General features: G+C 36.8%; 3 protein-coding genes across 4 annotated transcripts in view; 2 read left to right on the forward strand and 1 right to left on the reverse strand.

Annotated features, from left to right (window-relative positions):
- Positions 1 to 3,945: 3,945 nt before the first annotated feature.
- Positions 3,946 to 12,990, reverse strand: NUDCD2 (NudC domain containing 2). Its single transcript, XM_004468554.4, has 4 exons — positions 12,467 to 12,990; positions 10,241 to 10,289; positions 9,728 to 9,879; positions 3,946 to 4,447 (listed from the first exon to the last, which is right to left on the reverse strand). The coding sequence occupies exons 1-4, from the start codon at positions 12,653 to 12,655 to the stop codon at positions 4,364 to 4,366; spliced, it is 474 nt and encodes a 157-aa protein (XP_004468611.1). The 5' UTR covers positions 12,656 to 12,990; the 3' UTR covers positions 3,946 to 4,363.
- Positions 12,991 to 13,167: 177 nt separating this feature from the next.
- HMMR (hyaluronan mediated motility receptor) lies at positions 13,168 to 45,227 on the forward strand. The gene is made up of 19 exons (XM_004468555.4): positions 13,168 to 13,338; positions 16,948 to 17,046; positions 17,519 to 17,607; positions 20,812 to 20,859; positions 24,416 to 24,604; positions 25,729 to 25,815; positions 25,906 to 26,006; positions 28,391 to 28,462; positions 28,597 to 28,772; positions 29,634 to 29,782; positions 30,942 to 31,156; positions 32,354 to 32,470; positions 36,505 to 36,651; positions 36,902 to 37,054; positions 37,147 to 37,246; positions 38,118 to 38,294; positions 38,875 to 39,037; positions 39,644 to 39,688; positions 44,499 to 45,227. The coding sequence occupies exons 1-18, from the start codon at positions 13,293 to 13,295 to the stop codon at positions 39,661 to 39,663; spliced, it is 2,148 nt and encodes a 715-aa protein (XP_004468612.1). The 5' UTR covers positions 13,168 to 13,292; the 3' UTR covers positions 39,664 to 39,688; positions 44,499 to 45,227.
- Positions 45,228 to 68,193: 22,966 nt separating this feature from the next.
- The window catches only part of MAT2B (methionine adenosyltransferase 2 non-catalytic beta subunit), a 16,680-nt gene continuing 12,784 nt past the window's right edge, over positions 68,194 to 72,089 (forward strand). Inside the window, exon 1 of one of the 2 annotated variants that reach the window (XM_058281897.2) lies at positions 68,194 to 68,381. In XM_058281897.2, coding sequence (XP_058137880.1) covers positions 68,352 to 68,381 — 30 coding nt within the window. In that variant the 5' untranslated portion in view covers positions 68,194 to 68,351. Of the gene's footprint in view, positions 68,382 to 70,301; positions 70,526 to 72,089 lie in introns of those variants that run through there. The other variant, XM_058281892.2, reaches the window with a different exon arrangement.

Genomic DNA, 72,089 nt, shown 5'->3' on the forward strand with positions numbered 1-72,089 from the left:
CGGAATACACAATGAACAAGTTTAGAGGTGGGGGGGTGGTATCCAAGCTGGTTCAGCATCCTAATCAATGCAATCTACTATATTAACAGTCTAAAGAGAAAAAAAAAAAGCACATGATCAAATTAGTTGATAGAGAAAAATCTTTTGAGAACATACAACACTCATAATAAAAACGCAGCAAACTAGGATTAGAGGGCAACTTTCTCAACCTACAAAAGAGCATTTCTGAAAAACCTACAGCTAGCCTAATACTTAATAGTGAAAGATTGAATGCTTTCACCCCAAGATCCAAAACAGGATAGGGATGGCTGTTTTTACCACTTCTTTCACCACTTGATCTAGGCAGTACAGTAAGGTAAGAAAAAGACATATATACCAGAAAGAACAAAATAAAACTATTTGTGGCTTATATAGAAAATCTCAAGAATTCAACAAGAACAATAAAAGCTTCTAGAACTAATAAGTGAGTTTAGCAAGTCACAGGATACAAGGTTAACAAACAAAATCAAACATCTAGACAACAGTAGCATCCAATTGTAAAGTTAAATTTAAATAACAAAATTGAACACTGAGGAATAGTCTAACCAAAGTTGTACAGGGTCCTAAAAAATGGTGGAAAATGAAATCAAATAAGTCCTAAATGGAGAGATGCCCATGTTCAAGGATTGGAAGAGACATGCAATTCCAATCAAAATACCAGCAGAATTTTCTGTGTATGTAGATTAGCTGATTATAAACTTTTTATGAAAAGGCAAGTAAACTAAAAATAGCCAAAACAATTTTGAAAAGAATGAAGTTGGAGAAATCATACTACCCAATATTAAGACTCAATAGAAAGCCACAATAATCAAGACCGTGTTACTGGCGAAGGGATAGAAATATATGACAGTCTAAAAATATACCTAAATAAACAGCAACTGATTTTTGACAAAGATACAAAAACAATTCAGTGGAAAAAGGACAGTCTTCTCAACAAATTATATTGAAACAATTGGACATCTAAATGCAAAAAAATGAAACTCCACCTAAACCTCACATCTTACACAAAAATAACTTAAAATGGATCAGAGAGATAAATGTACAACGGAAACATATAAAACTTTTAGAAAAAAAAAATTGGGGAAAATCTCATGTCCTGGGATTAGGCAGAGTTCTTGGACAAGACAACAAAAGCATGGTCCACTAAAAACATGATAAGTCAGACTTCATCAAAATTTAAAACCTTTGCTTTGCAGGCTTTGGAATGGAAAAAAATATTTGTAAATCACATACCAACAAAGGGCGTGCATCTAAGAATATCTAAAGAACTCACAATTTAAGAAAAAGAAAACAAGTTACCTGATTTTAAAAATGGGCAAAAAACTTTTAACACATACTTCACCAAGGAAGACATATAGGTGGAAATAAGCACATGAAGTTGTTTAACATCATTAGCCATTAGGGAAAAACAAAGACATAATGAAATACCCTCCACACATTATTATTAGAATACCTAAAAGTTTAAAATTCTGATAATACCAAGTACTGACAAGGATGGGGAATAATTAGAACTCATACATTGCTGGTAGAAATACAAATTTTACGTATAGTCACTCTGGAAACGTTTGGCAGCTTCTTATCAGGTTAAACATATACTTACCATATGACCCAACAGTTCCCATGTACATTATTTACCCTAGAGAAATGAAAATCTTTTTGTTTGCACAAAAACCTCTACGCAAGTGTCTATAACAGTTCTACTAAGAATTGTGAAAATTACAAACACCCAAATGTTCTTCAACAGATAATTGGATGGAAAAACAAACTGGAACATCCATACAATGGAATACTACTCAAATAAAAATAAACGCACAAATGAATCATGCAACAAGTTGAATGAATCTCAAAGGCATTAGCCTAAAGGAAGCATGTCATAAAAGATTCATGAGATTCCATTAATACGACATTCCTGAAGAGACAAAACTAAATAGACAAAGAATAGATCAGCAGTTTTCAGCAGTAGAGGAGAGAGGTGAGAGCAGAGAGAGGAGAGATACAGCATGAGAAAGTTTTTATGGTGATAGAACTGTTCAATATCCTGATTTGGTGATGGTTACAGAAATATATACAAGTGTTAAAATTCATAAAACTATACAACAAAAAGTTTATTTTATTCTGCTTATTTTTTTTTTTTTGGTAATTGAAAATGTCAAAAAGAGGAACCAATTAACAAAAAAAAAAGGAAAAGCCTCTTCCCCAACAATTCAATCCTAAAACTATGGGGTAAAGCTGAGCAAGACAGGCACCTTGCCAAAGAGTGTACATGTGGCCCAGAGTGGGGTATCAAGGTCCAGTTAAGAGAGCCTCCCTGCTCGCCAGGGTTTTGGAGCTTGAGTAGAGTGAGAAAGGTATTCACATAGGGAGATGGCTTAGGTTAGGGAATCAAATATATTAATAATAATAGGAACCTGGTTTGTCAGTTTTTGAGGGGAGTTATAAATAGGGAAAAGAAGAAAGCTAAATGAATCCCATGAGATTAAAATTTAAAATACCAGTGGAAATGCATGGTTTTCAATATACATACAGAAATATGCATGCAAATATACACATTATATACACACATCTATAGCAAGAAGCACATCTGGCATAAAGATCTTGGCTTCTAGCCCACAAAAGAGAACAAGAGTTCCTTGGGGAAAAAAATGCTGGTTCTTGGGCTGAGGCAGGGAAAGCCAAATATGTCTTGTACCATAAAGTTAAGAAATTGCTTGTAGAATTATGGAGACATGTTGAAAGGGCACAGAAGCCACCCAGAATGGGCTTCCACTGGTCAAATCTGGAACAATTTTGAGATCAAAGTAACAGAGTAAAGATTATTTTAACCCAGTAAGTAGAATAGGAATTTATGAGTTACACAGATATAAATTGAAATTTTGATGAGAAACAAGGTATTATCTTGAAACTACCTTCCCACAAAATGCTAACAGAAAGAGTAATTTGATAGTATAAAAACTTTGCAGACACTACTTAATCAAGTAATCAAGGGCATCAGAAAAGGGACAAATTGAAACTAATCCATAATAGCAAAAAGAACAGAGGGTTAATAAAAGAACATTAATAACATTTTGCTATAGATGCATATTCTGAATTTAAGCATGAATCAACATCAGACAACTCAAAGTAAGCGATGTTCTTCAAAAACAACATACAATCTTCAAAAGTGCCAAGGTGAAAGTCAGAGGGGAAATTAAGTAAGATTTAAGGTAGACTAAAGATACCTGACATCTAAAGGCAAAGCATGATTCTAACTTGGTTAGAGTTCTTGAGGCTTAGATAGTAATGTGTCAATACTGATTTCCTGATTTTAATAGCTGCACTATACTTATGTAAGAGAATGTCCTCCTTTACAGGAAATATACACCAAAGTATTTGGAAGTGATGAGGCATCATGTTGTCAACTTAATCACAAATGGTTCAGGAAGAAAAAACGTCTGTGTACTTGGTAATTTTCTATAAATTTGAAAGTTTAAATTAAAAAAAAAGTAAAAAGACAAAAAAAAAAGAAATTAAATCTCAACAGACATTTTCTATCTATCTAGTTTCTATTCTTCTTATTGAATTCTTACATCTTTCTGGATCATTGAGGATCAAAATGACGTAACTGACTTACAGAGACCATAATTTGGTTCCTGCCACTAATAAAGAGTTCGCCCAATAACGAGTCACTTAGCTGCTTCTCTTTTGTATTAATATACTTCAATTACTTAGTTTTTAACTATTTTTCAATTTCCTGATATAAAGTAATCTCTCAAAGAATAACATACCAATTAAGAAATTTTGTTTACCTTTTAAAATTAACTTACTTAAAATACATTTGTGGATTATTTCTTTCCTTTCATGTCATTTTTTTTAGTAAAATAATTCCCTTGTGTGAACTGGTATACTTAATCAAAGGGATGCACAATACCTATTTAGAAAAGTTTATTTAACATTATTCCTGCATCACACTACGGAAAGAAAAAATTTAATTTTCCCTGAAGGCGCACTAGCATCTCACATGATCTATACTGTTTATTGCGTTAAAATACAGATTAAATATGAAATTAGTAAAATGTGACATATAAAACTTCATGCTGAGCAAAAATAAGTCCACAATCGGTTACCATATATCCACAGAATAGTTCCCACAGTATTTAAGATGTTTTCTATGTAAATCATATTTGAATGCAATTTTTAGAACCATGTTTAACTATATTTTGCAATTCATTAACTGCAGGCATCCACATTTTTCTTCCATCACATAATCTGTTCCTTTGATTTGGGATGGCAATATCTTCTAGGATCCATGGTAAATAGGAAAAAGAAAGAAAAAAACTCCAAACAGTTATTTCTCAAGATTTGAGAAATCTGGTCCACCTTTAGTGTAGTTTCCTGAGATTTCTGCTCCACTGAAGTCAAAACCAGGATTCTAAAAGATATGAAAAAAAATTACAAAAAAATACGGAAAAATACAAATAGTCTAAAAGAAAAATGGAGAAATGATATGAACTGGAAACTAAAAAAAACAGAAACCTAAATGGCTAATGAAACTTGTGAAAAGATACTAAACGTCACTGTAATCACTAAAATAGAATTTAGTATAATAAGATACATTTCAAGTTTAAAACTTACAAATATTTAAAAGACTGATACGTGTACTACAATGCTGGCAAAGGTGTTGGGAAACACATATCAGTGTACAAACAGATTTTTTGAGAGCTTACCTGCCAGGCATGTTCTAAGACCTATGTAAGTAATAATGTATCTAATTCTCACAATAATCCTATGAAGAAAGTACTATCATTACAGATGAAATTAAGGAATTTGCCTAGAGTCACAAATACACTGAGTTGGAATTCATGCAACATGGCTCCAGCCTCTGAGATCTTGACCACTTTAACTTTTAAGGCAATTTCACTTTTTCTTTTTTTGAGGTAATAAATTCAGTGAATATGTATTGAGCTCCTACTATTTGCCAGACACCATTAGAATTGAAAAGTAAACTAAAAAAGATCTCTGCTCTGGCAAAGCTTACATTCTAGCAGATAAATAATAAAACCATAAATTACCAATGCAGTAGTCAGCAAATTTTCCTGCAGACTCATGTAGCAAATATTTTAGACTTTGTGGACCATACAGTCTCTGTCTAAACTACTAAACTTTGCCATTGAGAGAAAGCAGCCATAAACAATACACAAACATAAAAGTTTTATTTATAAAACAGGTGGTGGGAAGCGGATTTGGCTCAACGCATAGAGCTTCCGCCTACCATATGGGAGGTCCAGGGTTCAAACCCAGGGCCTCGTGACCCATGTGGTGAGCTGGCCCATGTGCAGAGCTGATGCGCTCAAGGAGTGCTGTGCCATGCACGGGTGTCCCCTGTGTAGGGGAGCCCCAGACACAAGGAGTGCACCCTGCAAGGAGAGCCGCCCTGCGTGAAAAAAGCACAGCCTGCCCAGGAGTGGCACCACACATACAGAGAGCTGACGCAGCAAGATGACGCAACAAAAAAACACACAGATATCTGGTCCTGCTGCAAGAATACAAGTGGACACAGAAGAATACACAGCAAATGGACACAAAGAAGGGGAGAGAAAAAAATAAAAAATACAACTTTAAAAAATAAATAAAAAACAAGTGGTAATGGAGTTAATAATTAGATTATAGGTAACCAGAAAATAGAATGAGGGTAAAGAATGAAAAGCTGAGGGTTAATCTGTGCAGAACAGGTTAAAAGGTTGTTTGTAAATCTTTGGAAATGAAGAGAAATGATGAAAGCACATCATTTTGTTTGTAAATAGCTGTGCTATTATATGGATATGACAGTGGTTGAAAGGGAAAGTCTAAGGACATGTATAATACTAGAAGGAAAGCTAAAAACTGTACCACAGGACTATATAACATAGTGAAACTTCATGTGAACTATGAATATGGGTAATGCTGCATATATTAGACTTTTTATTAAATATAAATACAAATAAATAGAGAGATGAAATAATTGCTATGTATGTCAGGGGAAGCATGGAGAGATTGAGAGGTGATGAGTTTTTTGTGTTTTTTGTGTATCATCAGTATTATTGGAATAAAGAAAATGTTCTAATGAAGATTGAAGTGATGAATGCACAACTATGTGATTATACCAAATACCACTGATTTTGAATGGATTTATGCTTTATTAATATGTATCAATAAAATTGTTAAAAAAAAAAAAAAAAAACAAGTGGAGAGCCAGATTTGGCCCATGAGCCAAAGTTTGCCAACCCCTGATCTAATGTTTTACAAGCTGGTAAGTGCAATGGAAAGTGGGAGGGAGCATGCAGGGACGGGGCACAGAGTAGAGGAAGTAGGGCTATGTAAGGGAACTGGGAAAAGTATTGTATTAAATAGGAAAATTAAGGCATGCTTCAAGTTAGCCAAGCAACTCTTTAGAGGAAGAGCATTCCAATCAGGAGAGCAAAGCAAAGGCTAAGGAACAGCAAACAAGGACGTATGGCTTAAGTAGAATCATTAATGGGTGAAACAGTAGGAGAGGGGGTCAGGGAGTTAATGGAGAGCCACATCACACAGGGGCTTGTAAAAGATTCTGTCTTATAATAAAATGAAACGGGGGTGATTAGCAGAGTTCAGAAAAGAGAAATGACATGATACAGCTTACATTTTAAAAGAATTTCTCTAGCTGCTATGTTCAGATGGACTGTAAGTGAGCAAACATAAGAGTGTGGAAGGCTGATACAAGGTTACTGCTCTAATCCAGAATAGAGATTAGAAGTGATATGGATCAGAACAGTAGCAGTGTTTGTGATGAGAAGTGGTCAAATTCTGAATATATTTGGAAGACACTACCAGAAAGATTTCCTAACAAACTCGATAGGGTGTATGTTAAAGAGAGAAAAGAATCAAGGATGATTTATAAGTTCTCTCTTTGGCTTGGGCAACTGGAGTTTCCATAAAATGACATGGGGAAGGCTAGAAGTAGAAGAAATTTGGGAGGGAAGGTAAGGAGTTCATTTGGGACATGATGAGTTTGAGGCATCTTAGAAAGCCAAGTGGAGATAATGAAGAGGCTTTTTAGATATGAACTCCAACATTCAGAAGAAAAGTCTGGGTTAGGGATATAGATTTGGAAATCACCAGTATATAAATAGAAATTATCCATCAAAACTTTGAAAATACTTTGATCCAGTAATTCTTCTTGGATATTTATCTTAAAAGAATATCTGAGAGGAGCAAATGTGGCTCAAGTAGTTAAGCACCTCCTCCCACATGGGAGGTCCAGGGTTCAGTACCCTGTGCCTCCTGAAAAAACAAAAACAAACAACAAGCAAAACAAATGATAAAACCAATTCAGGGAAGCCGATGTGACTCAGTGGTTGAGTGCCAGCTTCCCATACACAAGGTCCTGGGTTCAATCCCTGGCCCCCCAGTACTTTAAATTTAAAAAAAAAAATCTGAATAATTTAAAACAGATGAAAGCACAATCTTTGCTTGAAATAGAAAAAATGGAGACATCTAAATCATGTCAAGAGGGAATAACTAAATAATTATGTTATAGGGAATATTCTCTTAAAGCAATTTAAAAGAATAGTTTTATCTACATGCACTAATATGGAAAAAGACCCAAGATACAGTAGTAAAATAAAAAGTCAAATAAAGAACAATATACACAGTATGATCCCCATTTTATATAAAAAATACAAAAAATATATATATGAGATGCCAATGAGCTAGAAGCATGGAATGGGAGAGGTGGGGAAGGGGACTTTCAATTTTTACACTATCTAAATCTATATTAATTAAAAATTTTTTTAGAAGTCTATTCATGCATTGCTTATGATAACATGGCAGTATGAAAGCAAAATTCCTTTCAAGACAAAAAAACAATTTTATAGTAGTTACAGTTACAAATGTCAACTGAGGGAGTGCTGAGTTCCCACCCAGGGGAGCTCTGTCACACTCCCCTAAGGAACAACAATAATCCCCCAAGTACAATGGCAAAGATCAACAAGGAAGGATGGTCCAATAATGAGCCCTTGATACTGATGACTATGCTTAGGAGCCTGTGTGCCTAAAATATAAAATATGAACTAGGCCTAGAGCTGTAGGGTGCCTAAGAGTTACCTCCTGAGAGCCTCCATGTTGCTCAAATGTGGCCACTCTCTAAGCCAAACCTTCCCCCCAACGTGGGACATGACTCCTGGGGAGAAGCCTCCCTTGCGCCAAGGGATTACTACCAATTACTAACTGGAGAAGCAACTAGAAAGAGATCTCAAATAAAAGGGTCAACTCAGACCAGTAGAATACCTCAGCCTACATGGCAGATCAAGTGTTAAAAACTTTGACCTTGAATAAAAGGGGAAAATGGCAAAGACAAATGAGTTGATATGGCTAAGAGTCTTCCAAAAAGAGTCGGGAGGTCATCAGAGGGGTCACACTTATGCACACCTCAGCAAGACCCCAGAAAAAGCCAAAGGAGATAAAACCCTAGGTACTGGTTCTCCTGAAGGCTTCGGAGATCCACAGGGTATATGGTCATGGCAGATGGATTTGGGGCCCTACATTGGAATTTGTGCTCCTGAGTGTGATGGAGCTGGACTCAGATGTGACTTTTCTACACATGCCTCTTCTGTCACTTTTACTGAACCTGTGGTTGGTGCTAGGGATGGTCCATACTCAGGAGACTTGAATCTCTGGACTGCCCATGTGCCAGCTGGTCCCTGAGCCTCAGCAGAGTGGCGACTCCTACTCTCTGGTTCATTGGTCTTACCCAAGTCAGCTAACAGGGAGGGGAAGATGGTCAACCACCACACCAGGGAATTAAGAGTGCCTACAATTGTAAGCAGAGGAATTGCATCCATCATCCATGTGGAATCTAAGCCCCCTTTTGATCTAGAGATGGAGAGGATATCACCATCCCAGGGTCCACAGAATGGAGGAATAAAATATGGACTAGAGTGGACTTACTGATATTCTACTTTAAAACTATTATGACGAGTAATAGAAGAAATTTTAGCATCGAGGTGGAGAAAGTGGCCACAGTAGTTGCTGAGGGCAGGGAGACAGTAAAAGAGATGTGATATGGTGGCATTTTTGGGATTTTGAGTTGTCCTTACCGATATTGTAGGGTCAGATGCTGGACTTTATATATCCTGCCATAACCCACTGAATGTACTGGGGGAGAGTGTGAACTACAGGGTAAACTATTATCTGTGTAGTGCAGCAGTGCCCCAAAATGTGTTTACCAAGTACGATGAGTGTGCCACAATGATGACAGAGGTTGTTAGTGTGAAAGGAGTGGAGTAGGGGAGTGGGGGTATACAGGAACCTCATATTTTTTAATGTAACATTTTTGTGTGTGATGTATATATCTTCAAAAAAATACAATTTACAAAAATGACGTAGTGGGGTGGGGAGTGGGTTATATGGGAACCTCTTATGTTTTTTGTTTTTTTGTTTTTTAATGTGACATTCCTTGTGATCTATTAACTTTAATTTTTAAAAAAACAAAAAACTCAAAATCATACATAGAAAGGCCATTTTTCTAACCATTAAACACTAAAAATTCCTCTAATGAATTTTTGCAACTTTTCGTAACCATGTTTGATTTTTAATTTCATTTTTTATGAATGATTTTTAAAATCATTTCAAATATAATGATTATTCTATGATTTTTCATATTAACCAAACATATTCGCAGAGCCATCTGACTTACTTCTTTCTGGAATCGCTCCAAAGTAAGTTTTCTTTGCATCTGGTCTTGCACCCAGGGGTCAGCTGCATATTCAGATTCTAGAAGAGAGGTCCAACAGTTCGCTGCATCTCTCTTTGTCTTTATGAGAACAATACGGACCATTTTTCTGTCCTCTAAACAAAACAAAACAAAGTCACAAAAAAACTGGAGTTCATCATTAGATTTTATATTTTTAAAAAACCATTAGGTGTTAAAAATGACAACAACAACAAACCCATTGGATAATTTTTTTAGGAGGTACCAGGGAATGAACCTAGGACCTCATACATGGGAAGCAGGGGCTCAACCACCTGAGCTACACCCACTCCCCAATTAGGTAGTCTTGACATACATTTGTATTCAATACATTTCTATTACTGTATCTTTCAATGCTGCCAAAACAAAAGGACCGAAAACAAAAGAGAGAAAGACACTACGTTCTAAGACAAAATTAACTAAGAAATATAACTCTGAAATGTAATAGATTTTCTTTACCCAAAGTCCAAGTTCCCTCATCAGCTATTGTAGAGTCAAAGAGTTTACCCTGAAAAATAAATTTACAAAGGATTAAAAACAAAGCATTTCATTAATTTTTTTTGCATTAATTAAGCATTAATTAAGTTTTTCATGATCAGGGACTTTTACCTATTCCACATACAATTGTTTCATTTGGTTAGAGTAGGGAGATCAAATTTTAAAGGATTTTATAGGTGTTCCACCCTAAATTTCCTTCTAGCAAGTGAAATGAAGCCTAGTTTACACTGCTTAGAATATTTATTATGCCAAAGAATACCCGAAAAAAAGGAGGGGTTTCCTCTTGAAACTAAAAATAAATGCTGCATTTTAAAAGAAATTTTAAAATAAAAAATTGGTTCAAGGGAAGCAGATGTAGTTCAAACGACTGAGCTCCCATCTACCACACAGGAGCTCCCATCTACCACACAGGAGGTCCCAGGATGCCTCCTAAAGAAGATGAGGAAGACAGTGAACTGATGCAACCAGCAGGTGCAATGAGCTGATGTAATAAGAAACACAAGGAGGAAACCATAATGAGAGACACACAAAACAGGGAGCTGAGCTGGCTCAAGCTATTTGGAGCCTCCCCCCAACATGGGAGGTTCCATGCTGGGTTCTGGGTTCCTGGTGCCTCCTAAAAAAAAAAAGACGACCAGCACATAATAGATGGACATAGCAAATGCAATGCAAAACAACGAGGGATTAGAGAGAAGAAAATGTAATGCAAAACAACGAGGGGGTAGGGAGAATAAATAAAATAAATCTTTAAAAATATATATTGGTTCAATCCCTTTTTGGGAATTTTGGCATTAAAAAAATTTTTTAAAACATTGTAAATCTGTTGTCAGATTAGTTGTGACTGATTTTTCAGAAACTCTTTGTTTTAAAAAATAAGCTACATACATGTTTTTTGTATTTTTCCCCAATGTTATTTTTCATACATGTTTTAAAAAGAGCATGCATACCCTCAAATCTCTTTAATTTTTGCTGCCACTTGTCAAATTTTAGAAAATAAAACTAAAATTTCACTTCTAGACAGAAAACATTTTAATATATATCTATACTAGTGGTGGGGAAATCCTACTGGTCTAAACAGACATTTAAAATTGCAGTTATTGTTATATTCCAAAAGTTACTGGAATTCCTGAATTTGAATTTGTAATCTTAAATCACTGTTCAGAAAAAAATATGAATTGCATAACTATTCAGAAAGTCCATTAAGATCCAAGTTGGCATAAATTAATGTCTTTCACAGGAATCTTTTCTCTGAGGCACTCAAAGCACCTACATATAAAATAGTCAACATGTAGTGTGTGCTTATTACATTCCAGGGACAACCCTAAGCTCTTCACTGGATATCATGCTATGCTCCAAACACTCCTATGAAGAAAGGTACTCTAATTGCCGCAATTTATGAAGAGACAGGCTGAGACACTGAGTTATCTGTTGTCCAAGGTTACAAAACTGAAAAACTTGCAGAGCCTGGTATCATACCAAGCTGTCTCCTTTAACTACTACACTACTGTGCCATTCAGCATCTTGGGCAATTTATCTAACTTCAACTTGCTGACTGGTTTAACAAGGAAAATGGGGTCTTACTTTCAAAGGGCATTGTTGAGAATAAACTGAAAGGGGATTGGCTACATTTTTTCACACATCTTTTGTACTTCTTGACCAGTCACAAGCCCGCAGGATTTATCTAATTTTAGATAAGAAAATGAATCACCTCACGTTATTTCTGAAGTCAAACCTCGATATCTCATAACGTATTTCCTTTGTTGTACTTCCAATACCAGCCTTAACTATTTATCAGTTTAGCTGTTTTATTATGCCTCTCTACAATAACTTCTCTGAGCGCAGAAAGTTTATCTCATATCACCGCTGTACGCCCAGTACCTAAGTCAGTGTATGCGATAAAGTGTATACACCATAAATATTTGTTGATTTAATTACCAAGTTAATCTGCTCACAGCTGACCCTCAACGGACACCAAAGGAAGCAGCCTTTTATAGCTAAGGTAGAAACGTGGACTCTAGGAAGGGGCTCCCTCCAGATCAAAACCACGCCAAATTTATCACTTTCTGCCAGTCAGAGGGGCCGTACAGCCTTCCGATGGTCTTTCCGCGAAAACAGTGAATCTTGGTATTAGGAAATTTTTAAAGGAAGGGATGAAGAAACTGAGCACAAGCCACAACTATGCACTACCTTGAGGATCTCGCGGCCACCCACGGCCAGCGCCACGCGCCGGCTCTGCAGGTCGCACTGGATATCCTGGGCGCGAGTGCCTGGAGGAACGTTAACTTCAATGAACACCTCCTCCAGGGTCTGGTACCACTGGCCCCACGGCGTCTCGCACGGAACCACCCCACTGCGTTCCTCAAAGGGGGCGGACATACTCCACTCGCCTCCGGGCTGCTACCCCACCCAGTGAGCAGCAGGCTCTCTGAATCCACACGCTCAGGCTACGTCCGGGTCTCGCCGCTGGGGTCACTACACATGCGCAGAGACCCATGCTGAGGTCTCGGCTTGAGTTCGGTTTTCCCTTTCAGTTGCCATTTTGGACAGTGGCAGAGCTCAGTTTAAAAAAAAAATTGAAACCCAACAGTTTATATTCAAAGGATGGTGTAGAAGGATTGAAGCCGTGAGTCAGGAATTCACTCTATCGTCATCTGTATGACGACAAAATGCAGACTTGCCAACGCCTTAGATTTGAGGTGCGCTTGCGCAAATGCTTTAGGAGTACAAGACTTAAGCCAGCTCTGAGGGGTGGGCGAGGCGGGAGGACAGTACTAGTCTTCTATTGGCCGATAACCTAAACACTCAAGCCATTTAATTGGACACGGCGAGAGCAGAGTGCGCATGCTCCGATGGCGTTCACGTACGGTATTGGCGTACTCCAGAGTTTTGTTTTTCAATTGGCTGGCGTTGGGAAGGGAGGACAAAGTGAAGTTAAATTTGAATTTGAAGCCAAAAGGCAGGCGGTTTTCCCGAGCATCTCTGTGAGCTTCGGTTTGTGGAGGTGGCTGCCAGCATGTCCTTTCCTAAGGCGCCCCTGAAAAGATTCAATGACCCTTCCGGTGCGTACTGGGGATGGAGCTGGGGGACGGGGAAGCCGCTCGCGTCTCTAGGTTCCCTGCATTGAAGTCAGAAAGGCTATTGTAGGGCTTTAGTGGGCCCACTCAATTGATTCATTTTCTCAAATATATATTAAGCAATTGCTACATGTCAAGCACTGTTCGAGATGTTAAAGATAACGCAGTGAGAGACCATAGTTCTCCATGGAGCTTACATTAAAGTGAGAAATACGGTCAATGAACAATTAGCGCCGTGTAGAAACTAAAGAAAGGTGTAGGGGATGGGGAAAAGGAGGTATTGATTGCTGTTTGACAGTCAAGCCTGGGAAGTCACTGGTAGGACCTTGTGGATTTCTTTTGGATATTCCATTCGGGCAGTTTCTGGGCGTAAAATTACGGCACTAATTGTAATATAACTGAAGTAATGGCAGTTAATATTGACCACTTACCATGTACTCCAGGCACCGTACTAAATCAATGCATCGACCGTTCTTTTTTTAATTTCTAGCTGCACTAAGAGGTAATCCTTTTATTATTTTATGGATAAAAAGACCTGAGACTTTGAGAAGAGATTTTCCCAATACTCCATAGCCAATCCGAGGTGGACCCCAGCCCTCCATGAGTCCATCCTTTGCTTTTAACCATTGTAATGCATAAGCACAATAATTCCGGAAGCCTTGGATGTAGTAGGTAGGCACTCATAATTTAGTGAATGCCATTTACATGCTAAGGGCTTCCTACATGATCTCATGTCTGCCTTGCAACAGCCAGGTAAGGGAGGTCCTGATATCGTCCTCATTTTACAGATGAGAAAAGTGGCAGGGTCTCATAATTGTGTTAAGCAACCAATCAGTGTTAGAGCTGAACATCAAAGCCCATCTAGTTAATGATCACTCCTTAAGACCAAGTGAGCCTAAGTTTACTTTCTTAAGTAGAAGAATCAAGATCCCTATTCTTTCCCAGGAATTCAAATGACCTTCTCTAGTTCTGTCAGCAGTGAGTTTTAAGCAATGACTACCAGTGATGACCTCAGGCCTACAGTTTCAGAAATAAGAGTTGACATTTATTTGACATTTAGTATACATGAGGCACTTTAGTGATAACTCATTTTACTCCAATAATCCTCACCACACTACCAAGAGGTAGGGACTATTTTTTATTCCTGTTTCATGTATGACAAATGTACTAGTTCAGCTTCAAATAGTATAAGTAAATATTGAGGATATATACATTTCCTAACTTGTTTTGTCTAATATAGAAGATTAGTAAATAGGCTATTCCTTTCTATAATAGGAACAATAAGAACAAACTGCTATAAAGAGAGGAATCTAACATGATTTGGGATTCAGAGAAAAAGTACTTACAGGCTGAGATCAGAAGGATAAATAAGAGTTAGCCAGACAAACCGGAAAGGGCACTGTCCATTTTGGGAGTTAAGAAGCAGAAAATACAAAGTCCTGAAAGTCTGAAGCACTTATTTAAAGCAATGCATGAAAATGATTTGTTTGCATCCAATTATTAACTGCTTATATTAGCTTTGGATCATTGTTGACTGAGATATTTTAAACCTTGTTCTACAACACTTGCGATATCCCATTCCTTTTGTCTGATATCCCCTCTCCCCAGATTTATAATAAGTCATATCTAAGTAAATATGTGCATTAATAAGGAAACTACTTAGAGCATGAAAATGGCATTGTGTCACATTGTTTTCAACTTGCATGATGCTACTTAAACACTGTTGCCTGTCCTTTCTAATGCTGCTAGCCATTATCCCTTTTTAAGAGCATGGTCTCAGTGATAGACTAGAATTCAACATCATTTTTTTTATTCTGGCTGCTCTGCCAGAACTAGAGCAGTGCTTCTCACATTTTTCTGCAGAAGCATCACTAAGAGCAGAGAGCAAAGAAGAATAAACATAGGCTCTGTATTCTGCACCTGCCATTCCAATATTGGTGGCAGTTTTCTTTGGAGTCTCCTATTTGCTTTAAAATAATGTACCCCACTTCCTCCCCTTTCCGTACTCTAGGTGAATAAAAGCAGATGGTCTAGGATGATATGCCTTGCTTAGTCTTATTTTCAGAACTTCCGGTCACCCTGTTGCTCACACCAGAGTGTAAGCAGTTTGTGAGGTTTGAGAAATCTGAACTAACCAAAATTACTTTTTGCTAAAACTGCTTTTACCTTAAATACTGCCAGTGAATTCTGTCCTTCATTTTTAGAGTATTTCTCTTGGTTGGAAATCTGCCTCTACCCATGATGGACCAAATTTAGATCTGGTAGCTTTGCATTAGTGCATACGATCATCATTCCAGACCGAGGGATGGAAACGTAATTCTATCCTTTATGTCTTTATAATCTACCTAGAATTGGTGAGAGCAATGATTTTCAAACTTTTTTTATTATATCCCTGGATGAGAAATACATTTTATGTCTTATATCTGAATCCAGAATATATTTTCTGGTTTCTATATATCAATGAAACAAAACTTTCAGATAGCAATGTTTAACCTTGCTACACTTGACCCACTTTCTAATTTGTTTCATCTTTTTAAAATGCTAATTTTAAACAGTCTGCCATCTGAAAAACACTTAAGGTACAATAGTAGTTGTCTTGAGAAAGGTAAGACAACTTGCTGTTCCTATCTATTTGCATGAGATTGTATAATAAGTGTATAGCACTTCAGAGAACAGAATAAACTTATTGCTTCCTAATCAACTAAACCTTTATGCTAAAAATATTATTCTTGTAAGTCCCAAGGGCCTATCTCACCTCCACAAAACATAAGCACTCTGAAATGCCTTCACGTCAGGACTCCAGCTGAGTGAGGTTACACAGTATAAATTTCTGGAACATACAAATATAGCCTCATACAGTTTATATTTTGTATACCGTGGCTTTATAAATTCCCTGAACCTTAACTTCCTTAACTTTAAATTAGAATAGTAATACCTTATCCTATAGGGTTATTGTGAGGATTGAGATGATATCAGTAAAATGCTTAACATAATGCCTAGCATTTAATAAGTGTGCAAAAAATTCTAGTTACTCTTAGTGTAGTTGTTTTCCTTCTGTGTATTAAAATATAGGTGGCATCATCAGTGATTCTGATCTATTGATATTAACCAGAGAAGAATTATCACTATAAATTTTTATTCCAGTCTAAATCTCAAGGGCTAGATATTTTTAATTACTTCATTTCTAAAAAATTTATGGTAGTTACCTCAGTGACTTTCTTTGAGTAGATTTGACACCTAATATTTTGTCATTTTTCATATTCAGTCTTTAATGACAAAAACCATGTTGCTTGTTATTATATGATATTCATCGCAAAACTGCCTTTACTGGTTCACTTTGTCCCGTTGCTGTGTTTTTTCTTTGACCCAATTGAAATAAAGAACATTTGGGAAGATAATGACATTGATCTTCAGAACTTCCTGAATTTTCTACACAAGTAAATGGATGCTATTTTTACAGAAAAAAACAAAAAGTGAATCAGTTCAGTTTATTAATGGCATGTTCACATTTATATTCACTTTATTATGGTGTGTTTTCAACTTATGATCATAAATTATACTAGATAACCCATTAATATTTTATGTTTCCTCTAGGTTGTGCACCATCTCCAGGTGCTTATGATGTTAAAACTTCAGAAGTATTGAAAGGACCTGTATCTTTTCAGAAATCTCAAAGATTTCAAAAACAAAAAGGTAACAGATACCAAAATGAAAAAATGATTATATGATCTTATGAATGTTAAAGTTATGAATAACAGCATTTCAATTTAAAGATGCTACAGTGTTTCTAAAAGTGAAAAGCTAGAAATATATTTAAATAATTTTAAATAATTTGGTGGCTTTATGAAAGAGTTAAGTACAGAATCACACTTTCATTATTACAAGGTTGTAAAACCTGTAAAATTAAGCAAGACACTCACATAGGTATATAGTTTTTCCTTTGGGTACCATGACCCATCCATCAGGGAATATTTGGAAAATCACAAATGTGTTAGATAGATATGTAAAAAATATTGTGCAACTAATTTAGAAAAGCACAATTAAGAAAAGAATACCTTTATGTTGACACACTAATCATTGACATAGATATTTGGAAATTGTGTTTTGCCTGTGTTTAAAAACATGACAGCACCAACCATGATCTCTATACTTTATTTTACTATAGCTTTAATAGAATCTCAACAAAACTTTAGTTTTGACAAAGACACTACCTTGTCTGCTTCAGCAAGAAAAGTTAAGACTTTGGGAATAAAGGTGAGAAACTTTTTTATGTCAGCTATGTTTTCATTGAAAATATTTCTGGGGAAATGGACTTGGCCCAGTGGTTAGGGCATCCGTCTACCACATGGGAGGTCCGCAGTTCAAACCCTGGGCCTCCTTGACCCATGTGGAGCTGGCCCATGCGCAGTGCTGATACACGCAAGGAGTGCCGAGCCATGCAGGGGTGTCCCCCGCATAGGGGAACCCCACGTGCAAGGAGTGCGCCCCGTAAAGAGAGCCGCCCAGCGCAAAAGAAAGTGCAGCCTGCCCAGGAATGGCGCCGCCCACACTTCCCGTGCTGCTGACGGCAACAGAAGCGGACAAAGAAACAAGACGCAGCAAAATAGACACAGAGAACAGACAACCGGGGGAGGGGGGAGGAATTGAAAATAAATAAATAAATCTTAAAAAAAAAAAAAAAGAAAATATTTCTGAAAGAAGTTATGTTTGACTAGTTTGGGGTAATTGTATAAATCAAGGTTATAGGTAAATCAGTAAAGTATTTAAACATTATCATTAGGACTCAAGCAAATTTCACATATCTATCTGGATGATTACTAAATTATGTGTTTAGATGTGTCCTTCATTTCAGAATTAGTAAATGGTCTTCACTTCTCAGACATTTCTATATCTAGATGAATTTCACAATATCTAGTAAGCCTTTAAACATTGATTGATGCTTTGATTTGTTAGTTACTAGCATTGGAGTTGTTTTGGTTTTTTTTATTTGTTTGTTGGGAAGGATAGGTATTGGTGAAGAAAAAGCAGAAATAACCCTATTGCCTAAAACAGATTTGCTGCTTAGAAACTGCCAAAGAACAGTGGGAGATTAAATTCTTAACTGTGGCTTATATAAGAACATACCGTTACAGTTTCCATTATTGCTACTATTATTTCATAATTACTTGATTTGTGCTTTCTTAAGAAATTATACAAATTAACAGATATAATGTGAAAAGGATTTAGAGTTGGGAAACCAAGGCTCTAGGTTAAAATTAGAAGTGTTTACTTGTTTGGCAATTATCTAAATCTGCATTCTATGATAAAAAGCTGCATTATCTGATATAGAAGCCACTAGCCATTTATGGCTATAGAGCATTTAAAATGTGGCTAGTACTACTGAAGAAATAAATTTTTATTTTAATTAATTTTCATCTAAAAACTGACAAATGAATTCACTTATTGAAAAACTCTTAAATGTTTTTGAAACAATTTCAATATATGAATCTATTTCTTTTTTTTTTTAAGATTTATTTATTTCTCTCTCCTTCCTCCCACCCCAGTTATCTGTTCTCTGTGTCTATTTCCTGCATCTTCTTTGTCCGCTTCTGTTGTCATCAGCGGCATGGGAATCTGTGTTTCTTTTTGTTGTATCAGCTCTCCGTGTGGGCGGCGCCATTCCTGGGCAGGCTGCACTTTCTTTCGCACTGGGCGGCTCTCCTTACGGGGCACACTCCTTGCACGTGGGGTTCCTGCACGGGGACACCCCTGCATGGCAGGGCACTCCTTGCGTGCAACAGCACTGCGCACGGGCCAGCTCCACACGGGTCAAGGAGGCCTGGGGTTTGAACCGAGGACCTCCCATGTGGTAGACGAACGCCCTAACCACTGGGCCAAGTCCACCGCCTTGAATCTATTTCTTCATCTATATGTTTTAGGAAATCTAAATATAGATAAATATTTCCAGTGAATATTTAGCATCTTAGTTGAAATACAGTGTAAAATGCACACCAGATTTTGAAGACTTAGTACAAAAAATATAAAATATCTCAATAATTTTTTATATTAATGACATTCCAAAATATTTTTGGTAAATTAGATTAAATAAAATATGTTTTTAAGTTTTTAATTTTTAAATATGGCTTCTAGAAAATTTAAAAATACACGTGCACTTACATTATATTTCTTAAGGACATTGCTGATATAGAGACTCTTAGAAACTGACGTAAATGACTTGTCTCGATTTTTTGAAAAGCAGTTCTCGAACTTTGAGTTAATTATAGAATTTACAACTCCTCTTAGAAAATTAAATTATATACCAGTTCATGTAGAACTCCAAAGTAATAGACCTTCCATGATAGAAAGGGTTATGGATGTAAATTAATAAATATGTGACTGGATGGTACCTCCCCAACTTAAAAACGTAAAATGGCTTTCATTCACGGTATTTATGAATCTTCTTCCATTTTTAGATGGAAAAGATAGATTCTATTTCTGATGATTGTGTAAGAAAAGCTCTTTAGTAAAAAAAGATGTAGTATAAAAATTGTGTCTTATTTAGACTAAACACAATCAATAGGTTTGGATCAACGTTAGTACTATTTCAGTTTTTCTTTGTTTCTTTGCATCCATAATTTTTTTTCTCTTTGGGTTTCAATGTTGAAGTTGATTGCTCTTTGTAAGATTCTTTCTGAAATAGCATAATTAAATATTCAAAAATGTATTGCTTTTTAATGTTGGAAGGGAGGCAGTCTGTATTTATTAAAGCTCCACCTGTTCCTTTCACTGGGATTGTTAGAAAAAGCCTGATCTTTCAGGGCAAAAACTGTTTGTTTTTTAATTATTTTTTATTTATTTATTTCCCCTCCCACCTCCCCTCCCCCTAGTTGTCTGCTCTCTGTGTCTATTCTTTGTGTGTTCTTCTGTGTCCGCTTGCATTCTTGTCAGCAGCACTGGGAATCTGTGTCTCTTTTGTTGCATCATCTTGCTGCATCAGTTCTCTGTGTGTGCAGGGCCACTCCTGGGCAGGCTGCACTTTTTTCATGTGGGGCAGCTCCCCTTGCGGGGCACACTCCTTGCACGCGGGGCTCCCCTGATGTGCGGGGTACAGCCCTGTGTGGTATGGCACTCCTTGCACACATCAGCACTGCACATGGGCCAGCTCACCACATGGGTCAGGAGGCCCTGGGTTTGAACCCTGGACCTCCCATTTGGTAGGCAGACACTCTATTAGTTGAGCAAATCCACTTCCCAGGGCAAAAACTTTTAAGTCTGAAATATTTTGAGATTTTAATAACCCTTTCCTTCATATACTGGATAAGTTCCCAACAGAATGTTTGCTAGACTAAGTGAAATTTTTTAAAATAGAAATTGTTTGGAACCTTTAATATATTATGAAAACTAAAAATCAAATTTGACTCTGATATTTGTGGCACTTAATTTAAATGTATTTATCATTGTTCTTTGATTTTTAAATAGAAGGAAACTCAAAAGAATAATAAAGATTTGAAGATGCTGGAAAAAGAGGTAAGAAGTACTTTTAACTCATTAAAAAATGAATGTGATATATAATAGAAAGAGAATTACATAGAGTTAAGCAACAGGGATCTTGTTGCAGTTGGAGGAGGTGTACAATGTGATAAATATACCACCCTGATTAGTGTCTAAAGGATAACAGTTCCTTGGCATGATTGCCACACTTCAAAACGCTGGTTGGGGGTGTGATATGCTGGCAATCATAGTATGTGTTAGCATACTGAAGAACAGATAGAAGATAACCACTTCATGGGAGTCTTGAGATCAAATCCAAGGTATAAGTTCATTACAATTAGATATGTGGATCAAATATTTATATTCACTCACAGCTCACACTCTTCCTGTAGACTAATCTATACACTAACAGAATGACTACCTAGAGAATCGCTTGGTTAGCATAAAATCCTAGCAAATTCAGTAGATTATGATCAAGTTATGTTAACTGATGGATTCCTCTGCACCCCAGATAATATACCTTCTTCAAGGATGAACTAGCCTACAGCTATGCTGCCTAATATGGTACCCACTAGGCACATGTGGCTAATTAAAAATTAAATACATTAAGAATTCTAGGCAGATGCAGCTCAAGTGGATGAGTGCTTGCTTCCCATATACGAGGTCCCAGATTCAGTCCCCAGTACCTCCAAAAACAAACAAATGAAAAAACCAACTCTCATTGGGAAGCAGATTTAGCTCAGTGGTTGAGCACCTGCTTCCCTCATACAAGGCCCTGGGTTCAATCCCCATTACCTCCTAAAGAAAAAAACAACGCCAGGGCTCAGCTCTAGGGGAATGGGTATAGCTCAGTGGTTGAATGCCTGCTTCCATGTATGAGGTCCTGGGTTCAATCTCCAGTGCTTCCTGAGAAAAAACAAACTATTTCTCTGTTGCGCTAGCCACACATTTCAAGTGTTCAATACCAAGTATGGCAAGTGGCTACCACTACTATGCTGAGTAGTGTACTTCCACAATGCCAGAAAGTTATATTAAATAGTGCTGACCTAGAGTACCCACTTACCTAAGCAACACTAAGCTGCCCACTGCCTGCTTTGCTTCTCTGGCAGTTTTTTTTTTTTCCAGTGTTTCCATTGCTGACCAGCTTTCCTTCAAATGGATGTATTCTTTTGATATATAAAACTTTCAGTTTGAATTTGATTGCAGTCAAATGTTGCCTTAGGACCAAGACTATTTCAAGGTGTCTCTACAGATCTCTGTACCAATTATTCTGATCCTTTTTGCATTAATTCTGATATTGGCTATCATTTTATTGAGGATACATACCTATAATGTAGGCCTTAATATATTAGAGATGTAATAACTGAATCTCAGTTATTCAGTTGGTAAGGGGCAAAGTCAAGTAGAAGTAATAATTTGGAACAGTTAATCTTATAGAGGTTTTTTTTACTACACAGAACTCTATTTTATTTAAGTCCCAGTGTGTTGTTTGTTTAGTTTGAATTAGTTGTCAATATTTAAAATAAAATTTCACACTAAAAAATCTAAATACCCAGCTTCTGTTGCAAAATCAGAAGATCTGACAACACTGCTTCCAGATTCTCCTCCTGGGCAACAATCTGCCAAGACAATGCTGCAATTGCCCTTCAGCCCTCATGTATCTGCTTGACCCTATTTATGTTTTACAAATGCTTTTTTGGACGTGAAGCTTCTTTAACTGCAAAACAGAAAGTGTGATGTACATAATCTCAATGTTCTTCTACTTTTTAATACTGTGCTGTTAGCATTGGTTTATAAACCAATGATTTAAGTGTAGGGAATCTTTTTTTTGGGGCGGGGGGGTTACTTAAACAACAAGAATTTGTTATCTCATGGTTTTGAGGCTAGATATTCAGAATCAAGACATCAACAAGGCCAATCTTCATCCCTGAAGTCTGTAGCAGTCTAGTGCTGACTTGCTACAATCCTCAGGGTTCCTTGGCTTACATCTCTGTCTCAACTTAGGGAATCTTCTTTCTGTTGCTAGCATCTAGTTCACAACTTTATATGTGTATAAGTGGTAGTAGATATATTGTCAAGTAAGCATTATTGGCTTAAAATACTGAGATTGGTATTAATATGTCAAGAGTAGAAAATACTTTTTTATGTACTTAATACAACTGTGCCTTCCTGAGATTTGCCTTATAGCCCAGCAATAGGCAATTTTGGTAAATGTTCTGTGTGTACTTGAAAGGAATGTATTCACTTGTTGGGTATAGTGTTCTATATTTGGTAGTATGTTCAAGATCATTAGTAGTATTGTTCCTTGTCTGTACTGATAATTTTGTTTGCTTATTCTATCAGTTATTGACGGAAGTATATTTAAATTTCCAGCTCTGATTGTAGGTTAGTCTATTTCTCCTTTCAGTTCTCTTAATTTTTGCTTTGTGTATTTTAAAGTTATGACATTAGGTGTGCAATAAATTTAAGATTGCATATTCCTCTTGAATTAATCTTTTCATCATTATAAAATTACCTATTTATCCCAAAGTAATACTTTTTGCCTTAAACATACATTGTACCCATATCAGCTCTTTTCTGGTTAATATTTCTATAGTAAATCTTTTTCAATCCTTTTATTTTCAATCTATCTGAATCTTTATAGTTAAGGTATATTTCTTGTAACCATCTGGGATCATTTTCCTTCAGCCTGAAGAATTCCCTTTAACATTTCTTGTTGTGTCAATTTAATGGTGACAAATTCTCTAAGCTTATTTTCTCTGAAAACATCTCTATTTTGCCTTCATTATGTAAAAGATATTTTCATTGGGTGTAGAATTTTAGGTTGGCCCTCCCACCCTCTCCCCATCCCCTTTATTTTACTGATGTCATTCTGTTGTCTTCTGGCCTCCACATTTTCTGTTGACAAATCAGGCATCTGTCTTAGTGTTGGTCCTTTGAAAATATTGTAGCTCCTTTCTCTGGCTACTTTTATTTTCTTTTATTATTATCCTAAGTATTATGATATACCTAAAAGAAATTTCCTCTGTATTTATGCTTCTTGGAGCTCACTGAACTAGATCTCAGTTCACTTAGGGAAAGGTCTTTTTCTTGCTGTGTTTCAATTCAGAGCCCCTTTTCACAAATATTTGATGCTGTTAAGAAAATTATGGGTAATTTATCCTTTTTTTAGATCAAGTAGTTGCAGTAGACATGACAGCTTATTGATGCCTACTATGTCCTACCCAGAAGCCAAGCTCTGCCATCTTGAAATAAAGATGTTTAATATTCCAAACTGTAAATGAATGTATATAATTAGAACTATAGACAAGAAAACTCTTATAGGTTGAAATACCTTAAAAGTAAATAAACAACGTAGTTGCACCCAGGAGTTTATAGCAATTAAAATTCTTCTGTTCTTAAAATACATGCAGATTTTAATGAGTATCATAAGGTAATTATGATGGTTCAAATAGCTAATAACAGACTATGTAAGAGTGTAATGTCAAAATCAGAGATTGTTTATAAGCTTTAATGTTTCAATTATCAATAGCATGTATTTACATTGTCAGTGCATCAGTGAATCATTATTTTTTACCTTGTTTTTGTCCAGATTCGTGTTCTTGTGCAAGAACGTGGTGCTCAGGACAAGCGGATCCAGTATCTGGAAGCGGAGTTTGAGAAGGTAGAATCTAAGCTAAATGCTGCAGTCAGGGAAAAATCATCTCTCTCTGCAAATAATGCTTCACTGGAAAAACAACTTATTGAATTAACCAGGACTACTGAACTCCTAAAATCTAAGGTATTGAATCTCATGATAACATTTACTACTGAATAAATAATAAATGTGTTTTTTTCTCCTTACAGTTGTTTGGAAACTTTAGGCTCTATTTTAGTCCTTTTCCTTCTCCAGATGTACTGTAAATATTAAAGTGCTTCAAATTGGAGGAATTATTTCATCTTTTTTATTATGGAGTCTGGCATATAAGTGACTTTTTGCTTTAATACCTGACATTTCCTTACCCTTTCTCAAAGTCATCCCTAACAAATATGACCATTAATCAAAATGACAGAGTTTACATCTAGAAGTTACATTATAGATCTTTCCATTAAATAAACAGTAGCATAACAGCAGCCTTCCATCCCAAATCCTTTTGGGAATGAAGTGGATTAATAAATTGATTAACTAAATGTGTTCAGTAGATCAATTGTTTATCAGTATTAGATCTTAGGGGCTTAACATAGTCATCTTGCTTTTTATAAAAGTAGAGCGTATACATCGCTATACAGTTAAATCAGTTATTTTTCAGTCATTATACATTGTAACATGCTGGGTGCTCTTTGCTTACAAAGCAAGTAAAAGGACAGTGAGGGAAGGCTTCAGAGCCCTTGGCTTTATAAATTTTGGTTCCACTGGTGTCTCTTTCCACCTAAAGAAGTTACAGTTTGTGTGTAAGGATGAAATGCTATTTAGTTATTAAAAGTTAGGGAGCATAAGAATCAAACATGGGGAAGGGAGCAGGTTTCTGGGCCCCATCCAGGAAGATTCTGATTTAGTAGGTCTGGGATGGAACTTATATGCTTTCAGGAATACACTAGGTGATTCAGATGCATATTGTTAAGCAAACACACTTTATAAGGAGTCCTGTCCGAAAGCATCATGCAGTGAACTTTCCAGTGTGTAGAAGTATGGCCACATAGACTACCTTTTTAAATATAAGCAGAAAGTCACATTAAGGAAAAGGAGGGACAGAAAACTGTTGCAAGCAATCCGAAATTGTTATTGGCCAAAAACTGTTTTCATTTACTGAGGTATATTGCAGGCATATATTAGCCGCAATAAGAGATAGAATAATCAATATTTTACTCATTTTATATATGACTTAGCAGAAAACATTTCTGAATTTTTATGTTCGATGTACCCAGTTTTCTGAAGATGGTAACCAGAAGAATATGAACATTCTAAGCCTTGAATTGATGAAACTTCGAAACAAAAGAGAAACAAAGATGAAGGTGAGTGATTCCTTTGGTAAGTTTGCTGTGTCTGGATCTAGAGATCTGAATAATTTCTCATTTCCTAAAACAGTTATCTTTGTTACATAGAGTATGATGGCTAAACAAGAAGACATGGAGATAAAGCTTCAAGTCACTGAGCAAAATCTTCAGAAGTCTCAGGGGAAAATAGCACAACTTGAGGGGAAACTGTAAGTGATGAAAAGGAAAAAGAAAATATCAAGTGTAACTAATTCTTTGATTTGCATCTCTCAGTAAGTTATTGATTACTGAGACCATACCTTTCCTATCAACTTATCTCATTGCCTTCCTCTAATTGCCTTTTCTCTTCCTAAGTGATCACTGAGCCCTAATTATTCCCAAATATTTTATCAAAGTTATAAAAGTTACTTTTGGTGTTAATGAGGAAAGACCTCATAATCTTTTTATATCATAATGTTATAGAGATTGTAGTCAGACCAAAATTAAGAAATACGGGCATAGAAAGTTTTGATTAATACGTATTCCGAGCCTTCCTTTTATTGCTAAGCTATAATTTACATTCAATAAAATGTGCAGGTCTTAGGTGTTAAGTTTGATGATTTTTGACAATTGTCTACATCCGTGTAACCTCCATCCAAATCAGATAGAGAACATTTTCATCCCTCCAGAAAATTCCCTCATTCCTACTCTCTGTATACTCTGTCCCTACCCCCACAACCACTGCCTGACTTTCATCATTACAGATGTTTTCATGTTTTTGAAAGTTTATTGCAAGAATTTGTGTGAGGGCTGGGTGCTTCGTTTGCTTAACATAAGTTTTTTGAGGTTCATGTTTGCTATTGTGTTTATTGTAATTTGTTCTTTTTTATTTCTTAGTATTCCATTATATGCATAAATGTCAATTTCTTTGCTGTTTTTCTTCTGATGAATATTTGGGCTTTATCCAGTTTCTGACTATTATGAATAAGGCTACTGTGAACATGTTGAATATCTTTGTGTGGAAATGTTTCTATTTTGGGTAAATATCTAGGAGTAGAATTGCCTGGGTACTAAGGTATTTATATGTTTAACTTTTTAAGAACTATTACATAGTTTTTCAAAGTGGTTATATCATTTTATATTTCTACTAGCAATGAGTAATTGTTCCAGTTGTTCCACATTCTCACCAACATTTGATGATGTTAGTCTATTTGATTTTAGTCTTTCTAGTGCATGTGAAGTGGCATCTCATTTGTGATTTAATTTATAGTGATAAATAGTGATGGCAACCTTCTTTTCATGTGCTTTTTGATCATCCATATATATCCTTTTGTAAATGTCTATTTAAATCTCTTGCCCATTTTTAAATTGGGTTTTCCTTTTGTTGATTTCTTTTTATTGTAGAGTTCTTTAATGCATGTATTCTGGATACAAGTTTTTTGTCAGATGTGTAGCTGAATATTTTCCCCTGATATTTCCCAATATATCCTTATATTTATTCCAGACTTGCCTATTTTTTTTTCTAGTGTCTATTGATAAGCAGAAATGTTTATAAATGTTTATTTTGATGAAATCTAATTTATCAATTTTAAATTTTATATAATTATGGGCTTTATGTTTTTTCCAAAAAATCTTGATATGCCCCAAGATAGTGAAGATATTCTCCTGTGTTGGCATATTGGGACTTTATGATTCTGCATTTTTACATTTAGGTGTTGATCCATTTGGGATTATTTTTGGTTTTAGAATAATGTGTAGGGGTCAAGGTTTATTTTCATCCATAAACATAGTTGTTATCTTAGCACTAAAAAGACAGCTTTGTTTTTATAGCTTTCATGAGTTTTTTTCTTTAAATACGCTATCATGTTGCCTGTGATTAACAATCCTATAGTTCTTTCCTTCCAATTTTGATGCCTCTTATTTTTCTCTTTTGTCTGTCATACTAGTTATGTTCTTAACCTTTGTACATCTTCATTTGGAGGGCTTACTGCTTTGATTGAATAGAAATTTATACACAAGGGTAATGCCTTGTAGGCCCAATTCTGACAGGTATCGAGAACGAGCCCCTTTCTGCCCAATATTTCTCAAAACCTTTATTTTGTATTGCTAAACTTAGTTAAATGTTCAGCTCATGAGTTTTTCTTCTATGTGCCAGGCATTGTGATAGGTGTGGTGATGGGCTCAAAGATGAAGCAGGATAAAGTGGTCTTTCTCTTGTAAGAGGTCCTTACCAAATGGAAGAGGTTAACACCTAAATAAATGAGTACAAAGCACCCTGCTGCAAAGGTGTTAATGGCACACAAAATGTTATATTGTATATCTGATGTGTGGGGAAAACAGGAAAGCTATGAAAAAGAATATTTGTAACACTTGGAGTATTGTATATGATGACTCATGTCATCATAGCCCTTTTGTTAGAATATGTTTGGAAAGCTTTCTTACTTAAAACTTTGTCTCCTCTTTACATATAAATCATCAGCTTGAGAATACACATGAAATAATGATTAAGAGTTTGAACTATGGAGTCAGCCTACCTGATAATCTGATACATAGTAATAATGTATAATTAATAATTAAATGATCCAGGGTGTATTAATATATGCAAATTTTTTAGTCTTTCTATAGAGAAAGAAAAGATTGAAAAATCTGAAACAGAAGAACTCTTAGAATACATTGAAGAAATTAGGTAATATAAATTTTTAAATGGACCTTATTTTGTCGAATAGTGATAATTATTGAATATATCATTTTCATTTTTTGGTTAATTTTCCTTCTGCCTACATACATGTGCTACTCAGAATAATTTATTTTAATACTTAGTTGTGCCTCAGATCAAGTGGAAAAATACAAGCTAGATATTGCCCAGTTAAAAGAAAATCTGGAGGAGAAGAATCATGAAATGTTGAACCTTAAGCATTCTCTTGAGGAAAATGTTATGTTGTCTAAGCAAGTAGAAGACCTGAATGCTAGATGTCAGCTGCTTGAAAAGGAAAAAGGTATTATAGTGTTCATAGTATTATTTTTTCTAGATAAGTACTACATACAATTCTTAAGAAATATAAAGTACTGCTATGTTAAAACAGCTTGTTAAAATAATTACCTAAACAACAAAAACATTCCTGTTCTATATTTGAGAAGTTTTGGCTATTATAGCGTTTGTACTCTGTTTATGTCCATGTATTGCCTGTCTTGATTGATGTACACACAGTTGTTCAGTTCTTGATTTCTCTATTGAGTGGCCATTTAAAATTGTTACATATATAGGACAAGTTTGGGGTTTTATTCGATCCTAGAGCCTAAATTCTAAATTTCCATTCTACAACTATAATTTGGTAAAACAAATTTAGATTCTAGGTTAGAGTCATCTCTATTTTGCCTGAGAGGATAAAAAAGAACCCTTCATCTAAACAATAGTAATGAAATTAATTGAACTAATCTCATGAATGCAGCTCACCTTAATTAGGTTTATCAACATTTAAGATTTTAACTATATGCTTATCCATGAGTATTTTATATGTGCTTATCTCATTACTAAATGATTGTTTATATCTTTTGCTTGGTCCTTTATATATTAAATGTTATTTTCAAAAGTTTTATAATTCTGCCTCACAATTTAGGCTTAATTAGTAACTATTAACTGGATAGGTTTGGTTTATTCAGTAATTTATTGAAAAATTATTCTTTAATATTCATTTAAATATGTGACCTCGAAAGTTAGGCTTTGTTTTTGCTCTTTTTTTCCTTTTGGGAACACTAATCTGTATAACATGCCAAAAGCAATATAATGGGACTCTTGAGTTTCTCAAAGTACATATTAGTATCTAGTTACAGTATTTTTACTGTTTTCCCTTTTATAGAAGACCTCCTCATAAGAGACAGAGAACGGGACAAAAATCTAAATGCTGAGATACAAGACTTAAAAGAGAAATTTATTCTTGAAAAACAAGAACATGAAAAGTTGCAACAAAAAGAGTTACAAATTGAGTCACTTTTGCAAGAAGAGAAGGTAATTTACTACAATTTAAAAAAAAATTAGTGCTTATTTTACATTATAAATTTCCACGTGTCAGAAAACCTTTCAATTGTGTATATCCTTTGATACAATCATTCTATCATTAGAATCCTATCTGAAGGAAAATAATCATCGATATGTTAACAATGTAGCTATAAAGATGTTCACCACAAGGTTACTGATAATGTGAAAAAAAATTATAAACTACAAATATACCAAAATAGGGAAATTGTTTTAAAACTTACCAGGGTACATCCTTGGGTTAGATTACTATTAAGGCATTAACAATTATGTTATAAAAGACTGTTTAATGACTCAAGAAACAAACTAATTTTTAAAATCCATATTTTGTAAAGAACATTTTACATGTCATTAAGAAAAAAAAGACTACTTCTTTTTAAGGTATAAGATGTAAATAGGCAATTCTCAGAAATAGAAATTCAAGTAACCTATAAGTGTAAAAAGATGCTCAAATATGTAGTGAGCAAGGAAATGGAAATAACTTCCTTTTTTTTTTAACTTAAGGTTGACACAAATTGAAACATTTAATATAAAATGTTGGTGAGTGCTAGTCAAATTGTTAGTCATATGCAGTGATGTGAAATATTGTTAAGCACACTGCAACAAAGAATGAAGCAGATTTATGTATACTGACCTGGATAGATCTGTATACCTATTTATATGGTTTTTTAAAAGTGACCTTTACAAACATGGAATATATATCATTTATATCCCAAAAAATGTATATAAAGAGACCAGATGGTGTATATACCAAATTAGTGGTTGTTTCTGGAATGGTAGAATGGAGATTGGGATGGGGAGTAGACAATGGGCAATTTTCATTTTATTTATAATGTTAGATTTTTTTTTACAGTGGTAACATTTATGCATTATATAACTTTAAAATATTTTGTATAGTGCTGTAATCACAGTACACTTTTATATATTAGAAAAGCCCTATTTTACAGATGTAAACTAATATTTTAATTTTATAAAGAGTTTGCATGTTTTATATGGAAGACAGTGTAGATATAATCTATGAAGACCTTGAAGTTCTTTAATTTTCATGTTTCATTATCTGTATGTTTTGCCTCTCAGTAAAACTTCATAATGCCATTTCAAATTATTTTGGTGGTTTTCCACTCGAATATAGGAATTATCTGCTAATCTTCATCAGAAACTATATTCTTTTCAAGAGGAAATGATTAAAGAGAGGAATGTCTTTGAGGAAGAATTAAAGCAAGCACTAGATGAACTAAATAAATGGCAGCAAAAGGAGGAACAAGCTGAAATGCTAGTCAAGCAATTGGAAGAGGAAACAAAGTCTAGAGCTGAAGAACTGAAACTCCTAGAAGAAAAGCTGAAAGGGTTTGTATTAATAGAACCTCCTATTTATACATAATTCCTAATGTTACAGTATATTTTCTAGCACATTTTTTATGATCCTCACATAAATCATGGAATGGGTGAGGCTGGAATTTTTTTACTAGTAAGGAATAGATAAAGAGAGGTAAAGTACATTCCCAGAATGTAAGATAAACAAGTCTGAGGGCCAAAGTGAGAAACTATGCCCTTTCTTTTTTAAGGTTAGTGGTTTCATTAAAGAGAACTTTTATTTTAAAAGTGACCAATGTTTTGAGTTTCTCTTGTTACTCTCTTTTATTTTCTAAAAATTACTGGACATCAGTATTACAATAATGTATTGAGGAAAAAAAACACAAAAACTAAGAATCCCACCCTTTAATAAATTACCATTCCATTTTTTGTGTCTATATGCATTAATTTACAAAGTGCAAGTTATGCCTTCAATTATTTTGTGTGTGTGTATGTAAGTACGGACACTTTAGAAGCAGCAACCAAAAAGCAAACTGAAAAAAGAAAAAAAACAGCAACAACCAGAATTGGGGGAAGAAACAAACAAGAAGTAAAAAAACAATTTGAAGTTTCTAAAAGAAACTGTCACAAAGCTTTAGGAGAAAATAATTTTTATAAATCACAGTCTCATCCTTTCAAAAAACTTAAACCGCAGGAATACAGAGTTTATCCTGCAAAGTAGAAAGACAGAGATTTCATTCTCTTTTTTTACTCTCAGTTTATGTTATTTCCATCATACTATGCTTCCTTCTCAGCTACACTTATTCAAATATCTAGTTTGATTCTTAAGTTCAAAATTTAAAATAAAACTATTTTGTTATTAAAATCCTTGGGATCTCATCACTAAAAGTTTTACAGCAAGGAACCCTGGACTAGGCATGAGCCAACATAACTGTAACAAATCACATTCCTGTAGCTTTCCCTAGTTGGATACATTTCTGTTAATCCCTTTTGGGTTTTCTTATAGTGATAATGATGAAAATAAAATAAGAACACGAAAGAAAAGATGAAGCCAGGAGAAAAGTTAGTGTATACATAAACATGCTATTAGAAGTAGGTCATCAATTTGAGTCCAAGCTTTCCAGCAGCTAATGCATAGATAAATATGAATGTCACAGGTAAGTACTACTCTTTTCTTAGAGTAATGGTTTGTAGTTGGCATTTTATCTTTTAATTGTTCCATTTTCTTAGGAAAGAAGCTGAACTGGAAAAAATTAATGCTGCTCACACTCAGGCCACCCAGCTGTTGCAGGAAAGTTATGACAGTACAGTGCAAAAACTTGGAGATATTACTGCTGAATTTGAAAGGTATTTTGGCGGGGAGTCTGCACTCTCAACTATGTCATTGGAGAGAGGTGGTTTACCTAAGGATATCAGTGAATAAAATAAGCACAAAAATAGGAAGATTGGTGTTAATTTAACTTCATAATGTTTCAACCATTAATGGCCATTAAGGGTTACCTGGTAATCTTAACTGTGTTTAAATAGAAATTTCCCTTTGCCATTGCCCAGTCCAAATTTTGTGCATTCTCAAACTTTAGATACTTCTACCTCTAGTCTCCTGATGTTTTCATATTCCTCATAAAGAATTCAGATGTTTTCAGCACCCCCATCTTAACCCTATAAGCACCACCTACATTTAGACTCATCCTACTTTCCCACCTGCTAGAAGTGTCAATGTCTTTTAATCTATAGTGATCTCAGGCCATCATTTATTCTCTGTTGAGTAATTTTCAACCTTCCTACTGAAGTTTTTCCAGTCAACGTTGAAACATTCTTAATTTGGCTTCTTCGTTAAATATGTAAGTTAAAAAAAAATTCTTTTAACCCCTAATTCCTTCTGCAGCTGTCCAAGCACACTTTTCATTCCCCAAACCATTCTTAGCTCCAAATTCTCTTTTTTATAGCCAGTCTTCTTGATAGCAGATTGTATACCATATCGACTTAACTTTTGTCCCATCATTTATTCTTTCCCTTTTTAAAAACAAAACAAGCTTACTTTCAAAGGGGAGGGACACAAATTGCAAAAGAAAATATAACAACTTCCTATACATCTGATGCCCAGAATATATTAATATTAATGTTAACATTTTTATTCATCATATTACTTCAGATCTTATTTCAGAGTAGTCTCATTTTCTTTGATCTATTTTAATATAACACTTTTTAAATACAAAAGAGTATACATGCACATAAATTGTAAAGTATAAAGATAAAACCTACAGTCATGAGCCCTTGAAAGAAAACCAATAAATAAAAAGATTTTCAACAGCTTAGTATCTACATGAGTTCCTCTGCTATCCCTTTTTCTTGCCTTCCCCTAAGAGATAACATCTCAAACCCTGTACAAACTAATTCATCACTTGATTTCCTATGCATTATAATTTTGTAACATGAATATTCACAAATAATGCATTACCTAATTTTTCTTATTTCTAAACTTCACCACAAATGTCATCATAGTGTATGCCATTTCCTGGGACTTTCTATTTATGTTTCTAGGATTGGATAACGTTAGTTTAGTTTGGTCATGTTCACTGCTATAAATATACCACAGGGTATACTACAATTATTTTCCTATCTCCCTTTGAACTTTTGTTTTTTTTGTCATTTTTTTTATTATGACTGTTACTCATGACTATTCTTGTATGCTTCTGGTACACTGTGTGTTTCTCAGAAGTTGTAGGTTTGTGAATGTTCAACTTTAAAAAATAATGCTGAGGGAAGCAGATTTGGTTCACCTGATAGAGTGTCCGCCTACCATATGGATAGGTGGTGTGGTGAGCTGGCCTATGCGCAGTGCTGGTGTGCACAAGGAGTGCCCTGCCACGCAGGGGTGTCCCCCATGTAGGGGAGCCCCATGCACAAGGAGTGCACCCTGTAAGGAGAGCCACCCTGTGCGAAAAAAGTGCAGCCTGCCCAGGAGTGGCACCACACACATGGAGAGCTGATGCAGCAAGATGACACAACAAAAAAGAGACGCAGTTTCCCAGTGCCGCTGACAAGAAAACAAGCAGACACGAAAGAACACACAGCAAATGGACACTGGGAACAGACAACTGGTGGGGGAGGCAGGGGGAATGGGGGAGAAATTTTTAAAAAAAATTTTTTTTAATTAATGCCAAATTTCTTTACAAAGTGGGTATTAGAATTTATACTCCCACTAGTGATATGAGTTCCCATTTGATCAACTTCCTTTCCAAAGCTTGTTAGACTTCTTAAATTTTGCCAGTGTAGTAAGTGGAAAATGGTTTCTTATGTCTTTTTTTAAAAAATACTTTTTTTTTTTATTTACGGCCCCCCCCACCTGATGGCGCCCTTGTCTGTTTGTTCATTGTTTTTGCTCATTGTATGTTTGTCTTTTTCAGGAGGCACCAGAAACTGAACTCAAGACCTCCACTGTGCGAGGCAGGCACCCAACTGCCTGAGCCACATCCCCTCCCCTTATATTATGTCTTAATGTGCATTTCCATTTTTACAACATCTCTTGTTTTATTTATAAGCTATTCATCTTTCCATTTCTGCTTATTTATAGCATTCATTTCTCCATAGGGTTATTGTCTTCTTCTCATTCATTTATAGAGTTCTTTATCAGCCATATGGATTTCAAATATCTTCTTCCAGAGTATGACTTATCTTTTCATTTTCTTTGTGGTTTCTTTTGATGAAAGAATGTACTTGATTTTAATGTGATTAAATGTGTAATCTTTATGTGAACCTATTTGCATCTTATTTAAGATCCCAAGGATATGAGGATATTTACCTATATTTTCTTCTGAAAGTTTCAGTTTCACTTTTCATACTTCCATCTCAAACTTATTTCTGTATGTGTAGTGATATGTGGAGATCAAATTTATTATTGTTTTCCAATATGGAAAACCAATTGCCTAGCTTCCATTTATTGAATACCTTCTTTCCCCAGTGTTCTATACCTACATGTGATATGTTCTGGTATGTATGCATGTGTGTATATGAAATCTGTGTGTGTAGGTATTTAATGTTATTTTCAACTCTCTAGAGTGATTTCTCTTCTCACTAATGGGTCATGACTTATAGTTTGAAAAATAGTGCCTTTGGAGATTTTTTGTCCATACTAAGACTACATTCACCATCAGTATGCTAATAGTATTCATATTTATTTTTTCAATCCAGACTGCTCTTTTGAACTCCACTCTCATATATCCAGCTGTCTATTTGACATATTCAACATGTCCCATCATCTAATATTTACCTGTTCAAAACAACTCTTGATCTTCTTTCTACTGTTCTGCATCTAGTCTTATTCATTTTTCTCAGTCAATGATATCCTGTTTTCCCGGTTTCTCATCCCATAAATCTTGGAGTCATCCTTCATAATTTTCTCTCCTAACTCCCCATATTCAGTCTATCTTTTGAATTCTTCAATTCTGTCTCAAAAAGAGATCTCTCTATTTGTCTGGCTCTATTGCCACTTTCTTAATCCAAGCCTCCTTTATTACTCTTCACCTACACCAATATATATCTGTCCTCTAATTGGTATCCCAGTTTTCTGCATCTTCCCCAATCCATTCCCCATAAATTCCCAGAGCAATCCATGTGCCTAGAGTCCATTTAATGGTTCCCCTTTGTGCCTCAGTTAAACCCATTGTGGCTGGTGATGAAGATCTGGGCCTGTTCTCCAACCTCTGCTTCTTTCTCTCCTATTCACTAGGCTCCAGCCTCACCCCTCAGTAGATTCTCTTCTACTTGCCACCGAGCACTCAAACATATTTTTCCCTCTGAAATAGTTTCCCCTTAATGGCCTAGCCCTCCTTATACATCAGGCTTCAGCATAAATGTAAGTTTCTCAGAAAGGTGATTTCTTAATCACCAGCCAAAATGTAAGTCCCCTGTTCTATCAGCTTAAAGTACTCTGTACTTTTCTTTCATGGCACTTACCAGATATTTGATTACATATATTAATGTTTTTTTTGTGAGGAGTGGAAGAGGCATTTTCCTCACTTCCCCACAAGACTGTAAACTCTATGGAGTAGGTTCAGGGATTGTGTCTTTTTTTGTTTTGGAGTAATTTTCATGTTTGTTTCAGTAGTTGATTGTTGTTGTTTTTCTCTTTCCATGCATACTACTGCACATAATAATAACTTGATTTTTTTTTTGATGAACAGCAAAGACATGGTATATAAGTTCACTAGTACTGACATGACCATAGAGCACTAAATTCTTATCTGTGAACATGCTTGAATATATTAGGTTTTGTATGTTTTACTGAAAAGTGTTTAAGATATAAACTAAGCACTGTGTTTGTCATTTATACTGTAGTTAGAAAGCTGCTGTGACCTTTTTTTATTTTTATTTTTAATAAGGTATAAAGCATTAACAACCAGTGAGATAGAAGATCTTAAGCTGGAAAACTCATCACTACAGGAAAAGGTGGCTAAGGTTGAAAAAAGGGCAGAGGATTTTCAACATCAGATATTAGCAACTGAGAATGCAAACCAAGAATATGCAAAGTATGTAGAAGAAATGAAGTCTGTTCACACCAGTAACCCTAGTACCATTAAGACAATGTAGTGCTGTTGCAAGCCAGCTATTAAAGATTACAAGGAATTATAGTCCCATGACTTGTTAATCTTAAATTGCAATTTAAGAATTTACTCAGTTTAAAAATGCAATTCTTGAAAAGTTTCTTGAGTTAAAAATAAAAAAGAAGAAAAGTAAGTGGCTATAAAATATTAAATAAACTCTTTTTATCCATCCAAGGATGCTTCTAGACCTGCAGACCAAATCAGCACTTAAAGAAGCAGAAATGAAAGAATTCACAGTTTCTTCTCTTAGTAAAATAATGGATTTGCAGAACCAACTTATTCAACAAGGTGATGATTTTCAGAAACAATTAGAAGAGGAAAAAGCAAGGTAATATAGATTTAGAAACTAAATGCTATGTAATGTTCATTTTTTCTAATAAACTATATTTCTGAATTGTTCATTTTAATTGTCCCTTACAGAAAAGCTGGAAATGAAAATACAATGGCAGAATTAACTGAAGAGATTAATAAATGGCGTCTCCTTTATGAAGAACTGTATAATAAAACAAAACCATTTCAGGTTTGTCAATTTGAACTAAATTTGTGGTCGTTTTCAGAATTCACTTTGTTCTTTGTTACAGTCAGGACAGTGAGTTGACTCTTCTGAAAGGCCATTTTGCAGTGCATTTACAGTGCCAATTTAACTTTCAATTAAATAAAGCAATATGCTTTATTAAATTATTATGCATAAATCTTTTAACGTAGTCTTTAGAGGTTAAAAAGTACTTTTTTTTCCTGAGGTATTGGGGCTGGTAAATGAAGCCAGGACCTCATATGTGGGAAGCCAGTGCTCAACCACTGAGCCATACTGGCTACCCTGCGTTGATTTTTTTGTGTTTGCTTATTGGGTTTTTTTGTTTTGTATTTAAGAGGCACCAGGGACCAAACCTGAGCCCTCGCATGTGGGAAGTAGGCACTCAACCACTTCAGCCACATCTGCTCCCCTAAAAAGTACCTTTAATAAGGAATTTAAAGTTAATAGCTTGGAAGGCTTTCCTGATATGAACTTTTGATAATCTGTGTAAATTTGTGATACTTACTTTGCTCTGCTTTGTTTCTCAAATTAAAATGCTAATCTTTTTCAAAGAAAAAAGAATAAAAACTAGTGGTATTAAAAGAGTGAAAGTACAGTGTTCAGTTATAAGGTGGTCATTTACCTGATACAGATTAGGCTGTGGCATTTTTTTTTACTTTCTGTTTTAATGATCTTTGAAATGAAAACAAATTTAACAGACTCTCATAGAAAACTTCTGAAGATCCCTGAGAATATGTCAATATGCTGTTTTTGTCTGCTTGTCTATTTTCTTTAGTTTCGTTTTCTTTATGATTTATATGAGAGAAGAAAGACTTAAGAGTTTTGAGTCTTACCTTTGAAAAAATGTCTCTTTCAGTTACAACTGGATGCATTTGAAGCAGAGAAACAGGCTCTGTTGAATGAACATGGTGCAGCTCAGGAACAGCTGAATAAACTGAGTGATTCGTATGCTAAATTATTGGGTCATCAGAATCTAAAGCAAAAAATCAAGCATGTCGTGAAACTAAAAGATGAAAATAGCCAACTCAAATTGGTTTGTAAAATAAAATTTAGATCTATTGAAGATAATAAAATCAGAATTTATTATGCTGTTTATAATATTTAAGTAAAGTGAAGAACTTTGATATCAGGGGGAAAAAGTTTATAGAGGAAAATCCATTTCAGTTTTGTGGATTTATTTTAGAATGTTGAGAAGATAGTTATTTAATGTTCTCAGGCTCCCAGCTACCTCATTAGTATATGGAATATTACCAGAGTGATTGGAAGAATTCATAAAGCTTTACAGTTCCATTTCTATTTGTAAAATGGTAAAATCCTTGATAAAAATATCATAAAGATAATCAGTGTTCTGAAATAGACGTTTAATTTTGAATCACTTTTATCAGAAACATAGTTTTGTACCTATAGAGGGGCAAGAAGATTTCAGTAATTATCTCCTTTGTTGCAGCTATTCTAAGTCATTTTGCCATTCATACTCTTAAAGCTTATACATGGTAGTGATTTTGCCATTAGGTTTGATACACAAGCAACTTTGCAATTTGTCAGTAACATTGTTAATATATCACCAATATGATATTTAATAGTTGTTTACTCTCTACATTTTTCTTACATAGGAGGTTTCTAAACTCCGCTCTCAGCTTGCTAAGAAAAAACAAAGTGAGACAAAACTTCAGGAGGAACTGAATAAAGTTCTGGGTATCAAGCACTTTGATCCTTCAAAGGCTTTTCATCATGAAAGTAAAGAAAATTTTGCCCTCAAAACCCCATTAAAAGAAGGTAAGAAATGAATAAAGGTATAGAAGTATCATTTTCCTTTGGTTTTGCTTTCATAGCATTTAGCAAGTTATCCTCCTCCCACCCCCTTTTTTAATCAACCATGAAAATTTGTTGAAACCTTCTGATAGAAAAACTCTTAATGAGATTTTTGTATACATGCCTATTTCTTTCCTTCTTCCATATATTCTCTTCTCTATATGTCCAGATCCCACCTGTCCTTAAACATAGTTCAAAATACATCTACCTTAAAACCTTGTTTGACATTTTCTTCCCCATCCAGAATCACTCCTTCTCTAAGACTCCTAACATTTTGACTTAAATGTCTCTCAGGTATTTAATCATTTCCTAATTTGCAGTTTGGGGGAAGTAGATTTTCTGTATTTCTCAGCTGCAAATCTTTGTATTTTTTATAGTAAATCAAAATTAGTAAAATAGTGAATGAAGCTATAAATGAAGTTGTGCTACAAATCACAAACAAAGTTGTGCTACAAATCACAAACATTGCTTTATCTGCCTTAGAAAAGATAGAGGCCTGGTTTTAGTTTATAAAGATTGATGAATTAGTTTTAATCTAGAATCTAATATCTCTTTTTAATAACCTTTCAGGCAATACAAACTGCTATTGAGCTTCTATGAAGTTTCAAGAATCATGTAAGTAAACATCTTAAAAACTGTTGAAGATTATTTTATTGTTGATTTTATTATCATTATTACTATTAATACATTTGCAGTAGTTGATTTTTTGGTTTTGTTTTTTTTTTATCATGTTGTATCTAATGTTAACTACGTGTCCTTAGGTATATAAAAGGCAGTTCAACATTTTTGTCCAGCATTTCTGTCATTTTATTTTCTTTTGAAAGTACCTCCTCAATGCTCACCTTTATCATACTTCATTCTAAATCTTTTAATTTGGTTTCCAGCTTATAACTCATTTCATCAAATCAATATTCTTTTAAAAATCATTGTCATATCATTCTTCCCCTATTCTGAAATCATAGATGGTGTCAAGAGTCTAACCCCCAGGCTTTTTATATTGACACTGGAATCATTTTCTAATCTGAATCCACCTCTTTAGCTAAGGTAAAAGACCTTGGCTCATTCTTGCCTCCACTTTGATTTCCTAATGTTGTTCATTCTGACTCACACATCATGCAATTGTACAGTTCAAATAAGAAATAAAGACAAGCTTAATTCCACAGTAATCTTTTTATCTCTTACTAAAGTCATTGGGGGTGGGTGGTTCATCAATTTATAGATTCCTAGGCCCCATCCCAGACCTGTGAAATTAAAATCTAGGATTTGGTCTGTACATCTGCATTTTAACAAACTCTGAGGTTAATTTTTAGATACATGCAAATCTGAGAAACTCTGCTTGTAACCTCTTTAAATATTTTGCTTTATACTACTTGTCATCTGTCTGTCTAGTGGCTGTTTAATGAATATTTGCATAATATGAAATAAAATCATTAACCAATTACTATGTCTGCATTTCATGAAGTTACATGAATGCTTCTATTTAAGATATATTTATTGTCTCTGCCCTCCCCATCCCACCTTATCCCCAGAATTACAAATGTTAGTATACTGTTTTGAAAGTTAATTTCCCATCTAAAATGTCTGATTTGTACAAATGGTAAGATTTTAAGTCATCTTTTTTGTAATGCTTCCCAACTGATGGATCCACAGAGATAAAATTATTAGATTTTAATACATGATTGAACTTTAAAATGTGATTAAGTTCAGAGGAAATTTAAAAATTAGAAAAATTATCTTATAAAATCAAATCGTTCAAGATTTCTGCTTTTAGGCAAAGTAGAGTAACAGGGACAAAATTTATTGTCCCCTTTCCTGCCACACATACCTAAAAAAGCAAAAACTAGACAAAATGTATAAAACAACAATTTTCAAGACACTCGACATTGGGCTACAAAAGACAATAATCCCTGAGAGGTAGGAAACATCAAGGTGAACCCTACAGTTGCCCCCATGTACTACCTTGAAAGGATTTCCAGACTGTGATACAGAGAAGGGGAACGTAGGAAGAACCCACCAGAGTTGAAAAGTCTGAACTTAAATTTAGGAAGATCAGGATAGTGAGAGTTTGTAGGACCAATACCTGAAAAGAGGAAACTGCACAGAGAGAGTATTCTAGGGATCTACAGAGGGTCTCTCTTAAGTATCACCTGAATTCTGACTAGCTCATTCACATGAGAAAACTACCTAAGGCCTGCGGGCAAAAATACCCAAAAAGTTACAGAGCCCAAAGCTCACACAGTGCCAGAAATACTACTGGTTCCCACCAGGCAGATTGGAAAACCTCACTATTTATGGGTTTTAAGGCATACAAAAGGGTCTTACCTCAGAAATGGGGAGTAATTAGTCCTAAACTGAGCAGTTCTCCAGTCCTAGCTAACAGAACTTAAAAGGAAGACCTAAAAGGATCAAATTACTTTTAAGAAACTTAACTGTATCCCAAAACATTGATCAAGAATATTTATAGATATACAAAAATACCCAGCATCCAACAAAGTAAAATTCAAAATTTCTGGCAGCAGAGATTAACAGGCAATCAAAGAGTCATGAAAACTCCCATCCATACAAGAATAGTCAATCAATACAGAACTTACAGAGAAGTTAGACTATGAAAAGAACATTAAAATAGTTATTAAAACTGTATTCCATATGTATAAAAACTTAAATAGTGATATGGAAGATATTAAAAGACCCAGATCAAACTTGTCAAGAGGAAAACTACAATATGTGAAACAAAAAATACCCTGGATATGATTAATGGCAGATTAGACATTGCAGAAGAAAAGATTCGTGAACTTGAAGACATTGCAATAGAAACTATCCAAAATGGAACTCAGAAATGATAAAAGAATTAACAGATGTCAAGTGCTCTGGGATAATTTAAGGTAGCCTGAGTTATATGTAACTGGAGTCTCAAAAGAAAGGGCTGTGGGCAGAAAAAATATCTGAGGAAATAACAGCTGAAAATTTTCCAAATTTGATAACTACAAGTGTCCACAGATCTAAGGAATTCAATGAACAGAAAGTACAAAAATCATGAAATATCACAATCAAATTGCTCAAAGCAGAAGTAAAATCTCAAGAAAGCAGAGAAAAATGCATCATATACAGAGTAACAGCTATGAGGATGGCAACAGATCCTCACTAGAAGCAATGCAAATGAGAAAACTGAAACAATCTTTAAATTATTGAAGAAAAAAATAATTTGAATTTCCTACTCAATAGAAGTAGTTTCCAAAAACAGATGATAATGACTTTCAAATATAAACAAGCTAAAAGTAATTCCTCACCAGCAGACCCACAGGACTGATGGCAGTCCTTCAAGCAGAAGGAAGTAAGAATCTACTCAAAAGATGACCATATAAGTGACTATATAAGTGAATATAACACTATTTTTCTAAAATATTTTAAAAGATAGTTGACTGATTAAAACAGAAATAATAGCAGTTGGGAAGCGAATTTGGCTCAACTGCTAGAGCATCTGCCTACCATATGGGAGGTCCATGGTTCAAATCCAGTGTGGTGAGCTGGCCCATGCACAGTGCTGATGAGCGCCAGGAGTGCTGTGCCACACAGGGCTGTCCCCTGCATAGGGGAGCCCCATGCTCAAGGAGTGGACCCTGCAAGAAGAGCCGCCCCAGGTGAAAAAAGTGCAGCCTACCCAGGACTCGCAATGCACACACAGAGAGCAGACGCAGCAAGATGACGCAACAAAAAGAGACACAGATTCCCATTGCCACTGACAAGAATGCAAGCAGACACAGAAGAACACACAGCAAATGGACACAGAAAGCAGACAACAGGGAGGGAGGTGGGAAAGGGGAGATAAATAAATTTAAAATCCCTAAAAAAGTAAAAATTAAAATAGTAATAATAATAACTGTAGTTTGGGAATTATATACAAGTAAGTTGCCTGACATCAGTAGCACAAAGACCAGGAAGACAGAAATGGAATTATATTATTATTATAAGTTCCTATTCGTATATTTTGTCTTATGATGTTACTTGAAGTTAGACTGATAATAAATGATGTGTACTGTAAACCTCAAAACAACCACCAAAATGAAACAAGGAGTTATAACTAATAAGCCAACAAAGAAAATAGAATGAGATCATATAAAAATATTCAATAAATTCAAAAGAAGTCAAAGAAAGAAAGAAAAGATAGACAAATAGAAAATATAGCAAGATGATGGATTAAAACTTAACCATATCAATAATTGTTAAGTCAACCCTACGTTCTTGGGATAAACTCCTCTTGCTCATGATGTATTATCCTTTTGATATATTGTTGGATTTTTTTTTTATATTGTTGGATTTAATGTGTCAAGATTTTGTTTAGAATTTTTACATGTGTGTTCATGAGAGACCTCGATCTTCAGTTCTCTCTTAGTGTCTTCGTGTCAGGCCTCATAGAATTAGTTGGGAAATACACCTACTCTATACCCCCGCCATAATATAATCCTTCAGCTATGCAACAGTAAACATTCTCTTTTAGGTCATTACAGAAGATGTCAAATTTCATTCATTAACATTTTTTTTTTTAAGATTTATTCTTTATTTCTCTTCCCTTCTCCGCCCCCTCTCCCCGCAGTTGTCTGCTCTCTCTGTCCATTCGCTGTGTGTTCTTCTGTGTCCGCTTGTATTCTTGCCAGCAGCACCCAGAATCCGTGTCTCATTTTGTTGCGTCATCTTGCTGCATCAGCTCTCCGTGTGTGTGGCGCCACTCCTGGGCAGGCTGCACTTTTTTTCATGGTGGGTGGCTCTCCTTCGGGGGCTCACTCCTTGCTCATGGGGCTCCCCTATGCCAGGGACAGTCCTGTGTGGCATGGCACTCCTTACGTGCATCAGCACTGCACATGGGCCAGCTTATCACATGGGTCAGGAGGCCCTGGGTTTGAACCTTGGACCTCACATGTTGTAGGTGGACGCCCTATCTGTTGGGCCAAATCCACTTCCCCATTAACATTTTTTATGGATATTTGGGACAGTTTCAAGCTGTATCCCCAGATTCTGCTAATCTTGCTAACATGACCCCAGGATACTTATAATTTCTGAAAAGCACCTAGTTATAGAAGACCACATATTGGAAGGTATTCATGGTTAAGGGTTAATGAATATTTATAGGAATCAGCTCCTGAAGACTAGCCTCTTACCACCCAGGCCTTAAACAGTCAAATTTTCTGAATTTTCATACTATTGCATACAACATTTCCCAAAGATAGCCACACCAAATTTTTTTTTTTACAATATAACATTGACACTCTTCCATCAGGGGAACTATATCTTCCCTATGAATCTGGGCAGTCATGTGACTCTGGTGGACATGACAGTATAGAATTTCAGAAGCTAAATCATTTGTATTGATGGTGTAATGAATTACCACTAATTTAGTGTCTTACAACAATGCAAATTTATTATCTTACAGTTCTGGATGTTGCAAGTCCAAAAGGAGTCTTAAAGGACGAAAAACATGGTGCCGGCTAAGCTGCATTCCTTCTGGAGACGCCAGCAGAGAAGCTGTTTTTTTGCCATAGCCAGCTTCTGGTAGACACCTGCATTCATTGGTTGTGGCCCATTCCTCCTTTTTCAAAGTGCATCAGTCTAACTGCTGCTCTGTCCTCACATCTCTTTTTCTGATTTTGACCCTCTTGTCCTCTTTTGGACTCTTATGATTGCATTCCCACCCCCCACACCCTCACCTCCCCACCCCAACATAATTCCGGATAAAATCCTTAACCCAGTCATACCTGCAAAGTCCCTTTGGCTGCCATGTAAGGTAGCATGTTTACAGATTCCAGGGATTAAGATGTGGCCATTTTTGGAAGGCCACTGTTCTATTTACCACAATCATCAAAAGCCTAAACAGCATCTATCTTGTGTTCTTGGACATTCTCTTTTGGAACCCAACCACCATGCTGTGAGGAAGCAAGGCAGACACATGGAGAAGCCTTGTGTTCTAGTCCTAGTAGCTAAGGTCCCAGCCAAAGCCAACATCAACAGTTTTACACATGAGTGAATGAGTCTTCAGATGATCCCAGCTCCCAGCCTTTGAGCCAGTAGCCCCAGCTGCTATATAGCAGCGACAAACTGTCCGTGGACTGAGCCCTGTGCAAATTAGATTCATGAGCAAAATAATGTGACTATTTAAGCATAAGAGTAATTTGTTACCAGACTACTTTGTTGTTGGGGAAAAACGGCACTTACTAGGACAGGGAGATTGATATGACCACAGACAGAAAAATAATTTATTGGGAAGCTGTTCCAATGGAGAAGGTCTGAAGAACAGACTTCAGCCCCCCCACCACGCTCCTCGAAGGGAGGATTTGAATTTATACAGAACTTTCCTAGGCAGGGAAATGATAGTTGGTGGGAGGGGGTTAAGGGTCCGAGTGAGGGGCAGGGGCCAATAGGAAGCCCTGACAGTAACTAGAAGATAGTGGGTTAGGGTGTTCTGGTTTCTTGGAATGCTGCAGGAGCAGATGTTTCTTTGATCTGTAGGGATTTTATCTCCCTTTGATAGGCAGGTAGGGAAGATTTCCATTTTCCCTTACTCCTGTCTCTATGTGGTTTCTTTATTTAGCTTGTGGGGGAGTGCCCTGTGGAAGGGCACATAGCTTATGGGGTTGGGGTTAGCCTTTCCCCAGTGCATATCAGGGGAAACTGAGCTACAGCTTGTTAATTATTATAAGCCACTAACATTTATATTTCATTCCTTTCACTTAATGGTTCACATACACACTCAAAAATTCAGAGCACAGGCTGCGCAGAGTGCAGTGCGAGAGCAGATTGCTGCTGGCCACTGAAAGGTGCTCCAGGCCCCAGCCCGGAAGGCGGAGTCTGGCCCCAGGGTCAGCGGCACCCCATGAGGGTTTTTAAACCTCTGCATCTGAAGGCGCTGTGTGCCTGGACAGGGTGCCGGCGCCACAACCAGCCCAAATCCCTCTCCTGAGCATGGGGCATGGGTCGCCGCTCCTGCGGCGGGACTCCTCCTCGCTCACCCGCGCACCTCAGTGGGGTGGACAGCGGGAGCTGGGGGCGCAGGAGGGGCAGAGCCCTGGAGGGCCGTTGGGCCGGTGGCGAACCACGCGGGGCGGGGATGGGGCAGGAGCGGGACATGGCCTGAGGAGCCGGCAACAGGAGCCATCACACCGACACCCGCCCAGGGCCTGCGGCGGGGCGGGGCCGACTCCACGGGCGCCAGCGTCCAAGGACTCCACGACTGCCAGCACCGCCCCTCTCGAGATGCGCCGCTGGCGCGCTGGGCAGGCGATGGTGGCTACTGGGAATGCGAGGATCCAGCGGTGTGGTTGGTATGCGGAGGCCGGGAACCCTAGCACCGCCTCGCCGCACGGAGCGGGGGGCCTGGCAAGGGGGGGCCTGGCGGGCAGGGCCTGGCGGACAGGAGGTGCCCTCTTCGCTGAGGTCCTGACACGGGGACGTTGCGCTTAGTGGTCCATTGCTATGACCTCTGTCTTCTCATTCTTTTTCCTCTCACCTTATTGTCAGAATTCAACACATGCAAATGCAACTGCATGCATCTTATGCTTTTATATCTAGGCTGTTGAGCACTACCAAATAAAATCTAATTTCACAGTTGGGAGCCACAGCAAGGTCCTTCTTTAAAACCTTAACTAAAGTCTTGGTGTCATCTAACGATGAGTTTCTTTCAATTTTCCTCAAACCCCAGACTTTACCACTTCCCTCTCACAGATGATGGCAATTTCTACTTCACAAAGAAAATAGATATAATCAATGGTGGGTTTACCTCAAAATGTAGATTATTAGTTTTTACAAAAACTGGCGTTTCACATGGGGAAACGAAGCTGCACTGGGAAGTGGATTTGGCTGAACAGATAGAGCGTCTGCCTACCACATGGGAGGTCCAGGGTTCAAACCCAGGGCCTCCTGACTTGTGTGATGAGCTGGCCCATGCACAGTGCTGATGCGCAAGGAGTGCCCTGCCACACAGGGGTGTCCCCCACATTGGGGAGCCCCATGCGCAAGGAGTGCCCTGCCACACAGGGGTGTCCCCCACATTGGGGAGCCCCATGCGCAAGGAGTGCCCTGCCACACAGGGGTGTCCCCCACATTGGGGAGCCCCATGCGCAAGGAGTGCGCCCCATAAGGAGAGCTGCCCAGCATGAAAAAAGAAAGTGCAGCCTGCCCAGGAATGGTGCCACACACACGGAGAGCTGACACAGCAAGATTACACAACAAAAAGAGACAGAGATTGCGGTACACTGACAAGAATACAAGCAAATACAGAAGAACACACAGCAAATGGACAGAGCAGACAACGGGGGGGGGGGAGGGTTGAGGGGCAGGGAAGGGGAGAGATTTTTTTAAAATCTTAAAAATATATATATTAAAGAAAAAGAAGCTGCTTCCTTTCATCTCACTTTGAAAGCAAAAAAATTCAAGTTTTAAATGTTTTAAAAAATGAAACTTAGAAGTATTAGGAGAAAATATGGCAAAGTGTCCTTATATTCAAAGTGGAGACTTTCTAAAGACTGGAACCTTAAAGAAAGATAGCAGTGATTTCTTTAAAACTAAATGAATCTGGATGGAGAAAAAAATCCATAATCAAAAAACAAGTAGAAAACTTGCTTATTATAAGCACAGAACAAATTTCCTCAGTTAAGAGAGTTTTATAAATCAACAAGGAAAAGTCCAAAATTCCCAAGAAAGGCACATACAGACAGAGCACAGGGGGAAAAAAGCTGGTGTTCTTTATTTTGAAGATACTCAGTCTAACTTATCATCTAAGAAATACAAAGTAAAATGAAACACAAGTCTTTTTTATGACCTTAACACCAAAAACTTTGATAACATGCTACAAGTGAAGCTGTAATGACCTATCATCCTGATGTAGGCTATGGGTGCGGGGATGTGACTGTTCATCTCTTCGTAGATAACCTGAGATGTATGTGTCATGAGCTGTGTGTTTGGGACAGTGAGAACTGCAGCTCTGCCCTTGGTAACCATAACAACAACTCCAGTCCCAGAAAGAGTTTAGCAATGCAAACTCTATAAACTTTAAATATTCAGAGAAAATGCAAACCCAATATACTAAAAGCTTATCTAGAATGTATAAAGTCCATGCTAAAACCTTACCTAGGATGTGGAAGATATATGTTAATTCAAGCTTATTGAGCGCTGAAACAAACCATTTGGCCATTCCTCTGTATAAAAAGAACTCAAAAATCTTGTTTGAGTCTCACATTTTGAATGAGAAGCTCGGAGCCTGGCCAATGGTAAATAAATCCTTTTTCCTTCCCAAAATTATTCCTGAGTCCTGGCCCTTCTATACGCAAATAATTGAACCTCTCTCAACTTCTACAACAATACAACTTAATTGAAATAATTTGACAGAATTGTTACTTTAAAATCATGTATTCCTTGATCTAGAAATTCCTCCTATAGTACTATCCTTCAGATACCCGTATAAAGACATATGTACTAATATTCTTTGTAGATCTATTTAGTAGCAAAAAACAGTGGAGTGTTTAGCCAAGTACTGAGTGCTCTAGCTGGAGTGTCTAACATAGTCCAGATTGGATCAGAAACTGACTTCTGAGACCTGATGAGTGAATAGGAGTGAGTCATATGGACAGTCACAGATATCAACATTCATGGGCAAAGGCAACATTAATTGGGAAGGTAGAAACTGAAAATTCATTATCATCAGCAGTATCACAGCGAGAATTTTAACTGGAAGGGTAAGTAGGCCTGATTATGTGAATCACAAAGAGCAAACTACATTATAAGAAATTTGATCTTTAACCTCAGGGCAATGGTGAACCATTGAAGGACATTAAATCAACATCACATTTGGTTTTCAGAAAGATCACTCTGATTGCTGAGTGGAAAATGAATTAGATTAGTCAAAGAGCCCTTTCATCCCATAAATATTTACTGAATGCCTAGTATGTGCTAGACAATATCTAATTGCTGTTTTAAAAAGAGATAATAATTCAAATAAGAGTGGAATGTAGCCTTTCTTCTAAGGAAGAAGCCAAGGTTTTCTGGCTTGAGCAGTTGGATGAAAAACCATGCCATTCCCTGAGATAAAGTTCTCAAGTGAAAGAGCATGTTTGCAGAGTGACATTGATACATTCATTGGCTTGGGAATATACTGAGTTTGAGGTGAACTGGAGATGTCGTGTAGAGTCTTTAGGAGAAGGCTCTGAGTTAGAGATAGACACCAGGGAATGATGAGTGTCAAGATAGTAATCAATGGGGAAAGGCAGGAAGATATGAGAGGTGGAGGCGTCTTTGGGACATGGAGCTGCCCTGGATGGTGCTTCAGGGGCAATCACCGGACATTGTAAATCCTCACAGGGCCCACTGGATGGAATGGGGGAGAGTGTGGGCCATGGTGTGAACCGTTGACCATGGGGTGCGGGGGTGCCCAGAGATGTACTTGCCAAATGCAATGGATGTGTCATGATGATGGGAGGGAGTGTTGCTGGGGGCGGGGGGGGAGAGGTGGGGTTGGGGTGGTAGGGTTCAATGGGACCTCATATATATATATTTTTAATGTAATATTATTACAAAGTCAATAAAATTTTAAAAAATGAAAAAAAAAAAAAAAGATAGTAATCAAAGCCGTATGAGTATGTGAGATCTGCTGGAGTGTTAGAGTCACTTAATAACATTACCAATATGTTTTGAAACAATTACTATACAATATACTGCAGAAGTGGTAAGCTAAGACAATCCTTATCCTCACAGACCTAACTTCTAGTATTAAAGCAAGTCACACTTACAAATGTACAAATGCAAACTGATTTAAACACACTTAAGGAAATGGAACATAGCTCTATTAGTAGTATGGAGATGAAGGTACAGAAGTGAATAAATGACCAGAAAGGGCCTACACCATACCATGGATAGATGGCCAGTGCAGTTAGCTTTCCACAGTAAGAACAAACAAATGAAAAACAGCTTTTCCCAAAAAATAGGAAGTAGAAGGGAGAAAATTCACGACTTTCAGAATTCAGCTCTGGTGTGGATGGGAGTCCCAGGCTCTGGTATATTGAAGGTGGATGTGGGGGTCTCTAGAAGAATGAACTGAACTTTGGACAGTTTATTAAGCCTTCAAGCTTTTGCCTCAAGGCTTTTGGGTGTTGGCTACCAGGGAACATGCAAGACTTGGCCTTTGTGTGCTGAGGTTGACAGGTAAATGCCCCAGTGATCAGAAGCCTGGGCTGTGTATTGAAGGCCATACTCAGTCCAGTATAGGCCCTATATATCCATGATAGCCCTTAACCTTGAATTCCTGTCTATGTTCTGCACTGTTGACAGGAAAGAATCATGCACAGTTTGGGACGCCCTGCGTCCTTCCTAACTACCCAGGGAACCCCTCCCCCAGATCCTGTTTTCTTATTGCTCTATATAACCTTCACAGAAACACCCTATAAAATAGAGGGTGCAGCTCCCAGAGAGGTGGTAGCAATGTAAAAGAGAAGGTCCCAGAATGTGGTTGGGCCTGGACATTGAGACATTGACCTTTGTTACAAAGGGGTTTGTTGAGACTCCATGTCTAGCTCATTCAATCGTCCTTTACATTAGGAGACTTCTGAGCCAAAATCACAAAATTTGTCAACTAGATTTTCTGGAGACTGTTACAACCCTCTTCCCATCTCTGCCAAAGTTAACATTTATCCATTTTCCCTGAGGCAGGGGGAAAGAATGTTTCCTCTCCTACTCCCATTCACTGTTGAATCCTCATTAGCTCTTGATTCAAGAGTACAATAACACCAGAACAAATATTTTTTGTTTCTTTATATTTTCATGTGAACAATCCTCATTCTCCTCCAGGCTCTTATGGATGCTACTGACTGGATCGGAGAAAGTTGGAGAAGTGCAGTAAGAAATTAAAAATTACTAAAATAATCTTTAAAGATCTTACCAAACTAACCTCCAAGTTCAAGTTGGAAGAAATGACCAAAGTAAGAGATATAAATGTAAAAGTTGTAAAAGTCAGAAAAATGTTAATGAAAGACCTAGCTTGACCTATGTAAAGCCACCCTTGGAAAAAGTATATAGTATGCCTTTTTCCCCTTTGCCACTCTCAGAGGAACCCACCGTAGTCTGGTTTCTGTCCTATCCCCTCTATTCTGCAAAGGTCCCTGCCTGTATCTCCAATGATTTCTGTATTCCTAAATCTCTCTTCTGGTCTCACGTTACTCATCTACAACTTCCTCTTTCTTAAAAAGCTCTCTTTTCCAGACTGCTGATGACATGCACTATACTCGGCTTTTCTTGCAACTAACCCTTTCTTTTATGAACCCCTTATTGCCCCACCTTCTCTTTGATTTCCAGTTGTTGGGGTAAAAGTTTGATCCTGAACTCTCTTCTTTATCTATACTTTTCCCTAGCTGATCTGATGTAGTCTCATGGATTTAAATACCATCATTACCACTCTCCTGGCCCAACATAATTGATTTAGGTGAGGAACAACAATGGATGCTAAAACTATTAGGTAAAAATTGTTAGGTGCCAGGATATTCACAGGTTACAAAGTAGTACCCCCAAAAAGGACTTGCTGATTTCAAAGGGCCAAAAATGTGCTGCCCTACCAAATGATTAATCACAGCAACAGTTATACTGAGATGATCTGATATCATGAGAATCTTAATGTGATATAATACGAAATACACAGCATCATAACTCTCAAAAAACCTTCCCTTTTACAAAAAATACAAGGCTTGGCGGAATATTTAATGATGGCTTGAAGAAATTAATTGGATAACTAATATGTGTTGTTGGAAAGTCCAATGTCATGAAAAGCAAAAACAGAAATACAGATGGGCTAAATTAGATGAAAAGAGAACTAAAAAGACCAAGTGAAATGCATGAACATTGATTGTAGATTGGTTAAAAAAAAAAAAATAGCTATGAAATACATTCTTGGGATAATTAGAGAAATTAAATGTGGATTAAACAATATTATGGAATTGTTAATTTTCTTAAGTGTGATCATGATGGTGTGGTTATGTAAGAATGATATTCTTAGAATGTGAATGCTTATGTTTTAGGAGTAAAGTATAATAATGTCTATAAATTACTTTCAAATACTTCAAAAATAATTGGTTAAAAATACATATAGAAAGAAAGCAATTGTAGCAAAATATTAAAATATTAATATTAAATAAAATTGTTGAATTTGAATGAAAATGAGAACACAATATATAAAAACCTATGGCGGCGGTGGACTTGGCCCAGTGGTTAGGGCATCCGTCTATCACATGGGAGGTCCACGGTCCTCCTTGACCCGTATGGAACTGGCCCATGTGCAGTGCTGATACGCGCAAGGAATGCTCTCCTTGACCAGTGTGGAACTGGCCCATGTGCGTGCTGATATGCGCAAGGAATGCTGTGCCATGCAGGGGTGTCCCTGCGTAGGGGAGCTCCACATGCAAAGAGTGGGCCCTGTAAGGAGAGCCGCCCAGTATGAAAGAAAGTGCAGCCTGCCCAGGAATGGTGTCACACACGCAGAGAGCTGACACAACAAGATGATGCAACAAAAAGAAACACAGATTCCCGTGCCGCTGACAACAACAGAAGCAGACAAAGAAGACACAGCAAACAGACACAATGAACAGACAACCAGGGTGGGTGGGGGGAAGGGGATATAAATAAATAAATAAATAAATCTTTAAAAAAAAACACAAAAACTATGGAACATCACAAAGTTAGTGCTGAGAGAAAAATTTACAGCCCTCAGTGCTTACATTAGAAAATAACAAGGAGCTAAAATTGAAGATCTAACTGTACACTTGGAAGAACTAGAAAAAGAACAGTAAATTAATCCCAAACCAAGCTGAAGGAGAGAAATTGTAAAGATCATAGCAGAAATAAATGAAATCAAGAAGAACAAAACAAAAACAAACAAAAAAATAGTAGAGAGAAATAAAAAAAAAAAAAACAAGTTGGTTCTTTGAGAAGATTAACAAACTCAAAAAACCCTTAGCTAGACTGACAAAGAAAAAAGGAGAAGAGACAAATAAATAAAATCAGAAATGAGAGAGGGCACATTAAAACTGACCCTGTAGAAATAAGAGAGATCATGAGAGGATACTGTGAATAACTGTATGCCAAAAAACTAGAGCATGTAGACAAGATGGACAAATTCTTAGAAAAACATGAACCATCTCACTGACCCAAAAGAAATAGAAAACCTCAACAAATCAATCATATGTGAAGAGATTGAAACAGTCATCAAAAACCTCCCAAAGATGAAAGGCCCAGGTGAATTCTACCAATCATTCAAAGATGACCTAATACAAATCTTGCTCAAGCTCTTTCAAAAAATTGAAAAGAAAAGAATGCTACTGAAGTCATTTTATAAAGCCACATCACCCTAAAACCAAAACCAGAAAAAGATAGTACCAAAAAAAGAAAATTACAGACCAATAACCCTAATGAATAAAAATGCAAAAATCCTCAACAGAATACTTGCAAACTGCATCCAAAAGCACATTAAAAGTATTCTACAATGTGATCAAGTGGTTTTATCCCAAGTATATGGCACAACAAAATCAATTAGTGTAATAAGCCACGTTAATAAATTGAAGAAGATAAATCCTATGATCCTCTCAATTGATATAGACAAGGCATTTGACAAAATATAGCACCCTTTCTTTATAAAACACTCCAAAAGATAGGAATAGAAGGAAGCTGTCTTGATATGATTAAATGCATATATGAAAAACCCAGAGCTAGCATTGTACTCAATGGTTAAAGGCTGAAGCTTGCCGGCTGAGATCAGGAACAAGACAAGGATACCTGCTGTCCCCATTATTATTCAATATTGTGCTAGAAGTTCTAACTAGAGCAATTAGGCTAGACGAAGAAATAAAAGGCACCCAAATAGGAAAGGAAGAAGTAAAACTCTCATTATTCACTGATGACATGATCCTATATCTAGAAAGTTCTGAAAAAATTCACAAAAAAGCTACTAGAATTAATAGACAAGTACAGCACAGTGGTGGGACACAAGATTAATACGCAAAAATCAGTAGTGTTTCTATACACTACTGATATGCAATCTGAGGAGGAAATCAGAAAAAAAATTCCATTTATAATAGTGACTAAAACAATCAAACATTTAGGAATAAACTTACCCAATGATATAAAGGAGTTTTATTCAGAAAACTACAAAACATTGCCAAAAGAAACCAAAGAAGACTTAAATAAATGGAAGGACATTCTGTGTTCATGGATTGGAAGACTGACTGACTATTCCTAAGATGTCCATGCTATCCAAACTGATTTACAGATTCAATGCAATCCCAATAAAAATCCCAACAGCCTTTTTTTGCAGACATTGAAAAGCCAATAATCAAATTTATTTAGAAGGGTGAGTGGCCCTGAATAGTCAAAAATGTCTTAAAAAAGAACACTGTTGAAAGACTCTCAGTTCCTGACTTTAAAGCACACTACTTAGCTACAGCGGTAAAGACAACATGGTCCTGACATAAGAACAGACAGATTAACCAATGCAACCAAATCAAGAACTCAGAAATTGACCTGCACATCTACAATCAAGTGTATTTTGACAAGGTTGTTAAGCCCACCCAGCAAGGCCCGAACAGTTTATTCAACAAATGGTGTTGGGAGAACTAGATAGCCACATCTAAAAGAAAGAAAGAAGACCCCTATCTCATACCTCACACAAAAATAATCTCAAAATGGATCAAGGACCTAAATATAAAAACAGCAACTATAAAACTCCTAGAAAAAAATGTAGGAAAACATTTTCAAGATCATAGGTGGTAGTTTCTTAAACCTTATACCCAAAGCATGAGTAACAAAAGAAAAAGTAGATAATGGCACCTCCTCAAAATTCAACAATTTTGCACTTCAAAGGACTTTGTCAAAAGGGTAAAAAGACAGCTGACTCTATGAAAGAAAATATTTGGCAATCACATATCTTACGAGGGTTTAATATCCATGATATATATAACAGCATATGACTCAATAATAAAAAGACAAAATATCCAATTAAAAATGGGCAAAAGACTTGAAAAGGTTAAGTGTCCAAAAAAGAAATACAAATGGCAAAGAAACACATGAAAAAATGTTCATCATCACTAGCGATTAGGGAAATGCAAATCAAAACTTCAATGAGATATCATTTCAAACCTATGAGACTGGTTACTATTAAAAAGTAAAAAAACTGTAAATGTTGGAGAGGATGTTGACAGATAGGAGTACTTATTCACTCTTGGTGGGAATGTAGAATGGCACAGCCACTGTGGAGGACTGTTTGACAGTTCCTAAGGAAGTTGAATGTAGACTTGCCATGGGACCTGGTAATACCAATGCTATGTATATACCCAGAAGAACTGAGATTAGTGACAATAATAGACATCTGCACGCTGATGTTCATAGCAGCGTTATTCACAATAGTCAAAAGTTGGAAACAACACAGTGTCCATCAAATGATGAATGGATAAAAAAATTGTGGAGGGAAAACGGACTTTCGCCCAGTGGTTAGGGCGTCCGTCTACCACATGGGAGGTCCGCGGTTCAAGCCCAGGGCCTCCTTGACCCGTGTGGAGCTGGCCCAAGCGCAGTGCTGATGCGCGCAAGGAGTGCCGTGCTACACAGGGGTGTCCCCCGCCTAGGGGAGCCCCACGCACAAGGAGTGCACCCATAAGGAGAGCCGCCCAGTGCGAAGGAGGGAGCAGCCTGCCAAGGAATGGCGCCGCCCACACTTCCCGTGCCGCTGACGACAACAGAAGCGGACAAAGAAACAAGACGCAGCAAAAAGACACAGAAAACAGACAACTGGGGGAGGGGAGGGGAATTAAATAAATAAAAATAAATCTTTAAAAAAAAAATTGTGGAGTATACACATGATGGAAATGAAAACACAACTTATCAAAACTTAAGGTTCATTGAAGGCAGAACTGAGAGGGAGATTTACAGTCCTAAATGCCTATATTAAAAAAGAAGAAAGAGCCAAAATCAAATAACTGAATAAGTGGAGAAATTAAAAAAAGAACAGTAAACCATTCCCAAATAAGCAGAAGGAAAGAAATAATAAAGTTTAGAGCAGAAATAAATTAGATCTAGAATGAAAAAACAATAGAGAAAATCAACAAAACCAAAAGCTGATTCTTGGAGAAGACCAATAAAATTGACAAACTCCTAGCTAGACCAACAAAGAAAAAGAGAAGATACAAATAAATAAATCAGAAATATAAGTGGCAATATTACAAATGACCCCACAGAAATAAAACAGATCATAAGAGGATATTATGAGAAACTGTATGTCAACAAACTAGACAACCCAAATGAAATGGACAAATTCCTAGATATGTACAAACAACCTAAACCGAAGCTACAAGAAATATAAGAATTTAACAAACCAATCATACTTATATTGAATCTGTCATTTTTAAAAAATCTCCCAACAAAGAAAAGTCCAAGACAGGATGACTTCACATGTGAATTCGAGAAGAATTAACACCAATCCTGTTTAAACACTTACAAATAATTGAAGAGGGAGGAAAATTACCCAAAACATTTTATGAAGCCAACATCAACCTAATACAAAAGCCAGATAAGACGTTAAAGAAAATAAAATGAACATAGATGCAAAAATCCTCAACAAAATACGTGCAAATATCATCCAGTAGTATATCAAAAGACATATACATCATGATCAAGCAGGATTTATTCATGGTATGCAAGGGTGGCTCAATATAAGAAAATCAATTAATGTAATACAACACATTAGAAATTGAAGGGAAAAATCTACATGATCATCTCAATTGATGCAGAAAAGGCATTTGACAAAACCCAGCATACTTTCTTAATAAAAACACTTTGAAAGACAGGAATAGAAGGAAAATTCCTCAATATGATAAAAGGCATATACGAAAAACCCACAGCCAACTTGGTACTCAATGGGGAAAGGTTGAAAGTTTCCCTCTAAGATCAGGAACAAGACAAGGATGCCCACTGTCACCATTGTTAGTCAACATTGTGCTAGAAGTTCAAGCTAGAACAATTAGACAAGAAAAAAAAAGGCATCCAAATAGGAAAGGAGGAAGGAAAACTCTCACTGTTTGCAGATGACATAATCCTATATTTAGAAAAGTATGAAATGTCTATGGCAAAGCTACTTGAGCTAATAAATAGATTCAGCAAAGTGGCAAGGTACAAGATCAACAAACAAATTTCATTAATTTTTCAGTACACCTGTATTGAACAATCTGAGGAGATATTCAGGGAAAAAATTCAATTTACAATAGCAACAAAAAGACTCAGAAACCTAGGAACCAATTTAGCCAAAGAAGTACAGATACTATATGCAGAAAACTGTAAAACAATGCTGAACTAAATCAATGAAGACCTAAACAAAAGAAAAGACATTCCATATTCATGGATTGGAAGACTAAATATCATGAAGATGTCAGTTCTACCCAAAGTGATTTTTAGATTCAGTGCAATACCAATCAAAATTCCAACAGTCTACTTTACAGAAATAGAAAAGGCAGTTACCAAATTCATTTGGAAGGGAAAGTGCACCTGATTAGCCAAAAGAAGGCTAAAAAAAGAGCGACATGGGAGGAATTTCACTACCTGACCTTGAAACATATTAGAAAGTGACAGTGGTCAAAACAGCATGGTATTGGCATAAAGATAAATACATCAATCAGTGGAATAGAATTGCGAGTCCAGAAATAAACCCTCACATCTACAGTCAATTGGTTTTCAACAAACCTACCAAAACTGTTAACAAGACAAAACAGTCTCAACAAATGGTGCTGAGAGAACTGGATATCCATAACTGAAAGAATGAAGGAGGACCCATATCTCACTCCCTATACAAGAATCAACTAAAATGGATCAAAGATCTAACTATAAAAACCAAGACCAAAAAATTCCTAAAAGAAAATATAGGGGAGCATCTTAAAGACCTTGTGGTAGGTGGTAGTTTCTTGAACCTTACACCCAAAGCACGAGCAACAGAAGAAAAATTAGGTAAACAGGACCTCCTCAAAATTGAACACTTTTTCACTTCACAGGACTTTGTCAAAAGGGTGAAAAGGCAGCCAACTCTGTGGGAGAAAATATTTGGAAATCACATATCTCATAAGGGTTTAATATCTAGATATATAAAGAAATGCTACAACTGAACTATAAAAAGACAAATGACACAATTTAAAAATGGGCAAAAGACTTGAATAAACATCTGTCCAAAGAAGAAATACAAATGGCAAAAAAATATGAAAAAAGTGTTCAACATCACTAGGGATTAGGGAAATAAAAATCAAAGCTACAACATCATTTCACATGTATTAGATTTGCCATTATTAAAAAAAGACAGAACTACAAGTGTTGGAGAGGATGTGGCAAGATGGGAACACGTATTTACTGTTGGTGGGAATGTAGAATGGTACGGAGGACTGTTTGGCAGATCCTAAGGAAGTTGAATATAGATTTTCCACATGACCTGGCAATACCACTAGTAGGTATATATCCAGAAGAACTGAGAGCAGGGACACGAACAGACATCTGCACATTGATGTTCATAGCAGTGCTATTCACGATTGCCAAAAGTTGGAAACAACCCAGGTGTCCAACAACTGAGGAATGGATAAACAAATTGTGTTGTGTACACACGATGGAATATTATGCAGCTGAATGGAGAAATGAAGTTGTGAAGCATATGACAACATGGATGAATCTGGAGGACATAACGTTCAGTGAAGCAAGTCAGACACAAAAGTACAAATACTGTATGAATGCACTACTATGAACAAAATATATTGTGTAATCTCACAGAGTTAATAACTTGAATATGGGTCACCAGAAAATAGAATGAAATTAGAGAATGGAAAGGTGAGGGTTAACTTGTATAGAATTGCTAAAAATGTTGTTTGTTAATCTTTGGAAATAAATAGAAAAAGTGAAAGCCCAACTTAATGTCTGTACCTAGGAGCACCATTATGTGGATATGACAGTGGTTGAAAGGGGAAAAGTCCAAGGTCATGTATACTACTAAAGGAAAGCTAAAAAATGTAACATGGGACCATATAGCATAGTAACACCACATGTGAAATATGAATATGGATAAAATTGCATACACAAGACCATTTTTCTTTTAAACTGAACGAATGTATATTAATCTACAAGATGTTAATATCAGATCAAAAATACATTATGATAAGTGAAAGAAGTCAGACACAGAGTACTACATATTGTATGATTTCATTTATATAAAGTATAAATATTAACCAATTTATCAAAATGAAATTAGAATAGTGGTGAGGTAGGGCTGGGGAAGGACTGCTAAGGGGTGTGGAGTTTTTCTTTTTGGAGTAACGAAAATGTTCTAAAACTTTTTGTGATGATGAATGCACAACATTGTGATTATACTAAAAGCCATTGGTTATATACCTTGAATAGATTGTGTGGTATGTGCATATTCTCATTAAAACTGTTAAGGAAATAAATAAATAAATGTGCAAGAATAGTCAGAAATAGCAGCTATGTTCAGCAAGGGAAGCATAGAGAGACTGAGAGGTGAGAATTTTTGTCTGTATTTTTTTTTTTATTATTGAAATAATGAAAATGCTTTAATAGTGATTGAAGTGATAAATGCACAGCTGTGTGATTATACCAAATGCCATTGATTGTACACTTTAGATGAATTGCATGCTTTATTAATATGTATCAATAAAACTGGTTTTTTTTTTAATCCCTATACATTAGGTAAAAAGATAACTATATATCTTTTTAGCTTGGGCCTCTCAGAGTTCTGACTCATTTTTTTCCTCCTTCCTCATCACTCTTAGCTGATGACATGACCACATACTCAACTGAAAATTGAAGCAGTTCTACAGGAACTTCATCTTTCCTCTTAAATTTACCAATCTGCATATAACCATACTCATATTTTCTGTCTTTATTCCCTGTAATAACGTCTATTGTTGTTCAAAGCGTAACTCCAGGAGGAGGCTCATACTGCTCCACTTAACTGATGTGAGGATGGACCATGAGGCTTGCAGTATCCCTACTGTCAGGAGATTTATACAGCCCTGCTTTGAAAAGTTGAAGGGGACAATGAAATGTGGGCAGAAGTGAGTTGTATCTCTTCCGAGCAGAAATTCCTAATCCACCATGTCTTTCTTCTCCCTCTACCAGAAGACCAGCAATATCCATATGGTGCTGCTGCATGATCCTAGGTTCTCAAGTGAAGATGGTATGGAACAGAGCCACAGCAACCGAAAATAGACATGTAACATATGAACCCGCAATCCTCCTTGGATCTCATATCACCCTCCAGCTATTTACTTTTTCTTTCCCACTTTACAAACAAAGTCCCTGGAAGAGTTTTCTGTAATCTGAGTCCACATGTTTATTTTCCATTTTTCCTTTTGATGTAGGCTATGGGGTGTGTGTGTGTGTGTGTGTGTGGCTGTTCATCTCTTCATAAATAACACGAGCTGTATGTGTCCTGAGCTGTGTGTTTGGGACAGTGAGAACTGCAGCTCTACCCTTGGTAACCATGACAACAACTCCAGTCCTGGAAAAACAGTTTAGCAATGCAAACTCTATAAACTTTAAATATTCAGGGAAAATGCAAACCAAACATGCTAAAAGCTTATCTAGAATGTGTAAAGTTCATGCTAAAAGCTTACCTAAGATGTGAAAGATAATGTTAATTCAAGCTTATTGAGCACTGAAACAAAGAACCATTTGGCCGTTCCTCTGTATAAAAGAACTCAAAAATCTTGTTCAGCGTTCAGATTTTGAATGAGAAGCTCAGAGCCTGGGTGGTGGTAAATAAATCCTTTTTCCTTCCCAAAATTATTCCTGAGTCCCAGCCTTTCTATACACAAGTAATTGAACCTCTCTCGACATCTATAACAATGGTACAGTGAATAGTATTTCTATAATATTGAAAAACAGTTAAAAAGATGGTGTAGCTTCATATGTACTAAAAGCCCTTTTGAACTTTCAAGCATTATTGAATGGAAAACATTAGATGCAGAAATATGCAAACTGATTTCATATACATACACAGGCACAGACATTGACAATACATACATGTATAAAGATGTGGAAGAAATCTGGAAAATTAAACACTTAGTGGGTAATTGTGTTACCTTTATGGAAGACTGGAGGTAATATTGATTGAGAGTTAGAGGGAAGAGTCAAAACAGATGTTAGCCATATTTGGAATATTTAAAAGCTTTCTTTAATAGGAAGAGCACATTCATAAGAACATAAAAATATAATTTAGTACTAAAGAAAAAGAATGTATCTGAGATATAGGGAAGAAAAGAGTGGGGTATAATATGAAAATTAAACTTTTTTTAATTTCTAAAACTTGTAGGTATAAGTAGATAAAATTTTAAAAACTAAATTTAGAATTTTCAAAAAAAATAATTAGATGTGTGTGGAAATAATCTATGGTAGGTCTCTTTTACTTAAAATGACTTAATATTAGATAGTATTATGCTAAAAATGTTCTTGGTATTAATATAGGCTATGGGTGGGGGCTGTTCATCTCTTCTGAGATAACCTGCTGTGTGTGTAAGACGGTGAGAGTGGCAGCCCTGCCCTTGGTAACCATGGCAACAACCGTCCAGGAAGAACAATTAAGCAATGTAAACTCTATAACTTCTAAAAACTCAGGGAAAATGCAAACCAAATGTGTTTTAAGCTTACATGGAATGTATGAAGTTCATGCTAAAAGCTTACCTAGAATGTGGGGACATGTGTTAACTCAAACCTATTGAGCACTGAAACAAAGAACCATTTAACTCTTCCTCTTGAAAATCTTATTGTCAGGCTTGGGTTTTGAAAAGAAAGCTCCTGAGCCTGGCTGGTGGTAAATAAATTCTTTTTTCCTTCCCAGGATTATTACTGAGTCCTGGCTTTTCCATACTCAGATAACTGAACCTCTCTCGACTGTTACAACAGTATTATAAATATTAAAACCAGTAGTCTGAAATGCCTTCTTTCTCTCCTAATTCAGACGTGACATTGTTTCCTGTAAAATCCATACCTTTATATTTACTTAGTTATTCAAGTTCCAGTAATGTCATATCATGTAGAGGACCCAAATTTCAAAAGAATTATATCCAGGCCTGGAGGAATTTAGTTAAAAAAAAAACAAACAAACAAAAGGAGAGGATTATGGGAAGATGGCAGAGAAGGAAGTACCAGTAATCAGTCCCTCCACCAAAACAACTATTAACTAGCAGGAACTGTCCTAATCACTATTTTGAAACACTGATGTAGTAGAATACTACGGGGCATCCAGGGAATAGCTTTAGAAAGAGGCCCAAATTGGAGGTAGATACCCGTGAATGTCATCATCAGACCTATTGATGTGGGCTATGGGTGGGAGGCTCTTTGTCTCTTCAGAGATAACCTAAGCTGTTTGACTTGTGGGTGTGGAACGGTAAGAGGCTGCAGTCCTGCCCTTAGGGACAATGGCAACCGCTCCAGTCTCAGGAAACAGTTTAACAATGCAAGGGCTATAAATTTTAAGTATTTAGGGGAAATGCAAAAACCAAATATGCTAAAAGCTTACCTAGAATATCTGGAGTCCATGCTAAAAGCTTACCTAAGATGTGGAAGATATATATGCTAATTGAAGCCTATTGAGAACTGAAACAAAGGGACCATTTGGCCTTTCCTCTCTGTATAAAAGACATTTAAAAATCTTGTTCAGGGCTCGGGATTCAAAGAGAAAGCTCCAGAGTCCGGCCGGCCGTCAATAAACCATTTTTCCTTCTCAAAATCATTCCTGAGTCCTGGCCTCTCTATACTCAAATAATTGAACTTCTCTCAAATTCTACAACACTATGGCTACCACCTCCACCCCCCAGCTGCTTGGCAGGCAGCACTGGGGACTGCAGTTTGGGTTCCTGGTGCAGCTTGCTGGTGCCAGGGTGAGCTATAAAAACTCAGGCCTCCTGAATCTAGGAAAATGTTGTCTGATTCCTAACCTTGCTTTTTATCAGCTACTTCAGATCTCTGGGGGGGCCTGGTCTGAGGGTGGCCATTGTTCTAAAGCCCCACAGGCAAAAGCAGCAGAGGAGTGTTAAAGAGACAGTATCTTTTTGCTCTCCTCTTTTCTCTTTCCATTTGTCTGAATAAAATAGAGAGAAATTATTAAAAGGAACCAAACAGATTTTGGAGTTGCAAAGTACAGTAATGAAATATAAAACTCATTTAGACACATTCAACAGCAGATTTGAACAGGTAGAAGAAAGGATCAACAATTTTGACGACAAGACAATTGAAATTACCAAGTGTGATAAGCAGAAATAATGAAGAAAAATGAACAAATGGTACCATCAAGTGTATCAATATACATATCATTGTACTTACAGAAGGACAAGGGAGAGAGAAAGGGGCAAAAAAATTATTTGAAGAAATAATGGCCCACAACTTTCCAAATCTGATGAAAGACATGAATATATACACATCCAGAAAGCTCAATGAACTCCAAGCAGGATAGACTCTAAGTGATCTATACCAGGAAACATTATAGGAATGGTCAAAATCCAAATACAGGATTTTGAAAGGAACAAGAGAGAATTAACTTGTCATGTACAAGTGGCCCAGAACCCAATAAAACTAACATCAAAAACCCTGGAGGCAAGAAGACAGGAGCATGGGCTATTCAAAGATCTTAAAAGAAAAAAACAACTATCAACCAAGAATTATGTCTGGCAAAACTATGAAGAAGAAATTAAAATATTTATGAATAAAGCAGTATGAGTTCATTACCAGAAGATCCACCCTTATAAGAAATGAAAAAGAGAGGCCTTCAGTTTGACTAAAAGAACACTAATCAATAACTGGAAGCCATAAGAAGAAATAAAGGGCATTAGTAAAGGTACCTATTCTAAATATAAAATCCTGTATTTTATACTTTTGGTTTGTAACTGCTTCCCCTACTCCATACTACTTAACAAGCAAATGTGTAAAATAGTATTTTAAATCTATGCTAATGGGCATACAATGTATAAAGATTTAACATATAAAGATTTAACTTAGTGAACCTTAAGTTAAACCATGGACTATACTGTAGTTAATAGTGTTGTAGAATTTGAGAGAAGTTCAATTATTTGAGTATAGAGAGGCCAGGACTCAGGAATGATTTTGAGAAGGAAAAATGGTTTATTGACGGCCGGCCGGACTCGGGAGATTTCTGTTTGAATCCCGAGCCCTGAACAAGATTTTCAAACGTCTTTTATACAGAGAGGAAAGGCCAAATGGTCCCTTTGTTTCAGTTCTCAATAGGCTTCAATTAGCATATATATCTTCCACATCTTAGGTAAGCTTTTAGCATGGACTCCAGATATTCTAGGTAAGCTTTTAGCATATTTGGTTTTTGCATTTCCCCTAAATACTTAAAATTTATAGCCCTTGCATTGTTAAACTGTTTCCTGGGACTGGAGCCGCTGCCACTGTCCCTAAGGGCAGGACTGCAGCCTCTTACCATTCCACACCCACAAGTCAAACAGCTTAGTTATCTCTGAAGAGACAAAGAGCCTTCCACCCATAGCCGACATCAATAGTACAATTATAAAAATGTGCTTTTATCAACTGTAACGATTATACACTCCAATGCAAGGTGTTAATAATAAGGTGGTGGGAAACGGACTTTGGCCCAGTGGTTAGGGCGTCCGTCTACCATATGGGAGGTCCGCGGTTCAAACCCCGGGCCTCCTTGACCTGTGTGGAGCTGGCCATGCGCAGCGCTGATGCGCGCAAGGAGTGCCCTGCCACGCAAGGGTGTCCCCCGCGTGGGGGAGCCCCACGCGCAAGGAGTGCGCCCGTGAGGAAAGCCGCCCAGCGTGAAAAGAAAGAGCAGCCTGCCCAGGAATGGCGCCGCCCACACTTCCCGTGCCGCTAACGACAACAGAAGCGGACAAAGAAACAAGACGCAGCAAATAGACACCAAGAACAGACAACCGGGGGAGGGGGGGGGAAATTAAATAAATAAATAAATAAATCTTTAAAAAATAATAATAAGGTGGTTTACAGGAATCCTGTATTTTGTGCATGATTGTTCTGCAAGCCCACAACTTTTCTATTTTAAAAGAAAAGCAGCAGCAAGTAGAAAGATAGTTACCAAGTTAGAGAACAGAAATTCATATTTAAATGACAAAAGAATCCATTTTTGTAGGGATCTCTTTTAATTCTCAAGATTCTAAATTTTTTTTCATCCTGAGTATCTATAGTTTTATTTTCCCTATGCACTATCTTTTTCTACTTTATTAAACTTCCACTGGCCACTTTAAAAAAAAAAAGAAAGAAAGAAAAGATTTAACCTGAGACAATAACAATATAAAGGGGGAGGGAAGGAGACATGTGGGTGTAGAGTGTTTTACACTATTGAAACAGGCTGGAACTATAAGAACTAGGTTTTTATTACTTTAAAATATTAATGGTAATTACAAAGGTAACACAAAGAAAATAACTAAAAATTGTAGAAAAAAGGAAAGAAGGGGATCATAATGTATACTTCAGAAAAGCAACTAAATACCGAAAGAGGAAATAATGTAGTAATTGAGGAACAAAAATCTTATAAGACAAACAGAAAACAAGCAGCTAAATGGAAGAAGCAAATCCTTTCTTCTCAGTTATTACCTTAAAAATCAATGAATTAAATTCTCCTATAAAAAGGCAGAGATTGGTAGATTGGATGAAAAAGCATGATCCATCTGTATGCTGTCTACGAGTCTTGCTTTAGGTACAAAGAAACAAAGAGGTTGAAAGTTAAAGGTGGGAAAAGATATTCCATGCAAATAGGGTTGGGGATTGAATCATGTCCCCCCACAAAGATCATGTTCAGATCCCAACCCCTGGTCGTGAGTGTAAAAACATTTGTAAATAGGACCCTTGAAGATGTCATTAGTCAAGGTGTGGCCAAACAGAATGGGGACAGGCCCTAATCCAATATGGCTGACGTCCTTATAAGGCAAAGAAATTGGATAATGAAAGAGGACGCCATAGGGAGCAGCAAGAAGCTGGAAGTCAATGGAACCTGATAGATGAGAACATCCTGCCATGTGAATTACTAAGTGACAGATAAGCCAAGGACTACCAAGGGGTTGCCAGCAGCCAGCCCCAGATGCCACAGTCTTGGGGGGGAAAGCATTGCCTTGCTCATGCCTTAATTTTGTAGTTCTCACTTCAAAACCACGAGCCAATAAATTCTGATTATTTAAGCTGGCTGTTTTATACTATTTATACATTGTATGGTATTTGTTTTAGCAGCTGGGAAATTAAAACAGTTTTTGGCAATGGAAAGTAGTCTGCTGCTATTATTGCAAATACCCAAAAATGTGGAAACCACTTTGGAACTGGATAAGTGGAGGCTGGAAGAATTGAGGCGCTTGATAGAAAAAGCCTAGATTGCTTTGAAGAGACTGTTGGTGGAAACATCAACGTTTGATGTTATCAGTCTTTTAGATTTTAACCATTCTCTTTGGTATCTTAGTGTGGTTTTAATTTGTATTTGCCTGATGTTGAACATCTTTTTATGTGCTTATTGGTTATCTTTTTATCTTTCTTTGTGAAATTGTTGCAGCAAAGTCAGGAGTTCTGAACCACAGAGAAACCCCAAAATGACACTTGGAGATGTAGAGGAACAGATTTATTATGCATGGGCTCAGAGGAGAGTCAGTCTCCAAAGTCTGAGCCCCATTTTTCAGTTTTCATAGGTTTATATAGGATTTTATATGGGATCAGCATGGCTAATGCGTTGTTAGGCCAAATTTTGCAAGCAGGGTTATAGGAGCAGAATGCAGGTGCAAGGCTGTGCTTTTGCCGGGATTGGCAGGAGTGATTTGTTAGATTACAGAAGCAGGGAGAAGGAGTCATTCATTTGATATTCTCCTGCAAAGGCCATGTTCTTACAGGCCGATTTACAGAAGCAGGGGCAGGAGTGGCTCGTTAGATATTTTTTCCGCAAGGTTATGCTTTTTATTTCTCAACAAAATGTCTGTTCAAAACTTTTGTCCAATAAATTTTTATTATTGATTTACAGGAGTTATGCATTTATTCTGAGTATGTCCTTTTTAGATATATGTATTGAGAATATTTTTCCCAATCTGTGGTTCGAACAGATGTTTTTAATTTTGGTGAAGTCGAATTTATCAACTTTTAAAATTTTATGCTTTTACTTTTTCTGTCACATTTAAGAAATAATTTGTTTACTCTTAGATTTGGAAGATATTCCCTTCTATTTTCTTCTAAAGCATTGCATTTTAGCTCTTACATTTAGACAATACAAAATTTTAAGGTATTTAAATAGAGAAACATACACACACAAATTCTCCTGTAACTTATAGACTTCTCTGAATGTCTCATAGAATTTACCATACAATGTGCACTCTAAGTGTATAAAACAGTTAAGTGAAATTTTTTTTTAGCACTATCTGAATGGCATTTTTTATTGTTGTTAAATTGGTACAAAGCCATAATCTAGAACAGTGGTTCAAAATTTAACAGGACATATTCATCACCCTTAAGGTTGCTTAAAACTAAGATTATTGTGCTGCACTTGTAGAGAATGATTTATTTCCATGATGTACAGGCAGGCTTGGGAATCACTGATCTGGAAATCCTTAATGTTTGTTCAAATTAAAGGCCACTTCACCTACCATATTCTTAAACACTTAAGGGGGCAGCAAAATGTTAATAAAAATGACCTGTTGCATTTTAACTTCTGTGTTTTGTTACCAGCAGTGACGTTTATAGACCTTTCAAATAGTAATTTAAAAAGCATGGGCAGAAAGCACTGGAGAATTTTAGTAAGTGTTCTGCTGAAATAAGGAATAACTGAACTAAATATTTTAGAGCAGGTACCACTTGCATGGTTGGTGTAATTCCAATTGTGGACTGGCCCTTGTTTTTCTCCTGCAAGAGAAATTGCAAGGAACCTTGACAGAAAACGAGTGTGCAGGGTGCCCGTGTCTTTATTAAGTTTGTGGTACCTAACAGTTCTGCAAACAGACCCTCGCTTGGCGGCAATTAAACATGAAACTTCTCATTGGCTGTTTTCAAGCCGGTCACAGGGAATCAGCTGCCAGTTTACTGCAACGTGGAAAACTGCATGAGTTTCTGGGATTGGAATCAAACTAATTTAAAAGGTCAAGTGAACCCACCGCTCACGTTTTCTGGTGCTTGCGCTCTCTGCAGACCCGAGTACACAAAGACCCAGCAGGAGGAGGCGGAAGCCGAGTCCATTACGTTTTCCTGAATTAATTTTGGAATCATGCCTGAAATGCCGGAGGACATGGAACAGGTAAGAGCTAGCTATTCAAGAAACAAAGCATCCCAGAGTTAGAATTGCTTTCAAATCATTCCAGTAATGAAAATAAAAACTGGTGTCGTTCATTTCTTTAAAACATATAACCTGAAATGGAAGACTAAACCAACTTGAGTTGTTGAACCAGGGAACAAAGCTATGGAGATCTCAGCTAAGTTTCATTAATTGACAAAAATTAAACGCAAAGAGAATAGCACTTTGATTTACTAGATTAAATGCAATGATATATGTGAAGATTCTATATAAATAAGGATTTCATCTATAGTTCTGTCCTTCAGCCTTTCTTTGTCTTGGTAGGAATTGAAATCTGCCAACCTTGTAGACTTAGCCACGACAGGAACTTGGATACTTTTTTGTATAACAATTGTGTTTTATTCTCATAGCATCTTTCATCATTAAAGAGTATGATTAAAACCATAGACGAACATATGCACCTAGAACTCTACCCAACTTTTACCTGGCAAATATCCCAGTTTCTCAGATATAGGCAGGTAAACTCTATTTGTTCCTCACTCTAGACAAGGCTGCTCTCAGAATCAAAATGCTAATTGCATATGCATGTCTGTAAATCCTCATATTGAACTTAATTTTTTGTTTTCCTAGAAAGATTAGACTGAATCGCACGTTTGCAACCAGAAACTTTAAACAAAATACCTAGTTTTTCTTGAGAGGAAAACCCTCACCCCTTCTCTTTGTTGTCTGTAGATTATTCCTGTTTAGTGCTGAGGCGGTCCTAGGAGTCTGGGATTCCCTGATATTGCTAAACTAATTAACGGTAACGGCCTGTATTAAAACAAAAAACAGAAAAGCGAGGGACTGCAGGGTCTGTTCTGTTACAGTACCAAAACAAAAACAAAATCCTTTAGATTTACATGAAAAAGGAAAGTACAAAGTCACTGCACTCGGACCTCGAAAAACGATGAGACTTTAGCACTAACCTAAACCCAAAAGGATTATGAAAAAATAACTTAGAAAAGTTCTACCAGTGGTCACGTTTCTGGGCGCCCTTTGGATCTCGGTTCGCTCTAAGTCTGGACAAGAACGCTCAGTCTGCCTGAAGGAGAACTTTAGCGGTTCGGAACTGGAAGGGAAATTAGTTGCATGCTAGGACGGTCTCAATACTTTGGTTTCCGAATCATTTTTAAAAAGCGAAACAGGTGGTAGAATGTCCAGCATTACACTCTCCACTTGATTCCTTTCCTTTAATTTCCGGTGGTTGCTAAGGGCTCAGCTGGCGTTGACCACCATTGCAGCCAGTCTGCCGGTGTTTCCTAACGTGTGGGGTATTGAGTCCCCTCACATCCACGAAACTAGATTCTCTGATTCCTGCTGGCACAGATTCTTTATTCTGGGTTAAAGTACAAGAATATGCGTTTTAAAAAGATATTCATCCACCTCCTCTTATTATTTTTATTTAGTTAAAAATAGTTTGATATTTTTGGAATTTCACACATACTACTTTTTAGGAGCTCAGAAAGACAAACAGTTCCCTGAAGTGTTAATGATTCAGATGTCAACATTCTTATTTTTATTCCTGCCTCTTTCCAAATGTATAAAAGCCCTTACGAAATGCCACCTAGGTACATGTCCTTTGAGTTCCCTTCCTCTCCCCTCACTGTGTTGTACATACTACATTATATGCCCAGTTGAATCTTTTGCATTGATCAGTCCGTAAATTTCCATTCAGGGCAAAATTCAACCCTTCCGTAACCACACACACAAAAGAAAAATAGGGGGAAAAAAGCACACAAGTCAACAAAACCCCTCAAAACAAAACTTGGGTTTATTGCTTAAGTCTGGGGCCTCTGTTGCGTGTATCACTTTAAGAGTTGGCGCGTGGGTTGGGAGCGTCCCGCGTGCGCCAGCCCTCTTCTGGGGTGTCGGCGGAGCGTGTCCAATCAACAGGCGCTGCCCTGGCGGCGGAAGCCGGAAGCGGAGATCAAGGGCTGGACCTGGCCTAGGGGAGGCGGGCTGAGACGCTGAGAGCCGCAGCTCGCGAAGGTCCTTAGGCTGCAGGAGGTGGCGGCCGCGGTGGCCGCGGCACGAAGACGGCGGGGATGGTGGGGCGGGAGAACGAGCTCTCCATCCACTTTGTTCCCGGGAATTGCAGGCTGGTGGAGGTGAGGGGTCGGCCCGGTGGTCTTCCTTGGGGTCCAGGGACAGTGGTGGACGAGTCAGATTGGCGGTTCGCTGATGGTCTGCTGGCGTGCCCCACCTGAGCGGGAGCCCGCGGCCGGAGTTGCCTGAGTGCTGTCCTCCCCACCCCGGGAGCTTAGGGCGGGGCCACTGAGTATGTTTACTTGGCTCACATCCGTCAGTGTTTCTCCTTTCCGCTGCGGCTAGAAGCGAGTAGGTCAGTCAGGGTTTCACTTTTGGGTGCTCAGTCTCTGCTCCCGAGAACGAAGAGGGGATTTTCAGAGTTATTTCCGCTTTCATTCTACTTGTTTTCATTTTTCTTCTTCATCCTTGGTTTGTATAACTCGATCTTACCAATTAGTAGCTCTGAAAAAGAAGGGGAGGGATGGCTTTTCAGGAACAACAATAATATTGGCGATGACAACTTATTACATTCTTACTTCGTAAAATACACTGTATTACACATTTTATTTGTTATTCATAACTATGAGAGTCTGTTATTGTCCCGTTTTACGGGTGAGTAAACTGAGGCTTAGATTTGTTCAACTTAATTCATTAAGGTTAGTGCCTGATTTTAAATAAACATCTGTCACGGGCTGTGAATCACTACAGAGTTACATATAGGAAAATTGTTACGGTATTTGAGAACTCCATGCCTGGTATTCCACCATCCTCTCTTCCTTCTATTCCAGGCCACTCATCATTCACTCAGTTCACAGAATAGGTCAGCACGGAGATAAGACTGTGAAGCCGAGATCAATATGTTTTATGGCCATAAGAAAGCATAGAATATAGCTGGTTTTGATAATGCAAACCTTTTACCCTTCCAAAATATAGCATGTTTACTGTTTTTACATCTCTGAGAGTTTGAGAATAAAGTTAGGAGAAATGGGTAATTTAAACTTACATTGCTCCTGTGTACCCCAAACAGTGGTGAGGTCATAATGCTACTTATTGTTTATATTTATGTATATGAATAGATGTATATATGTATGTGTATAAGGCTTAATCTCTTTTCATAAGATTTTAGTAAACTAATGAAAATGGATTTTCATGTTTTCCTTTATCAAAAATGGTACAACTAAGAGCTTGACACTTAGTTGTGCTCAAAGCATGCAGAATTAAAACCCATTCATCAGAATGATAACTGTTTTATAGTTAATGTTAGGGAAGCAGGCCGCAGTGATTTCCTGTTAATAATAGGGTCTGCAGGGTACAATAGAGCGATAGTGGGAATTAGACTAATCTCACCTAGGTGGTCTTGGGATCTTAAATTTTTTGAGGGGGAGGGGGCCAGGGATTGAACCTGGGCTTCGTAGTGGGAAGCCACCGTGCCACAATGGCTCCCCTGAGTTGGTTTTTCCTTTTGTTTGTGTGTTTGATTTTTTTCGTTTTTAGGAGGCACTGGGAACTGAATCCAGAACCTCCGGTGTGGGAACCTGGCACTCAACCAATTGAGCTGCATACGCTCCCTTAAAGTTTTTTAAGGCCCAGGAGTTTCCATTTAAAGGTCAATGTTTTGAGGATCCATTGAAGAAATGAATATGA

This window comes from Dasypus novemcinctus, chromosome 2, assembly GCF_030445035.2.
Source record: "Dasypus novemcinctus isolate mDasNov1 chromosome 2, mDasNov1.1.hap2, whole genome shotgun sequence".
NCBI classification, from domain to species: Eukaryota; Metazoa; Chordata; class Mammalia; order Cingulata; family Dasypodidae; genus Dasypus; species Dasypus novemcinctus.

Excerpts from the sequence above, each read along its gene's own strand:
- NUDCD2 (XM_004468554.4), bottom strand. The coding sequence starts at position 12,655 with ATGTCCGCCCCCTTTGAGGAACGCAGTGGGGTGGTTCCGTGCGAGACG. Across the intron at positions 10,290-12,466 it reads GTGGCCGCGAGATCCTCAAG|GGTAAACTCTTTGACTCTAC; the intron begins GTAGTGCATAGT and ends TTTATTTTTCAG. Across the intron at positions 4,448-9,727 it reads TGGAGCGATTCCAGAAAGAA|AATCCTGGTTTTGACTTCAG; the intron begins GTAAGTCAGATG and ends CATATCTTTTAG.
- HMMR (XM_004468555.4), top strand. The coding sequence starts at position 13,293 with ATGTCCTTTCCTAAGGCGCCCCTGAAAAGATTCAATGACCCTTCCG. Across the intron at positions 24,605-25,728 it reads CTGAACTCCTAAAATCTAAG|TTTTCTGAAGATGGTAACCA; the intron begins GTATTGAATCTC and ends CGATGTACCCAG. Across the intron at positions 39,038-39,643 it reads CAAAACCCCATTAAAAGAAG|GCAATACAAACTGCTATTGA; the intron begins GTAAGAAATGAA and ends ATAACCTTTCAG.